A 72,089-nucleotide genomic window follows, 5' to 3' on the forward strand; every position below is an offset into this window, starting at 1 on the left:
GGTCATCTCAGAAGGAACATCACATTTGGCTGTGATGGAACACAAAATAAATGCTTATTGTATCAAGCCACTGCTAGTTCAGGACTTAGTTGTTTCTGGAGCTACTATTACCTTGATATATCATCTTCCCTGTTTCCCCAGCACCCTGTATCCATCTGTATTACAGAAGCAGTTGGCATATAATTCGTATGCTTTTTGTTTGTGCATCTATCTCTTTCTTTAAACCCCAAATTCCTTGGGAGCAAGAATATTTTATTTTATCTCCAGAACCTAGCATATATGCCTGAAATTAAATACTCCCTGAAAATATGCCTTTTAGATGTTGCTGTTTTTAATGAATCCCGTTATTCTAGGAAATATTTCAACAGCTCTAAAACTTCGATGCCATCTCTTTGCTAAAGAAAGAAAAGCTCAAAGTCTTAGGTTGGTTTGCAAGAGTCATCATTGTCCTGTGAGTCTTCCTATTTCACTTCAACTTTTACATTTAATGCCTTAATCTTCTAGTCATTGTTTTTAAAACATTTCCAAAATCTTTTGCTTTAATGATTTTGTTTATACTATTCTTTTTAATAGAAGGATTTTTTTTTTTTTTTTTTTTTTTGAGACAGGGTCTTGCTCTGTCGTCCAGGCTGGAGTGCAGTGGCACTATCTCGGCTCACTGCAAGCTCCATCTCCCGAGTTCATGCCATTCTCCTGCTTCAGCCTCCCGAGTAGCTGGGACAACAGTAGCCCGCCACCACGCCCGGCTGATTTTTTGTATTTTTTAGTATAGACGGGGTTTCACTGTGTTGGCCAGGATGGTCTCAATCTCCTGACCTTGTGATCCACCCGCCTCCGCCTCCCAAAGTGCTGGGATTACAGGCGTGAGCCACCGCGCCTGGCCAAAAGGATTTTTTAAAATATTTTCATGTTCAAAACTTGTTCAAAACCTATTTTCCCCTTAAAGTTTAACTCAGTTGCCTTACTATCAATTAAACCTTTACTAATTTCTTCCAGCAAGAAGCTTTCTTTCTCTTCTAAAAACTCTTATAGCCCTTTACTTTTCTTGTGGCATTTATTATTTATTAGTATCATAGGTATTTATGAACATCACTTATACACTGGTATTTCACAAGCTCAATAAATTTAATATATTTTAAGTCTGATATCTTTTTAAAATACAACAAGAAATATAACTATTTTCTTATAGTTCACCAATTTACTTAACAGAAAATCTGTTTAAAAACAAGTGCTGGCCGGGCGCGGTGGCTCATGCCTGTAATCCCAGCACTTTGGGAGGCCGAGGCGGGCGGATCACAAGGTCAGGAGATCGAGACCACGGTGAAACCCCGTCTCTACTAAAAAAATACAAAAAAAAAAAAAAAAAAAAATTAGCCGGGCGCGGTTGTGGGCGCCTGTAGTCCCAGCTACTCGGGAGGCTGAGGCAGGAGAATGGCGTGAACCCGGGAGGCGGAGCTTGCAGTGAGCCGAGATCGCGCCACTGCACTCCAGCCTGGGCGACAGAGCGAGACTCCGTCTCAAAAAAAAAAAAAAAAAAAAACAAGTGCTAAGATACTGAGAGAAGGTTCAACTACTATTTTTGTTGACTAGCTAAATAGCTCAACATGTTCTAGCAAAGAAAACCACCACAGACCCTTATTCAGTTTAGAATGTTTTTTCACATCTTATTTCTAAAGTAAAGCTGGCCACAGAATCTTGACTTTAAAAGGTGCAATCTTTACAATTGTAGTAGAGTAACAATTGTTCATCTTGCCCCCAAAATATCCCATGTCCATAAAATAAATACAAAATGTTATATAAATTGATTTTATAGTAACCAGTTCATATAATAAAAGAATAATTATATAGTGGGTGGGTAAAATGTATTTTGTATACAGACAACTGATACAATTTTTGACTACCTGGTTGGTTAATCCTTTTAAGTGTTTTAGTTTTACCTCAATACTCCTCTCAATTTTGATCAGAAAAACACAGTAGAATTTTATTTGAAGAATCCATCCAGATCATTTAAATTTCCTTGGGATTGATTTCATAGCATGTGAAGAACAGGTAGTTTGTTCTGTGTACACACAGAAGAACCCTGAATTGATTTAAAATGAACCAGGTCAGTGTAGATCAATTTAGGCAATGATGACCCATGAGGAGATGCAAATTAGGATTCTCCTACTGAGACCAAAAATAGATTTCATCAAATTCTCTCTGAGCAGATTCTTAAAATGTGTCTAAAAAAAGACAGCCATAAAAATTTCAGTATTCCTATAGCAATGTGAATAAGAAGAAATAGAAGAGTCAGGGATAAAAGATATTTCAACAAAATAATTTCTTCATGTATAGTCTAGTGTTTTTATTATCCACATTAGTTTAGAAATAAAGACATTATTGGAAGAACAAATAAAAGGGCAGACTACTAATGACTTCATGCCAAATGTGTTTGTCATTCATGATTCCTCTTACATAAGTAATGAAAGGTAGGGTTTAGTTCCTATTACAATGTAAAAGCACTGTGCATTAATGTGTGCACATACTCCTTACGATGTGTGAGGTGCTTAACTGAATGCTTCTGATTGAAGTACCTGGAAAACTAAGAAATCATAGCTAATTCATGAAGCAACTGCACCAAAAACTGGCGCTATTAATAGCTTTATCTGAGAGTTACATTGTTATAACAGAGTGATAGTGATACCATGAAGATAATTGCTATTCCTTGTCAACAGTTTCATCTTAAAAAGAGAACGTGGAAAATGACTTTATAACTTATTTTTGGCCCAATTTGCTGCAGCACAATTACTTGTTCCCTGTATTCTGTTACCAAAGAGAAGTGAATTCTCCATTCTGAGAACCTCAGATACAAGATATCTGACTTTAAATCTCTACTGTATACCTTTATTAAATTTTATTTTATTTTATTTTTTTGAGATGGACTCTTGTTCTATGGCCAGGCTGGAGTGCAGTGGTGTGATCTTGGCTCACTGCAGCCTCTGACTCCCTGGTTCAAGTGATTTTCTCGCCTTAGCCTCCTGAGTAGCTGGGATTACAGGCATGCTCCACCATGCCCAGCTAATTTTTGTATTTTTAGTAGAGATGGAGTTTCGCCACATTGGCCAGGATGGTCTCTATCTCCTGACCTCATGATCCGCCTGCCTTGGCCAAGCAAAGTGCTGGGATTACAGGTGTGAGCCATGGATACCTTTAGAACTTGATAGTGCAGGCTTATTCAGAGCAAATTTATCAGCAGACGTATTTTAGTTTGGGTGGAACCACAGATTACCCAGTGTATGAATTTTAGCCCTGACTATGCTGCAAACTAGTTTGGTATAAACCTTGGTTACCTCATCTGAGGTGTTCATTTTAGTCAGTCTGCTGAGTTCTTTTACTGTTTCATTTAATAAAAACCAAGGTTCAGTTTTAATTCCAAGAGCAAAAAAATAAAGACCAATGTTATAAAACATCAGTACCATAGACAGTGTGACATAGACAAGGAATATTACCAGGGCTAAGAAAGAACATTACAATGTGATTTAAAAAAAAAACAAAAAAAAAAACAAACTCAATTCACTAAGAAAAAAAAAAAGCATTCTAAGTGTTTGTGAACCTAAAAACTGTTTTTGATAATACATGAAGCAAAAAATAATGTAACTGAATAAAGAAATAGACAAATTCATAATTATACTTGGGTAGTTCAACAATCCTCTCTTGGCAATTAATATAACAGACAGAAAATCAATAAGGATATAGAAGCCCGAAACAATACTATCCACAAACTTTACGTAATTAACATGTATACAATATTCTAACAGCAGAATACAAACTATTTTCAAGTACACATAAAATATCCACTGAGTTAGACAATTTTCTAGCCATAAATCAAATCATAACAAATTTAAACAAATTTGAAAAATCACACAAAGACCATAAAAAAATCCTAAACTAAAAAAAAGTAAGTCAGGCACAGTGGCATGTCCCTAGCTACTGAGGAGGCTAAGGCAGGAGGATTTTTGGAGCCTACGAGTCCTGGGCAATAGTACACTACAATTGCACCTGTGAATAGCCACTGTACTCCAGCCCGGGCAACATAGCAAGACTCTGTCTCTAAGGAAAAAAAAGTAGCAGAAAGATATCTGGAAAATGTCTAAATATTTGGAAGCAAACAAAACACTTCTAAATAACCTATGAGTCAAAGAGGAAATCACATGAAAAATTAGAAAATATTTTAAATTAAAAGAAAATGAAAACACCGACAAAATTTGAGAGATGCAGTTAAAGCAATACTTAGAGGAAAATGTACAAAGGGAGGTGTACAACAGTAAATGTTTATATTAGGAAAAAAAAAACTCTCAAATCAGTGAACTAAGCCTCCACTTTAAGAAACTGGTAAAGAAAAGCAAATTAAACCCTTAGAAAGAAAGGGAGGTATAATAGATATAGGTGCATTAATCAATGAAATTGAAAGTGACAAAAACAATAGAGTAATTGAAAACCAAATCCTTGTTCTTTGTAAAGATTTTAAAAAAGTGATAAACCTCTAGCCAGACTTACCAACCAAAAAAAGAGAGAAGATACAAATTATCAATATCAAAATGAAAGACAAAACATCATTACAGAACTTAGACATGAAAATCATAATAATAAAATATTACAAACAATTAGATGCAATGGGCAAATTCTTTGAAAGGTATAAACTACAAAGTTTCATCAAGAAGAAATGGATAGCATGGCTACTTTGATATATGTTAAAGGAACTGAATTCATAGTTACAATCCTTCCAAGAAAAAAAAAATGCCAAGCACAATTAATATACCAATTAATTATTCCACACTTTTAAGAAGATATAATGCCAATTTTACAAAATCTCCATCAAAGTAACATTTCACAATTCATATCATGAGACCAGTGATGTCCTGATATTAAAACAAACAAAAAAGGATATTATAGGAAAAAACTAGTGAACAATATTTCTCATGAATGTAGATATAAACTTTTTTTAAAAAAATTATTTTTATTTTTATTTATTTAGTTAGTTTTTTGAGACGAATTCCCGCTCTATCGCGCAGGCTGGAGTGCAGTGGTGCGATCTCGGCTCACTGCAAGCTCCGCCTCCCGGGTTCACGCCATTCTCCTGCCTCAGCCTCCCAAGTAGCTGGGACTACAGGCACCTGCCACCACACCCGGCTAACTTTTTTGTATTTTTAGTAGAGATGGGGTTTCACCATGTTAGACAGCATGGTCTCGATCTCCTGACGTCAGGATCTGCCCGCCTCGGCCTCCCAAAGTGCTGGGATTACAGGCATGAGCCACTGCGCCAGGCCCACGTAGATATAAACTTTTAAACAAAATGAGAGCAAATCAAATCTACTAATATATTAATACAAAAAGGATAATGAATTATGAGCAAGTGGGGTTTATCCCAAGACTGCAAGGCTCTTTCAACACTGAAAAATCAATCACAATTAACCACATCACTGAAGAAGGAAACCGTTACAGGTCTCTTTCAACAGATGATAAACAAGATTTTAATAAAATTCAACATTCATTCATAATAAAAAGTCTTTGAAAATGAAGAATGGAAGAAAACTTCCTCAACCTGATAAAGGGGATCTATGAAAATCTACAGCTTCCTTTCTACATAATGATGAAAGCAGAATGCTTTGCCTCTAAGATCAGGAACAATGCAAGGACGTTTGCTCTCACCACTTCTAGTTAACATTGAACTGGGGGTTCTAGCCAATCAATAAATTTTTAAAAAATAGGAAATCAAAAGACACACAAAGTAAAAAGTAGAAAAAATAAAAATTATCTTTATTTGAAGTTCATAGGATTATCTTTTAAAAATCATTTGAAATCTATAAAAGAAGAATCTACAGAAGAATAACCTACAAAACAGGTTAGTTAAGTACATTAGAACTAGTGAGTCTAGCAAGGTTTGGTGATAAAAGGCCGGTACAAAAATCAGTTGTAATTCTATACACTAGAAATTAATAATTAGAAACTATAATAAAAAGATATACAATAACAAAACATAAAATATGTTAAATATAAATCTGAAAAATATGTGTAGAATCTATGTGCAGAAAAGTAAAAACATTGACAAAAGAAATCAAAACAGATCTAAATAAAAGAAGAGATATACAGTGTTCATGAACTGAAGGAGTAAATACGAAGATGTCAATACTTTTTAAATATAGAGATGCAACAATCACAATCAAAATCTATAATCATAGATATATATATAAAATCATATATATAATCATAGATAAACTGATTATAGAACTTGCTTTGAGAGGCAAAATAACTAGAATAACAAAAGCAATCTTTAAAAATAAAAATACTACCTGGTTTCAAGCCTATAGAGCTACAACAAGTGAGAGAGTGTGGTATTGTCCTCAAGACAGACAAGTAGATCAATGGAACAGAAGAAGATTTTAAAAACATACCTGCACACATATACAGTCAACTGCATTTTGACAAAGGTTCAAATGCAATTACAATGGATAAAGAATGATCGCTTAAAACAAATGGTGCTGGGACAACTGGACTCCCACATGCAAAGAAAAAAAGAGGAACTTTGACACATACCTTCCATGAGATTAAAAAAGTAACTAAAACTAGATCATAGACTTAAATAAAACCCCAAAATTATAAAACTTCTTTTTGGGTTTGGCAAGGTTTCTTAGTTACTATACAAAAAGTGTGACTTATTAAATTTTTAAAAATTAATAAATTAGACTTCATCAAAATTAAAACCTTTTTCTCTGTGAAATATAATGCTAAGAGACTGTAAAGACATACCACAGATAAGAATATTTACAAAACAAATCTCTCACAAAGGATTTATAGTCACTATGCAAGAAAACACCTATTAAATCTCATTAACTTAATAAAAATCTAGATAAAAGTGGACAAATGATTTCACAAAAGAAGACACCTGAAAAAAGATGGATGGATGCTGAGTACAAGAGAATTTGTTCTGTGCAATTAGTCATTCAGTAAAGATTTAAAACCACAATGAGATACCACTGCATACCTGTAAGAATGGCTACAGTTAACAAACAAAAAACCAAAATACTGACAATACCAAGTGCTGGCAACTAGAACTCTCTTATGTTTATGATGGGAAAGCAAATGTTATAGCAACTTTAGAAAACAGTTTGGTTGTTTTTTATACATATACTTACCATACAATCTAGAATTTCACCCCTAAGTATTTAGCCAGGTGAAATAAAAATCTGTTTATTCAAAAACTTTTACATAAATGTTTATAGTGATATATATGGTCATCAAAAAAAAAAATCCTGGAAATCAAACATCCTTGAATTGATGTATGAATAAAAACCTAGTATACCTATATAATGAAATCTGCAATATAAAGGAATTTATACTAATTGCATTATTACCAATATGTACAAAAACATATTGGTTGAATCTCAAATGCAGTATACTAAGAGAAGGAAGTGACATAAGAAAGAATGTAGGTGCTATAAGATAAAATGGAATGCAAATAAGATTTTCTGATGGAAGTGCTGGTATATATTAGAAGGAACTATTACAACTTTTAATAAACATGCCTACAAATATCATAGATAATAATATATGATGTATATTCATATATATGTAATATAGTATCTTTATCATAAACTCCTTAAGGATAGAAATTGTGGTTTTCCACCAATACTTATAATGTATTTAATTAAAAAGAAGTTTTTTCATCAATTATATATTTAAGATCCTATGCATATTTATTATAAGTGCTTTACTTTTTTGTTAGTTTTATTTCATCTCGAATTAATTTCCAACTGTTAATTTTGCTCATTAACTAAAATGAACAAAAATTGAATACCAAAACTGTGGTATTCAATTTTGGAAATTTTGGTTGCAGGCTAATTTTAAGTTGATATTTTTGTTTCTTCCCTCTTTTCTCTACCCCTCACTTGTTGTCCTCCTTCTTTTTCCTTTGCACAATTTTCTCTTTGTCTTTGTTTTATAATCTTTTGTTTTTTTGGGTTGTCTCCAGTGCTCTAGTACAAAACAAGATCATAGGTTGGCTTTGAGGAGCTCCTGATCTTTATTTCTATGAGGATACTGCAAATTAACAATCTAGCAGGGGGCTTCACTCAGTTCCTAGTTTAGGGGTTTATATCTGTGTTCTCCGATTTTTCCAGGAATGCAGCCTGATATAAGGCATAGGCCCTGGCAGCATTAATAGTAGCCATCTAGTAGCTAAAGCCCCTCTGCAGGAGAGATGGGTACTGGCTGAAACTACGGCAGTGAGCCTAGCTATAGTCCCCACTTCATATGGGGTGCATTTATTCCCTGATACTTCTCATAGCAACTAATCTCATGGAAGTCTCTACCTGCTTTTAACCACTAAGTTGGAATCCATTCATTAATTTCCATTTATTTTATGGTTTTGATATATGGATGTACTTTTATTAGTCTTTTTAAGACTATACATTTTTAAGCTTAAAAATATTTTTTATATTCCTTCTATGTGTTTGGAGAAGTTTAGGGGAGTTGAAATGCTCAGGGGATGAAATCATGAGTTTATTGTTTTTGCTTGGTTGGATGCCCTTGCATATAAAAGACTCCACATAAATATTTGCTAAACTAATTGGTGCTAAATTGCATCTAATATCCAACATTATAGTTGTATTCTACTGAGTTATTTTTTTCTTCTTACTTTCAACTTTATGTAGTATATCAAATAAAATTAATGTCTCTATTAGGGTAACAAAAATTAATTTGGGGGGATGACCTTCAGGCATCTTTCAGGAGATAAGACCATTTGATGGTATTTTCCGAACTGATCTATGCACATTTCTTTACCAGCCTTGTTATTTTGTTTACATATTTCCCTGTGGCAAATATAAATATTAGAGATTACGTTTTATGCTATTACCTTGGAAATATCAACTTTCTACTATTTTCAACTGTATCAGTAGCAACTCTTGTTCCCTGATGGTAGGCAAGGTAAAACTATCTTTAGACTATGTGGACAAACTCTTATTTGAACTGGGTTTTATTCTTTGATCAATCAACAGATTGATGTCTCTCAATGTCAAAAGTCTCACAAAGCTTCAAAGACATATAGCACTGAGTTTGATCTTAAAAATACAAAATCAAAGGTTTTTTAATCTTAAGAACAAGTCCTGTTTTTTACCTTATATATTAGTGAATTAAAAATATTATGAGAGCATGCCTATGGGCCATCCAAATTTAAAAATGAAATTGAAATTAATTGATTAAAAATTAAAAAGCTCTTTTAGGAGAATGCTAACTCATAAATGTTACAAGGTAGAAAAATAATTTTGTAACTGTAATAGTAATGTAAGAAATACCAGACAAGAAGCATCAATGAATATGACACTTAGTGGGTAAATGTCTATGGGAAACAGGCTATTTAGATTGTGTCAAGATATTTTCTTACAGATTAGTTAATTACTAAGAGAATATAGAGTAACTTTATGGTGGGAAAATCTATTAGACACCCCCTTAACCAGGTGATGAAAATTTAAATCACCAATAAAAGAACAAACCAATGTCATCCCTGATATGATACACTGAGAAGGACATATTGCTTCTGTGCTATTCTTGCTGACGATATATAACCTGAACCTAATCATGAGGAAAAATTAAACTCAAGCTGAGTTTCATTCTACAAACTATTTCCTGTGTTCTGTAAAAAATGTCAAGATTAAGAAACATAAAGAAATGTTGAGAAACAATTCCAAACAAATGAGACAAAGGTGACGTGACAATCAATTGCAATGTGTGATCCTGGACTGAATACTGAACCTGGAGGAAAAATAACCATTAAAGAATTTGAAGACAATTGAAAAAAACTTAGTATGACTGTGAATTATAAGATAGCATTATATCAATTTTAATTTCCTGATTTTAATCAGTGTTCTGTGTTTATGTAAGATAATCTTACTGGTCTGAGGAAAACACTGGGGTGTTAAGGGGAAAAAGGTATGATGTCTGAAATTTACTCTAAAGCAGTTCAGTAAAAATGTATGAGTGTGTGTGTGTGTGTGTGTGCATGTAGATGGAAAGGAAATGAATGATAAAGTAAATGAGGTAATACGTAAACATTTGTGAATCTGGGAAAAGGGTATATGGATGCTCTCTATAGTAATCTCACAACTTTTCGTATGCTTGAAATTGTATCAAAGCAAAATGTTACCTCAGAAATATTTGCATTAAGATGTTAAACATTTATTCAGAAAATATTGCAAAAAAATTAATACTTTTGCTCAAATCAATTTTGAAACACTAAAAATATTGCCTTTAAGTATAATTTGCCACTTCATACAAACACACACACACACATGCTACTATAGGCATATCTCATTTTCTTGTGCTTTGCTTTATTGAATTGACAGATATTGCATTTTTTTTTTTTTTACAAATTTAAAAAAAAATGTGGCAACTTTACATCGAGCAAATCTATTGGTACCATTGTCCAACAGCATGTGCTCATTCAGTGTTTCTGTGTCACATTTTAGTAATTCTCACAATATTTAAAACATTTTCATTGTTATCATATCTGACATGGTGAGCTGTGATTAGTGATCTTTGATGTTACTATTCTAATTGTTTTTGGGATGTCACAAACTCTGTCTATAGAAGATGACAAACTTAGATACACATTGTACGTGTTCTGACTGCTCAACTGACAAGTTTTTCCTCTATCTCTCTGCTTGGGCTTCCCTATTCCCTGAGGCATAATGATATTTAAATTAGGCCCATTAATAACCCCACAATGGCCTTTAAGTGTTTAAGTGAAAGGAAGAGTCACATATCTCTCCCTTTCAATTGAAATCTAGAAATGATTAGGCTTAGTGAGAAAGACATATGAAAACTGAAATAGGCCAAAAGCTAGGTCTCCAGTGCCAAAGAGTTAGTCAAGCTGTGAATGCAAAAAAAAAAAAAAAAAAAAAAAAAAAAAAAAAAAAGTTATTAAAGGAAATTAAAGGTGCTACGCTAGTGAGCACATGAGTGATAAAAACCAAAAAAATGTAAAGCAATTTAATTGCTGATATGGAGAAAGTTTTCATGCTCTGGATAGAAGATGAAGCCAAAACCTAATCCAGAGCAAGGCCCTGACTCTCTTCAGTTCTATGAAGACTAAGAGATTTAAAGAAGCTGCAGAAGAAAAGTTGGAATCCAGTAGAGGTTGGTTCATGAAGCTTAAGGAAATAAGTTGTTCCTATAACATAACAGTGCAAGGTGAGGCGGCAAGTGCTAATGTAGAAACTGCAGCAAGTTATCCAAAAGATATAGCTAAGGTAATTGAAGAAGGTGGTTACACTAAACAACATATTTTCAATGTAGATGAAAAAGTTTTTTATTGGAAGAAGATTCCATCTTGGACTTCCATAGCTAGAGAGAAGTCAATGCCTGGCTTCAAAGTTTAAAAGGACAGGCTGGATCCAGTTTCAGCTTTCTACTTACGGCTAGCCAATTTTCCCAGCACCATTTATTAAATAGGGAATCCTTTCCCCATTTCTTGTTTCTCTCAGGTTTGTCAAAGATCAGATGGCTGTAGATGTGTGGTATTATTTCTGAGGACTCTGTTCTGTTCCATTGGTCTATATCTCTGTTTTGGTACCAGTACCATGCTGTTTTGGTTACTGTAGCCTTGTAGTATAGTTTGAAGTCAGGTAGCGTGATGCCTCCAGCTTTGTTCTTTTGACTTAGGATTGTCTTGGAGATGCGGGCTCTTTTTTGGTTCCATATGAACTTTAAAGCAGTTTTTTCCAATTCTGTGAAGAAACTCATTGGTAGCTTGATGGGGATGGCATTGAATCTATAAATTACCTTGGGCGGTATGGCCATTTTCACGATATTGATTCTTCCTATCCATGAGCATGGTATGTTCTTCCATTTGTTTGTGTCCTCTTTGATTTCACTGAGCAGTGGTTTGTAGTTCTCCTTGAAGAGGTCCTTTACATCCCTTGTAAGTTGGATTCCTAGGTATTTTATTCTCTTTGAAGCAATTGTGAATGGAAGTTCATTCCTGATTTGGCTCTCTGTTTGTCTGTTACTGGTGTATAAGAATGCTTGTGATTTTTGCACATTAATTTTGTATCCTGAGACTTTGCTGAAGTTGCTTATCAGCTTAAGGAGATTTTGGGCTGAGACAATGGGGTTTTCTAAATATACAATCATGTCATCTGCAAACAGGGACAATTTGACTTCTTCTTTTCCTAACTGAATACCCTTGATTTCTTTCTCTTGCCTGATTGCCCTAGCCAGAACTTCCAACACTATGTTGAATAGTAGTGGTGAGAGAGGGCATCCCTGTCTTGTGCCAGTTTTCAAAGGGAATTTTTCCAGTTTTTGCCCATTCAGTATGATATTGGCTGTGGGTTTGTCATAAATAGCTCTAATTATTTTGAGGTACGTTCCATCAATACCGAATTTATTGAGCGTTTTTAGCATGAAGGGCTGTTGAATTTTGTCAAAAGCTTTTTCTGCATCTATTGAGATAATCATGTGGTTTTTGTCTTTGGTTCTGTTTATATGCTGGATTATGTTTATTGATTTGCGAATGTTGAACCAGCCTTGCATCCCAGGGATGAAGCCCACTTGATCATGGTGGATAAGCTTTTTGATGTGTTGCTGAATCCGGTTTGCCAGTATTTTATTGAGGATTTTTGCATCGATGTTCATCAGGGATATTGGTCTAAAATTCTCTTTTTTTGTTGTGTCTCTGCCAGGCTTTGGTATCAGGATGATGTTGGCCTCATAAAATGAGTTAGGGAGGATTCCCTCTTTTTCTATTGATTGGAATAGTTTCAGAAGGAATGGTACCAACTCCTCCTTGTACCTCTGGTAGAATTCCTTCCTTATACGAAAATTAATTCAAGATGGATTAGAGACTTAAATGTTAGACCTAATACCATAAAAATCCTAGAGGAAAACCTAGGTAGTACCATTCAGGACATAGGCATGGGCAAAGACTTCATGTCTAAAACACCAAAAGCAACGGCAGCAAAAGCCAAAATTGACAAATGGGATCTCATTAAACTAAAGAGCTTCTGCACAGCAAAAGAAACTACCATCAGAGTGAACAGGCAACCTACAGAATGGGAGAAAATTTTTGCAATCTACTCATCTGACAAAGGGCTAATATCCAGAACCTACAAAGAACTCCAACAAATTTACAAGAAAAAAACAAACAACCCCATCAAAAAGTGGGCAAAGGATATGAACAGACATTTCTCAAAAGAAGACATTCATACAGCCAACAGACACATGAAAAAATGCTCATCATCACTGGCCATCAGAGAAATGCAAATCAAAACCACAATGAGATACCATCTCACACCAGTTAGAATGGCGATCATTAAAAAGTCAGGAAACAACAGGTGCTGGAGAGGATGTGGAGAAATAGGAACACTTTTACACTGTTGGTGGGATTGTAAACTAGTTCAACCATTATGGAAAACAGTATGGCGATTCCTCAAGGATCTAGAACTAGATGTACCATATGACCCAGCCATCCCATTACTGGGTATATACCCAAAGGATTATAAATTATGCTGCTATAAAGACACATGCACTCATATGTTTATTGCAGCACTATTCACAATAGCAAAGACTTGGAATCAACCCAAATGTCCATCAGTGACAGATTGGATTAAGAAAATGTGGCACATATACACCATGGAATACTATGCAGCCATAAAAAAGGATGAGTTTGTGTCCTTTGTAGGGACATGGATGCAGCTGGAAACCATCATTCTTAGCAATCTATCACAAGAACAGAAAACCAAACACCGCATGTTCTCACTCATAGGTGGGAACTGAACAATGAGATCACTTGGACTCAGGAAGGGGAATATCTCACACAGGGGCCTGTCATGGGGAGGGGGGAGGGGGGAGGGATTGCATTGGGAGTTATACCTGATGTAAATGACAAGTTGATGGGTGCAGCACACCAACATGGCACAAGTATACATATGTAACAAACCTGCACGTTATGCACATGTACCCTACAACTTAAAGTATAATAATAAATAAATTAAAAAAAAAAAAAAAAAAGGACAGGCTGACTATCTTGTTAGGGGATAATGCAGCTAGTGACTGTAACTAGAAGCCAGTGCTCATTGACCATTCCAAAAGTTCTAGGGCCGTTGAGAACTATGCTAAATCTACTCTGCCTATGCTCTAGATATAGTTTAACAAAGCCTAAATGACAACACATTTTTTTACAGCATGGTTTGCTGAATATTTTAAGCCCATTGTTGGGAACTACTGTTCCTAAAAATAGATTTATTTCAAAACATTATTGCCCACTGACAATGCACTTTGTTATCCAAAGCTCTGGTGGAGATGTACAGGAGATTAATATTGGTTTCATGTCTGTTAACACAATATCCATTCCAGAACCCATGGATCAAGGAGTAATTTTGACTTTCAAATCTTATAATTTAAGAAATACATTTTGTAAGACTGTAGCTGCCAAAGATAGTGATTGCTATGATTGATATGAGCAAAGTAAATTGAAACCCTTCTGGAAAGGATTCACCATTCTAGATGTCATTAAGAACATTCATGATTCATGCGAGGAGGTCAAAATATCAACATCAATAGGAGTTTTGAAGAAGTTGATTCCAGCCCTTATGGATAACTTTGAGGGGTTCAAGACTACTGTGATGGTTAATATTGAATGTCAACTTTGATTGAATTCAAGGATGCAAAGTACTGTTCCTGGGTGTTTCTGTGAAGGTGTTGCCAACAGATATTAATATTTGAGTTAATGGACTGGAAAAGGCAGAGCCCCCTCAATCTGGGTGGGCACCATCTAATCAGCTGCCAGTGCAGCCAGGATAAAAGCAGGCAGAGGAACGTGGAAAGACAAGACTGGCTTAGTCTTCCAGCCTCCATCTTTCTCCCATGCTGGATACTTTCCGTCCTCGAACATCAGACTCCCAGTTCTTCAACTTTGGGACTCTTGGACCTTTGACCACAGACTGAAAGCTGCACTGTTAGCTCCCCTACTTTTGAGGTTTGGGGACTTTGACTGGCTTCCTTGCTCCTAAGTTTGCAGACAGCCTATTGTGGGACTTAATCTTGTGATAATATGAGTCAATACTCCTGAATAAACTTCCCTTTATATATACATCTATCCTATTAGTTCTGTCCCTGTAGGGTACCCTGACTAATACAATTACAGTGAATAAAACAACCACAGAGGTGGAGGAAATAGCAGAATTAAAATTAGAAGTGGAGTCTGAAGATGTGACAATTGCAGCAAACTCATGATCAAATTTGAACATATGACGAGTTGCTTCTTATGGATGAACAAAAAAAAAAAAAAAAACCGGTTTCTTGAGATGGATTCTACTGCTGGTAAAGATGCTGTGAACATTGTTGAAATGCAAAAAAAAAGATTTAAATATCAAATAAACTTAGCTGATAAAGCTGTATCAGGTTTTGAGAGGATTGACTCCATTTTTGAAAAAAAGTTCTACTGTGGGTCAAATGCTATCCAGCAGTATTTCAGATTACAGAGAAATATTTCATTGTGACAACTTTATTGTTGTCTTATTTTAAGAAATTGCCACAGCCACCCAAATCTTCAACAACCACAACCCTGATCAGTTGGCATCCATCAACATCAAGGCAAGGCACTCCACCAGTAACGAGACGGTGACTCACTGAAAGCTCAGATGATTGTTAGCATTTTTTAACAATTAAATTTTTTCAAATTAAGATATGTGCACTTTTTAGACAATGTTATTGCATGCTTCATAGACTATAGTATAGTTTAAAAATAACTTTTATATGCACTGGGGAATAACAAAATTGTGTAACTCACTTTATTGTGATATTCTCTTTATTGCAGTAGTCTAGAACCCAGCTTGCAATATCTCTGAGTTATGCTTATATACATATCGTATTTAGATGTTTATTAGATATCCTAAACTTTATATGCTTCAAATACTAATTATTCTTAATCATTTAGTTCCGACTTTTCTTCTTTTCTCATTCAAAACCATTCCACCTGATTTTAATTAAATGGTACAGTTCTCCCTATTGCTGAGTCTAAACACCTGGGTCTTATTCCTAAGGCCTCTTTTGCCCACTTTTTTGACATATCCAGTTTGTTGGCAAATATGGTTAGTTCTACCTTCAAAACAGTCTTCTCTAACTTCATTTCTCCTGCCCTACTCCACACCCTCCATTGCATCTCACCTGCCCTATATAAGACCTCCCACCTGATTTCCCTGTATCTCATCTTCCCTCTGTGTTCTCCAGTCACGCTGGCCTTCCTTCTACCCCTTACACAGGCCGGGCTGAATACTTTTCACCTGGAGGCCTTTGTGCCTCCTATTTGAAATACTCAGCTTCCAGGTATTCACATGGCTGTCTCGTTTTATCATATGGGTCTCCAAATGCCACTCCTCTGAGAGGCCTTTCCTGACCATCCTATATAAAGAAGTCATAATCTAATTTTTCATACCATTACTTGAACTTCTTTCATAGCAATTTTCACACGCCAAAGTTATAGCTATTTGTTGTCCCCATTCAAGAGCTACAAGAGGAGGGAATGTGTCTGCTCTTTATCAGCAGAACACAGTGGCTGAAACATTGTAGATACTTAATAAATATTTATCAAATGAGTGAGAAATGAACAAAAGCTACAAAATAAATAGTCTTATAATGTTGTTAGACAATAGCATCTAACTATTCGTTGTTTGAGTTGAAGACATTGGGGAAGGCAGAATAAGGGAAAAAGCTTCAAATCCAGAATTGCCATCGTAGGCCAGACTAAGTCTAGAATCTAGACTTATGAATGCTTCCAGTTGGTTCAAAATGCCACTAATTGGTAGCTGGTTGCAATTGGAAGAATGCCATAAATGTAAATGGACACCTAGGAGTCCAGCCCTGCTAGCATATGGTGTGACTTTTAAGCTCAAATTTATTCAGGTGTACCACAGAGCATCAGTCAGAGAATTTTAAAATGTCATCTTTATATAACGAGGGAAATTTGACACACACTAAGTTTATGGGAAAAGCTGTTCCATATAACAAATAAGTGGAGAGCATTACATTTTGAACAAAAGAGATAACTAGGATAACACAAATCACCATAGCATTTGGAAAGACCTGGGAGTTAAACCCATATATACCATAAATCTACGATCTATCTATCTATCTAGCAATCTATCAATCTATGTATCTATCATCTATCTATCTGTCTATCTATCTCTATCATGAACCTACTCTAAAATTTCATGCTATAGTTCATTAAACTGCAAACATTTCTAAGAACCTTGAGACAGTAAATAAGAAGGGGAGCATATGAATGCCCATCATGGTAATGGTTACACAGGAAGCCAGCCAAAGCTGAGGACTGGCTTCCTGAAGGTAGTACATGTTTATAAACAGACACTTTTCCCAAATAAAACTGAGATGGTCTAACAAATCAGACAAAGGCTAGCACTACCAAAAGATCTTCAATGCAGATGCAGAGTGAAAAGCTGTCTTTACTTTCTGTTACTGCATTAGCACACTGTCAATGAATATTCTGATAGACAAAGACAGGGAAAACCAGGTCGAGAAGATTAGCCTGTTTAGAAAGCTGTCTGCAAAATATTATATCTGTGAGGTATCAAACTAGAAGTTCTCCAAAGCTGAGGCTATGTCCAGCTTTCTATTTGTCCCCAGGAACTTTGCCTGACAAAATTGTCACGTTCAACTTAAGCCATCAATGTCATCTCTGATTGGTGGTTAACATCTTATAAAAAGGCAGCCTCTATAAAAGGGTAGCCTAGAGCCCAGTCACCTTACCCTGAACTCAGGCTGCATAATATTTTAGTTGGGTCAGTTTACATTATATGGGTCTGAAAGTACCACAGCATTATTTTCTTTTCCTCTTTGTGTATATGTTTATTTGATAAAAATTTTAATTTTCATTGCCTATTTAGAGTCTATATTTTGGTATATAAATAGTCATTTAAAGTTTGCTTTAGAAATTTGACAATTCCAAAAATCTAACACATATAGACAACTAATCTAGAAATATGAACTAAATAAGATGTGTCCAGCAATGTATCCTCAAATTCATGTATCACTGCATTGTTGATAAAAGTAAAAACTTGCATGTTAAACTAATGGCCAACAATAGAGAATTAGTTAAATGGGTTATTGCTCCTGCATGGAATACACTACTCACCACTCCCAATTGGTTAGAAAAATAAGAGTTCATTTATTAAGTTAGACCTCCAATATTTATTGGATATCTACCATGCATGAGCTTCTTTCTGCTCTAGTAATGGACTACAGCAATAAACAAGGCAGAAAATCTCCACTCTCATAATACGTTCATTCCAGACACATTTAACGAGTTGGAAAAAAGTGATCTTTCATGAGCAACTGAAAATAGCAGATTAAAAATGTATATACAAAATCATATTGATTATGTAAATTAGAAAGAAATCTATTTACTAAATGAATGTAGCTGTTTGGATAGAAAGGCATTTATGGAGAGATTGGATTGTTTGAGAAAAGCTAATCACAACTTTGAAAAAAATCCCAAAATATTATTACATTAGTACTGCTAAGACAAAAGACAGTTATATCACCACAGAAAAGTAGATCACTTTCTAATGTAGATTCACATAAACCAAAATTTAAAAAATAGATACACAAAAACAGAATGCCAAGATAATGATTCACAAATAGAACTAATTTAAAAGCATAATCTCTATCTTTAGGCAATTCCATGGAGGAAATTATTTTTTGAAAAGTTTGTATATTTGGCAACAGATCAGAGAATTAGGTATATAGAAGTTGGTTTCTCCAGTATCCACTTTTCTACGCTTCCTCTACCTAGGCGTCTCCTAATTGTGAACATTTTGTTTTCCGTGAGTTTATTTACTCAACAGAGTTAAGTAACTTGTTTGGACAGGGACTTTTTGGTATTTATAATCTGTCCCCATATCCATTAAAGTATATTTAGTTCTAGATTTTAAGGTTCATAGGACAAGCTTATTATTATTATTATTACTATTATCATCATCATCATTATTTTGAGATGGAGTCCCGCTCTGTTGCCCAGGCTGGAGTGCAGTGGCGCAATCTCGGCTCACTGCAAGCTCTGCCTCCAGGTTCACGCCATTCTCCTGCCTCAGCTTCCCATGTAACTGGGATTACAGGCACGTGCCACCATGCCCGGCTAATTTTTTTGTATTTTTATTAGAGACGGGGTTTCACCGTGTTAGCCAGGATGGTCTCCATCTCCTGACCTCGTGATCTGCCTGCCTTGGCCTCCCAAAATGCTGGGATTACAGGCGTGAGCCACCACACCCAGTCAAGCATAGTATCTTAATGTTGCTTGGACTATAGTATTTGTGTGTGTGTGTGTGTGTGTGTGTGGTGTACGCTGGATAAGCCACCTCCAAAAAATAGATCTGGAAGGAACACACTAAAATATTACAATGATTATAATTATCTAAGGTTGATAGAAAAAGGGATCATTGATGGCATTTCTTTTACTCAATATTTTATGAAATATATATATTATGGTTATAATCAGAAAAAAAAAACGTTTTAAAGAAGATAGATGGCAGACCAATACTTCTACCAATAAAGTTGGAAAAATAAGCTTACATAATTCATCTGGCTAAAGACATCATTGTGATGCTAAAATCATGAAGATTAGATAAAAAAGGTTTTCAAGGGAACAGAACCATAGAGAGGTACGCTAACCCTCCCCTAGGAATATTTTTCTCCATTTAATTTCTCAATTCTGCCTGCAGAATATGTGACTAAAAATCTAGGTTTTTCCCAGGTAGGGGCCTACTGGTGGAGAACAGAGAAATTAGGAGAGAATATGGTGGTGTTCTAAGGCTGATGAGATAAAACTGAATAATGGATGAGTTTCAAAATTCAGCCAGTTTTTCTTCAAAGGTATTGTCAAATTCTAAAGCTTATTCAGTTGGGCAGCTAATACACTAACAGAAAACCACTAAGAATAAAAACTGCATTTGCAGAATAGCTTCAAAACTATGAAAGCCATCAGTTCCAGAATTCATGAAATATTTCAAAAAGCTTTGTAAACAAAAGATACAACAAATACATAAAAATTTATGCCTATATACATCATATTAAGACTACTGAAAGTGAAAGATAAAAATATTAAAATAATATTTTCATTAGTTTGCTAGGACTGCCATTAAAAAGTACCACAAATTGGGTAGATTCAAAAATAGAAATATATTTTCACACAGTTCTGGAAGCTAGAATTCCACCATCATTGTGTCCACATGGCTCCTTCTGTGAGCTATAAGAGAGAAACACATCCCAAGATTCTTCTTTCCAAGATTCTAGTCTAGCAGGGTTCTTTTGTTGTTTGTTTTGGGAATCTTCTATACTCTTTGGCTTTGGGTGCATCATCCTGATATGTGGATTTATCTTTACATGACATTCACCCTGTGTACATATTTGTGGCCAAATCCCCCCTTTTTGTAAGGATGCCAGTCATATCGGAATAGGGGCCCACTCCACTTCAGCATAATTTCAGGGGAACACAATTCAACCCACAAAAAGGGATCTTCATTGGAAGAAAAAAAAATATTTTACTTTAAAAGAAAGAAAAAAGATGTATTACAGCTAACTTCTCAACAGGAATAAAGGAACCCAGAAGACAATGAAATAACATCTTTAAGTTTTGAAAGAAAATAATCACCAATCCAAAATTATTTTCCCAGTGAAAATATATTTCATACAAGAGCATAAAATAATGTTTTAACATAAAAAGTTTAAAGACTTTATTACTAGCAGACCTTGATTAAATGCTTAAAAGCATTACAAGAAAACTTTGAAACTATTTTAAACTGAGAGTATATACTACTACTATATACTACTGAATGAATTATATACCACTGAATGAATTATATACTACTATAAAATGATGAACTAAGGTTGCTTAGAGGGAAATGTATAGCCTTAAATAAAAACTTGCCTTAAATAAATTTATAACTTTAAATATCAATGTAAAAGGAAAGGCTAATAATTAATTATGTTTCTTATGAACAGGGATGTGATAATGTTAAATGAAACATTGGAAATTCTATTTGAATGATATATAAAAACCACAATATGTCATGATTATGTAAGTATAATCCCAGGAAAGTAAGGTTAATTTGTGATGAAAAATTTACCAGTTTAATAGTAGAAAATCATATAATCATCTTAATAGATGCATGAATACATTTGATCAAATCCAAGATCCTTTCATAATAATAAAAAAAAGTCTTGGGAATAATGTCAGTAAGATGGCTGTCTAGAAGCCCTTAGTGCTTGTAACTACCACAAAGTCAGCAGAAATAATAAACAACTATATTTTGATAAAAATAACTAAAGGAGAGTACCAGAATATGTCAAAGGAGTACCAGAAACCATGTAGAGCACAAAAACTCAAGATAGAAACATAGAGAACAAAAGAAAATACCTGGCCTTCACCAATTCATCCCTAAGCCAGAATAAGCTTGAAACCAGGAGGGACTTCTCTCTGTGGGGAAAAAGTAAGCAATAGGATCCCAGCAGCCCAAATCAACATTTTGGCACCTAAAGTTCTCACCACTGGGGTCTTCTGCAATCCTCATGAGAATGAAGTCCAGCTAAGTGAGCTGTCTGGAGTCCATACATGTGCTTCCCCCATAAAAACAGCTAATACTGTGTCCCTCGCCCTGTGGCCTGCAGAGCTTTTATACCATACCATCTTGGAACTGGAACTATGACTGGCATGTGTCTTGCTCCAGATTGAGTAGCCATGGAAATCATCCATCCATGAAGCTTAGCAGCCACTAAATCATCCCTGTCTGGTAGTCCAATATCCCTGAGCTAGGCTGTGAACTGCTGTTATACCCTACCAAATGGGGCCAAGCACCCCTGAGGCCATTCCACCTACCCATCCTAGTCATGGCTGTGCCCTGTCTCCTCAGAGACCAAGCTGAAGTTACACATTCCTCCTGGGGAAATGGTGCCTTGGTGAAGCTACCCCATCTACCCCTCCCAGCCACTGCTGCACCCTGCACCATGGGACCTGAGCTAAAGCTGTGCACTCCCTTCTAGGGAAATGGTGCCTTGGTGGAGCTGATTGATATATCCCTCCTAGTTGCTGCTGCACCCTGTTCCCTTGTGTCACCATTGAGGTGATGCTCCGTATCCGGGGGAAACAGTGCCTTAGCCACCCAGAGCTGTCAATTCCCTCAGCCTGAGCTGAAGTGACACACTGCCTTCCAGGGAATCAGTGCCTTGGCTAAGCTGAGCAACCATGTACACCATGATTGTGCTGATAGAGCATTACATGTCCCAGGGAAAAAAATGCAGTGGCTGACCTGAGACACCCTGCCTTACAGTCCATAAAACTCTAACACTCTGCTTCCCTGAAGTTGGAATAGCCCCCTAAAATCTGAGCTGCTAGACATTTTCTTTCCCAAAGAGTGGAGTCATTCCTGTGCTGCTCCCGCCATCCCCCCGGAACCCCAGCAAGAGCCATTTTCTACTATGTTGGGGTTCTTACTGCTGCTGCATCTGGCTTCACAGAGTTTGGGATACTGCCAAGTCCCACTATCCCAGAGTCCAGAGTCACCGCTACACAGTGCCTCATTCCCTGAGACCTGTGTTTCTAATGAACTTTGTTGGTTCTGGTTCATGCAGTGCAACTGTACCCTGCTCCCTGGACCCAAACATGTAGAAAACCTTCTCTTCCCCAGGGATGGCCTGTGCTGTGCCCTGCCCCCAGGGTCAGAGTTATAGCTACAACCTTGTTTCCTGGGCACAAGCTGCTAGAAGATGCCTCACAGTCACAGACCATGGTTCTGTGAGGAATCCACATTCTACCCAACCATAGAGAATGAACTTGTACATAAAAGCCTGGGTGCCAAAAAAAAATTCACAAGACACTGACCTGGAACCCCCACTTCATAGCCACTGTAAACATCCGTGCCCTGGAACCCAGCCTGCTGCAGCTGCTTAGGAACTAACTCGGACACAGCACCAGGGGAAATTTCCTTGGCTTAGTCTCCCCATTGTGGGAAATAAAAAAATAAGAGGACCATATATACTCTTGCCACTGAGGGCCCTAACAACTTGTGCTGCCACCATCACTCCTACAAACTCCTACAGTTTGTAGGCCACTGAGGTACCCAGTTATTGCTGATGTTGATTGCAACTTAGAACCAGAGTCAGCACACCCTTCCTAATCAGGACATTAAGACCCATTTTCAGGTGAAAGTATTTCTCTATGAAAGCCACTTTGTAAAGTTTACAAGAGGTGATTGCTACATCAGATGCACAGATATCAACACGGAGACACAAAAAAACAGTGAAAAAGCAAGAAAATCTGACACCACCAAAGGAGCACAATAGTAGTCCAGTAACCCAAAGAATTGAAAATCAACAAATTGCCAGAAAAGAAATTCAAAATAATGACCTTAAGGAAACTCTGTGAGATGCAAGAGAATATAGACAGACAGTTCAATTAAACCAGGAAAACTATTCACGATCTAAATGAGAACCTTACCAAAGGGATAGACATCATTAAAAACAACCACACACAAATCTTGGAGTTGAAGAATTCAATGAATAAAATAAAAAAATACAACAGAGAGCTTCAAAAAATACAGTTGAGACTAATTCAAGCAAAAGAAAGAATCTCTGAACTTAAAGACAGGTCATTTGAAATTACCAAATCAGAAGAAAGAAATAAATAAGAATGAAAAAGAGTGAAGACGGCATACAAGACTTATGGGACAGCATTAAATGAACAAACATTTGTATTATGGGAATTCCAGAAGGAAAAGAGAGAAAGATGCAGACAGAAAACTTACTTAATAAAATAATTGTTGAAAACTTCCCAAGTGTTTGAAGAGATATGGAAATCCAGATAGATGAAGCTCAAAAGTCCCCAAGCAGATTAAAACCAAAGAGGACATCACTGAGAGACTTTAATTAAACCCTCAAAAGTCAAAGACAATAAGAAGATTTTAAAGACAGCAAGAAAAAAGCACCAAGTCACATATTAAGGAATTCCACTATGATATCAGTGAACTTCACAGCAGACACTGTGTAGTCCAGGAGAGAATGGGATGACATATTCCAAGTGCTGAAAGAAAAAACAAACAAACAAACAAACCAAAGAGGCAAAAAACCAATTTATCACTATTAGAGCTAACCTACAAAACATAATCAAGACAGTCCTTTGAGCAGAAACAAAGTTGTTTTTTAGAAAAGATAAACAAACCAACAAACTTTAAGTCAGACTAAGAAGACAAAAAAGAGAGAAGACTCAAATAAATCAAATCAAAGGTGAAAAAGAAGACATTACAACATATAACAGAGAAATGGAAAGGATCATAAAAGACTACTATGAACAACTAGACACCTACAAATTGGGAAACCTAGAAGAAAGGGATAAGTTCCTAAATGCTTCTATTCAACATATTACAGGAAGTTTTAGCCAGAACAATTAGACTAAAGAAAGAAAGAAAATGAATCCACATAGCAAAGGAGGAACTTGAACTGTCCTGATTTGTAGGAGATGTGCTCTTATATAGAAATGCCAAAGACTCCACAAAAAATCTATTAAAACTAATAAACAAATTCAGTAAAGTTTCAGGATACAAAATCAACATAAAACATTAGTAGCATTTTTACATGCTAATGATGAACTATCTAAAAAAGAAATAAAAGCAAACAATTCCATTCACGATAACTACAAAAAATAAGATACCTTGGAATAAATTTAACTAAGGAGGTAAAAAATCTCTAAAACAAAAACTATAAAACATGATGATAGAAATTGAAGTGGACATAAATAAATGGAAAAAAATATACTGTGTATATGCAGTGGAAGAATTAGTATTGTTAAAATGTCCATACTCCCAAAATTGTTCTGTAGAGTCAATGCAATACCTATCAAAATACCAATGAATTCTTTATAGAAATAGAAAAAATATAGATCCTAAAATTTTTATTGAACTACAAAAGACTCTGTAAATCACAGCACTCTTGAGGAAACAAAACCAAATAAACACAACAACATAGCTGAAGGCATCTCACTACCTAACTTCAAAATATACTACAAAGCTATAATAACCAAAAAAGCATGTTATTGACATAAAAATAAATACATAGACCAATGGGACAGTATAGAGAGCTCAGAAATAAACCTATAGCTCTAAAGCCAACTTATTTTTGTCAAACGGGCCAAAAACTCATATTGGGGTAAGGACAGTCTTTTCAATAAATGATGGTTGGAAAATTGTCTACATTCAGAAGAATAAAATTTGTACCCTATCTCTCATAGGTAAAGAATTAACTCAAAATGCATTATAGAGTTAAACGTAAGACCCCCAAACTATGAAAAAACCAGAATAAAACATAGAGTAAATGCTATATAACATTGGTCTGGGCAAAGATTTTTTTGGCTAAAACCTAAAAAGCACAGGCAACAAATGCAAAAAAAAAAAAAAAAAAAAAAAAGGACAAATAAGATTATATCAAACTAAGAAACTTCTGCACAGCAAAGAAAACCATCAACAGTGTGAAGAGACAACCTGAATGGGAGAAAATTTTTGCAAACTATACTTCTGACAAGAGGTTAATAACCAGAATATACAAGAAACTGAAACAACTCAATAACAAACAAAATGGATTAAAAATGGGCAAAATATGTGAATGGATATTTTTCAAAAGAAGACATACAAATGTCCAAAAGTTACATAAAAATGCTCAACATCACTGATCATCAGGAAAATGCAACTCAAAACCACAGTGAGATATCTCAGCCCTCCAGTTGGAATGCAAAGTTATCTAAAAAACAAAAGATAAGTATTGCCAAGGATGTGAAGAAAAGGGAACCCTTATGCACTGTTGGTGGGAATATAAATTAGTACAGTCATTATGTTAACTATTAGGGAGGTTTCTAAAATATTGAAAATAAATGTATACACCTACTATGTACTCCCCAAAATTAAAAATTTAAAAATTTTTTTAAAAAATAGAAGTACCACACGATCCAGCAATCCCACTACTGGGTATATATTCAAAGGAAATGAAATCATTATGTCAAATAGATACCTGCACTCCCATGTTTATTGCAGCACTGTTCACCATAGCTGAGATATAGAATCAATGTAAGTGTCCACCAACAGAAAAATGAATAAGGAAAATATAGTATATATACCCAATGGAAAACTAGTCAAACTTAGAAAAAAGAGGAAATTCTATGATATGCAATAACATAGATAAACCTGGAGGGCATTCTGTTAAGTGAAATAAGCCACACACACACACATACACACACAGACACACACACAGACACACAAAAAATACCACAAAATAACTTACTCTTGTGTGAAATCAGAAGTGGTTACTATCATAGGCTGGGGGTGTTTGGGGGTAGGCGGTAGACAGAAATGGGGAGAGGTTGGTCAATAGGTACACAAAGTTACAGCTAGATAAAATAAGTAAACTCTGGTGTTCTATCGCACAATATAGTGACTACAGTTAACAAAAATATATTGTACATTTCAAAATAGCTATAGGAACGGATTCTGAATGTTCTCATCACAAAATGTAAGTGTTTGAGATAAATGATTTGCTAATTACCCTGATGATTTGCTAATTACCCTGATTTGATCATTACACAATATGTACTTATATTGAAATGTCACATGGTACCCCATAAATATGTACAATTATTATGTGTCAATTAAAAATACAATGAAACTTTTAAAAACATTAGCAAATTACGGCTGGAAGTTACTTCTTAACCTGGTAAAGATTTTTTAAAACCTACAGCTAATTGTTTAATGTATCCCTGTTCTGTTTTTAATTAAACTCCAATTCTCATTTTACATATTCTTGGGGGGAAAAAAAACCTACAGCTAATATCACCTTTAATGGTGATTTACTCAGACCTTTACCCATGATACTGGGAATGATTCAAGAAATGCACACTATGATCACTTCTATCTAACTATAAATTAGAAGTTCTAGCTAGTACAATGAGGAAAGGCAAGGACATAAAAGGCATACATACTGGAATTTTAAAGAACAGAAAAAATTGTTATCCTCAATGAATTTTATACTTAGAAAAAGATAACCACTTATAAATAGACTTAATATGCATATTTAATAAGTTGCTGTAGACACAGTTAGTATACAAAATCATTGTCATTTCTTTGTATTAGCAAGAATAAATAGCAAATAAAAATTTAAAAGATGTCATTCGAAAAACATCAAGAAAAAACAAATACTTAATGTGAATGAAAAATTATTATGATTTCTACACTGAATATTGTCAGAAACAAAAGAACACTTCAGTAAACTGAGGACTATACTATGATCATAGACCCAAAGATACAGTATTTTTCAATACAGTATTGAAACAATTTTTCAATGCAGTATTTTTCCCAAATTAGTTCCTAGATTCAACATTTAAATACCGGATGCTAATATTTGTGTAAAAATTCAAAAGTCCTGAAGAGCCCTAAAACCATCTTGAAGTAGAAGCCCAAATATTTTATTAAGATTCATCACACAGTCACATAAATTAAAATGATAGTATTAGTGTAAGGAAGTAGACCAATGGAACAATAGAGAGTCTAGTAACAGACCCAAACATACACAGTTATGACAATTCTTGATTTATGACAAAAGTGATCCTGCAGTGCTATGAGGAAAGCCTGTATTTTTTTTTCTTGAAAAGGAAAGGCTTTATTTTTAGTGAAAGGAACTGAGGCTGGATACACTGGATATCTATTAGGAAGAAAACTTTTGATGCCGGTGGAACACCATTTATAAAATTTCATTCTTGATAGATTATACTTTTAAATATGAATGAATGATAACTTTTAGTCAAGAGGCAGTAACAGATTTCTATTTATACTTCTATCTTTCGGTTTTTTTTTTTTTTTTTTTTTTTTTTTTTTTACAAAAACCAGTTCTCAATACATTGGACATCAAATAGTTAAGGATAAAAATCTCCAAAGATGGCAAACAAATGAGGTCCAATTGTCTCAGCTTATTAACCAGGGAAAACCAACAGTCTCCAAAGCTAGGAGAGAGAATCTAGATGGAGCTCAGCAAATTCCCTGAAGGGAAGAGATAGACTTAGAAGTACAAGGAGGTCAAAGTGGCTAGAGTTTGTTTGCAAGGTAGTAGAGAGGTGAAAGCTTCCCAGAGAAAGAACTCTGGACATATCCAGAGTTCCCCACTCAGCTGAGTACTCATCAATTGCAGCACAAGCACTTGAGGACACTACCAGGGTCTGGGGAAAGAATCACTAAAAAAAAGTAGAGAAAACAATCCTTGAGGTTCACACAGGGCTGGAAAAATCAATTTCCAACCAAAGTGGAAAATTTCATAGTTCACAGACATGAGGTAGAGTACTTAGATTTTTCCTCAGTAATGGGATAAAATAATAAAATTAACGGAACACTTTTTCTTAAAAAAATTATACTTTGTTCTAGGGTACATGTGCACAATGTGCAGGTTTGTTACATATGTATACATGTGCCATGTTGGTGAGCTGCACCCATTTACTCTTCATTTACATTAGGTATATCTCCTAATGCTATCCCTCCCCGCTCCCCACAACAGACCCCAGTGTGTGATGCTCCCCTTCCCATGTCCAAGTGTTCTCATTGTTCAGTTTCCACCTCTGAGAACATGCGGTGTTTGGTTTTTCTGTTCTTGCGATAGTTTGCTGAGAATGATGGTTTCCAGCTGCATCCCTGTCCCTAAAAAGGACATGAACTCATCCTATTTTATGGCTGCACAGTATTCCATGGTGTATATGTGTCACATTTTCTTAATCCAGTCTGTCACTGATGGACATTTGGGTTGATTCCAAGTCTTTGCTATTGTGAATAGTGCCACAATAAACATATGTGTGCATGTGTCTTTATAGCAGCATGAATTATAATCCTTCTTTGGGTATATACTCAGTAATGGGATGGCTGGGTCAAATGGTATTTCTAGTTCTAGATCCTTGAGGAATCACCACACTGTCTTCCACAATGGTTGAACTAGTTTACAGTCCCACCAACAGTGTAAAACTGTTCCTATTTATCCACATCCTCTCCAGCATCTGTTGTTTCCTGACTTTTTAATGATCGCCATTCTAATGGTGTGAGATGGTATCTCATTGTGGTTTTGATTTGCATTTCTCTGATGGCTAGTGATGATGAGCATTTTTTATGTGTCTGTTGGCTACATAAATGTCTTCTTTTGAGAAGTGTCTGTTCATATACTTTGCCCACTTTTTGATGGGGTTTTTTTTTCTTGTAAATTTGTTTGAGTTCTTTGTAGGTTCTATATATTAGCCCTTTGTCAGATGAGTAGATTGCAAAAAATTTTCTCCCATTCTGTAGGTTGCCTGTTCACTCTGATAGTAGTTTCTTTTGCTGTGCAGAAGTTCTTTAGTTTAATTAGATCCTATTTGTCAATTTTGGCTTTTGTTGCCATTGTTTTTGGTGATTTAGACATGAAGTCCCTGACCATGCCTACCCTAGAAAAAAACCTAGGCAATACCATTCAGGACTTAACACTTCCAACACAGAATCGTTTCTGCTGTCTTTGATAAAGACCATATATTAATATGGCTTTATTACTAACTCTGTAGGTATTGTTGGACAACCCATTTCACCACTGAATTCTTTAGTTTTTTTTAATGTATAATGTCATAATTGAAAGGAAATATTACTAGTATGCGTTATGGGCTGATTTTTGTTCCCCCATAATTAATATTCTGCAGCCCTAATTCACAGTATCTTATGCTGTGACTCTACTTGGAGATGGGGCTTTTAAAAGGTAATTAATGTTAAATGAAGTCATATGGATAGGGTCTCATCCAACTCGATTGTTGTCCTTAAAAGAAAAGGAAATTTTGACACAAAAATACAATAGGTGTGTGAGCACATAGAGAAAAGGACCTGTGAGGGATACAGCCAGAACGCAGCTATTTTACAAGTTAAAGAAAAGGACCCCAGAGGAAGACAAACCTGCCAACCCCTTTATCTTGAACTTCCAGCCGCTGGAACCATAAGGAAATAAATTTCCCTTGTTTCAGTATCCCAAACTGGTATTTTGCTATGGCATCCCTAGCAAACTAATGTATGTGATCCTGAAATATAGAGTTCATAATACAATTTCATAAAAATGGATTTGTGACTAATACAGAAAAATGTTGTTGTAATGATTCTAGATCTTTTCATACAAAGAATTAAGTTGACAATGGATTGCCTATGAATAATCATGGTAATAAACAACCTAACAACAAACAGTACCCCAAGTCTGCTAGCATTCCCCAGATGTAATTATTATGACACTTTCGGACATTCTAATGTTTTTATGAAAGGTGGGAGGAATACGTGTGCTTGATTTGCATTTTTGTGAAAAATAATAGCTTTATTAGTTACCTCATTTCTCGTATTTTGAAGAAGATTAAGATTTTAATTTTCAGATTTCTTGGCCCTTATCACACCAACAGACAGTGGATGATAACGTAGATGGTGTTTAGAAACATGGAATTCCCTTATATTAAGACAACCAGCAAATGGGACAAAAAGGGTATGTGAAATCAGATCTCCTTTTGGGAATAAATTAACTGTATGAGTTCTATCTTAATATTTAGACAAGGTTTTTCAGAACAAACCTGAGGCCTGTTTCAGATGTTAAAGAACTGGCATTGCTAAATGAAACACATTATTCTAAACACATTCAACTGAATACATCCCACTATTTTGGCATTAATGTATTTTCCACAAAAGATAGAAAGCAATGGTTTCCCTTTCCCATTGGGAAAAATGCTTGGTTAACTTTAAATGGTTGTAGTTCCATAAAAAGTATCTAACTATCTTTAACCATGGATCTTTTTCATATTATGGTAATACCCAGAAATAAGAAATGATGCCCTAGATTAGTGATATCAACCTACTATTCAGCAATTATTATTCAAAGTAACAAACCTAGTTTTGTAAATGCCTTAGTAAAGCATTCTGAGAAGCAGTTCAGCTTTCTTTGTATTATTGTGGTTTTTTAGTCAAATAATTATATTTAATTGTTATGTTTTATCTGTCAGCAAGTTGAAATATGAAAGTATAATATTAACAATAATATTACATCAACTGCTATAAATACATCAATCACACTGTCTTTTCATGGTTGTGTTATATTACTCTCTTAAGCCTCTATCTATTCAAAAACCTCTATTCCCCATACCTGTAAGTTCAGTTTCCTAAAACATTTGTATTTTCTTTTATAAACTGCTTACAAAAAAATTCATAATGATGATAAACCATTGCCAACTTACTACATCAACATCCATCAAATGAATTGATTACATCTACATGCTCATTTTGTATAATAGAAATACAATCACTGCAGTAAAATACTGTCATGGGATTAATGTCTTCTACTCTGGAAATGTAAGTCTTGCCTTTGGCTTGGTATTTTATGAAGCAGCAAGAGACCATTATCCTGTGACAACATTTTATTTCATTGACATCTCAAATATATTCTTAATATTCTTTATATTTATGTTCAGTTTAGACTGAAAGGATTAGAATAGGTGTTATTATAGTAGAAAGGCATTCATTACTACATTCTGAATAGCATTACCATGTGACATGTCTCAGCCATAAGAATCTCTTGGCAAGAATTGCATCTTTTATTCGTATGTATTCACAGCAAAGCTGTCTGTATCCCACGCTATGAATTTTTCCTGCGTTAATCATCAACATCGACCCAGTTCTGCTGCTATATGGTTCTCACTTTAAGCTATATACTATGTAAATCAATCTGATCACTAAAATGTTACTGAAATATTAAAAAGATAAAGTTTTTAAACTTTGAGCCAGATAATAACCATAAATTTAAATTCTTAGTCTACTTCAAAATAGATTTCTTCCTTTCCTTTAGAAATCACTGTCCTCAGCAATTTTCCACACTCTAAATACTAAGAATTTGCCTATGCATGTAAAATGGAGAATTGCGATAATTGCCCCTATAACTCAAACTAAGGGAAACACAACTTCATCTGAAATGTCTAAGCAACTGAGGCCATTTTTTGGCTTGGATTATCCAGAAAATGACTTCAGTTTTCCAACATATTTTGCATGAGTATATATAAAAACAGATACAGGGATACAAAATAAGATTCAGAGTGTTAAACGTGAAGTGGAAGATAGAATAAGAAACTATGAAAATTCATTTATGGGCATTGATGTTGAAATTCTGTATGTACAGCAAAGGGAATTAACACAATTTTCAAGATGTTAATATCATAAGGCAATGTTTTGAGTTTACTGAGCTTTTAAGGTGCCAATGTTGCCTTGTTTGTGTTAGACCACTGCTGTAATTACATTTCAGCTAGCTAATGGAATGCTAGGCAGTGTTTTGTCTATGCATTGTTGTGAGAGAAGTAGAAGTGTTTTGATTAAGAGCAGATGGAAAAATTGATTTTTTTTTTCTCTTTCTTTGTGGGTTAAGAATAAGGTAGTGAAAAGCCATGGATTGGTATCCTTGGTTGGGACTTAATTAAAGTGTTACTAAGTCTATGGTTAGGTCTACATTACTGTGGTAGTACTAGAAATTCCTGAAAAAGTTGTTGGCTGCTTCTAATATACCACATCTAGTCTATATATAGCTTTGTGACTTCCCTTTCCCCCTAAAGTATTCAAGCACAACTCATGACTCATAGCAAGTGATGTTTTTAAGGGCTGAGGTATTAATTGATTTGTTTTCTTTTTGACTACTTGCCCCTGCCAAAATACATGTAGATAGAACATAAAAAAAAAAAAACCATAGAAAAAAATTTGTTTTAATCATTTGCCTTAGATAGTTTTCTCCATATAGACCCAACTGGATTATAACATAAATACATAGGTCATAAAACATACATGTACAACTTGATGAATTATCACAAAGTGAATGCATTTTCTTAAACAACAAGCAGACAAGGAAATAAAAAAACATTACCAAAATAACAGAAAGCCCTTCATGTCTCTCTTTCTAGTCACTAATACCTTCTCAAATATAACCTCTATGCTGCCTTATAACACTAGAGATTACTTGTGATTGTTTTACAGCTTTATACAAATTGTTTTATAAAGTATATATCCTTTTTATTTTGATTCTTTAGCTCAACAATATTTTGCATGTAATTATAGTCTGATCATTCTCATTTTACTAATGAATTTGCCACAACTTACTTATTTTACTGTCAATTGATATTTTGGGATTTTTTAGTTCTCCACTAATTTTTACTTAATAGTCTCTGTTTTGTGGTGGTTATTCATTAAATGCATCATTTTCAAAATACAGCTGTTGTCAGCGTCTGATGAGATACTACTGAATACAAGTTCCATTCCACATGTAGTCAATTGATGTATCCCCAAATCCAATACATTTCTGTAAAGGAGTCACTTAAATTCACACCCGCATGTGTTCGGTGTGTATTACACAGTTATTGAAATACAATGTAATTTTTAACATATGACTTTTTATTCAGCAGAGAAAAAATACATAATTTCATTTTTTTCCTCCTGTAAATCTGTTCAGTTAATGGTACTAATACTAGTTCTTTATCATATATAACTTTAAGCATTCGTCTTTGAAATAACTACTCATTATTTCTGCATCCTTTTTCTTTTAATTCTCAGTGACATTTAAAGCTTTTTATATGCTATAGGAATAAAAAGAGAAAGTTAATGTTAAGTAAGCATAGCAGTCTACTTCAGTGTTACTTAAATAAATAGCAGTGGGAGAAAAAGAAACTTCTATATTCTCCATGCAAAAAAAGATCTTCAGAGATTAAGGAAAAAAATCACCATTTTATTTTTTTGTATTCATCTTTTATTAAAATAGTTAAATGGTATCTTTTAATTTATCTTTTACTTATATGCAAATGTCAGCCTTTTGAGCAACTCACCTCACTAGTGTGAAGCACTTACGGATGTTTCTTCTCTAAAGAAATTAATGAGAGATAATGAAAACAATAAACAATTAGAGAGTTCATATTAAGTTATTGACCATACCTAAGTAAAAGATTCAGATTTTGTTTTGTTTGGTTGGTTGTTTTTTAAAAGATTGCTTGAAAAGGATTCTGCTAGATTTCTATTTTTTCCTAAAGTCTGTGATACACTTCTTGCAATGGAAATGGTTTCCCACCCATTCCTTTTGATACTGATGGGAACTGTGTGTTTGAACTGGTTCTCTATAGTATTGTCCAAGATGCAGAAATGGCAGACAGATTTCAAAGATGATCCTATTTTTATGATAGGAATGAGATGTGGAGAGTAAGGGCATAAAAGACCAACTATTCCTGATGTCATTCAGAAAAGTATCAGTCAAAATAAATATTCTATATATACTTGTATTTATACAAGAAACATAATATCAACCTATTCCATGACAGCATATACACTAAGGAGTGGTCAGTAGTAACAAATAATAAACAGCCTACTTTGGATTCAAATAACTGCTTCATTGACTTGTATTCATTTTATACTATAAGTTATATGATTAATGTATACAATTTTGTTTTCTGTAGTTAATAGGCTTGTTTAGTTGCTATTTGCTATTTTAATTACTCATACATAATTCATAATTATTTGATAAAGACATATTTTTAAATTTGCCATGTGAATCACTGAAGTCATACTAATAGTCAATCTTAGACCTGGTATTTCTATGCAGAATATGATATATTCCTTAATGTTTATAGATTTAAAGTATATGTTACTTTCTCTAAAAATTCATTATAATGTTAAAATTTTACTTGTAAATTGTTCAATGTTAAATTACACTGTTATATAGATACAGGTGCGAAAATGACTTTTCAGATTATTTCATTTAAAAGATAAATATGACAAAAGGAAAAGCAACATAAGTCAGAAAATCAAATTTCCATTCCTAGATCTGTTGTTGAAGAGCTAAATATCTTTAGAAAAAACTTTGTCTTTCGGCAATAGATTTTATATTTAAAATGAATACACTGGCCACTGGGTTATGATGACAGAAAAAAATGCTCTCCCTCTTTCCCCTTTTATTAGCAAATCCCTGAAAATATCTACCTCTCCCCTCCACACACACACACAAACAACAAATATATAATATCAAAGCTGGAAAACAAGAGGTAGTGCCATGAAATGCTCATCATGTGCAACATTTTGACTCTGAAAAATAGAAAGATATTGACTGGTTAAAGCAGCAAAGAACAGTTTCAAAATACAAAAGCATACTGCTTCAGAACATGGGAAAGCACTTAGAGCTAGTGTTTGAGACAAGAGTAGACTTCAAAGCAAACATTTGGGTGACTCCTTGGTCTTTTACATCCAGGTTCTTCTATCATTCTATCCACCAAATGCTGCTAAGCTGTGGAACCAGTAAGTAGAAGAACATAGGCTAGAACACTAAGGCTGTTCCCTGGGATTCTGGTGAAAGCTGATAAGAATAGGCTCTCAAAAAGAGACAACTGGCTCTTGGTGCTCACTAGCTAGCAATATTTCTCATTCTTAACCCTAAATAATAAGAACCAAGATTTATTACAGAAACCAAATATTATAAACAAACTAAAAAATGTTAATGCAAAGGTAAACATTAAATCAAGAATCATAATGTATTTGAGTCAAAGAAACGAAGCTCCAAACAAAATCTAACACACTAGGAAGTATAATTAATAGAATAGACAGATAAGACAGGATATCACATCCATACAATAAGAGCAGACACTTATAGTAAAGCTCCAGTTAGAGACATCAGTTGCCAGAAATATAAAATAACCTTCATACCATCCAGAAAGAAAATTTATGGAAACATTAAACAAAATTTTAGTTTGGCCTGGCATGGTGGCGCACTCCTGTAATCCCAGCACTTTGGGAGGCCGAGACAGGCGGATTACCTGAGGTTAGGAGTTTGAGACGAGCCTGGCCAACACGGCAAAACCCTGTCTCTACTAAAAATACAAAAATTATCCAGGTGTGGCGGTGGGTGCCTGTAATCCCAGCTACTAGGGAGGCTGAGGCAGGAGAATCACTTGAACCCAGGAGGTGGCGGTTGCAGTGAGCCGAGATCGCAGCATTGCCCTCCAGCCTGGGCGACAAGAGTGAAACTCTATGTCAAAATATATATATATATTTTAATTAATGATGAGCTTACATAACCAAAAGCAGAGAGAAGCAAATGAACTTAGCATACAGTTTAGAAGAAGATTGCTGCAACTAAACCCATAAACATGAATGAGTAAAGATAAATAAAAGAAGCATTTAGCTAAATCATTAGAAAAGGAACAACAAAACACGTAGGTAGTGGGATTATATATTTAAAGTGCTAAAACAAAAAAGATTATCAACCAAGAATTCTATATCCAGAAAAAACTATTCTTCAAATGCTAAAGAGAAGTAGATAAAAAAATGTAGAGAATCTTCCCATGGCACACTTTCCTGCAAGAAATACTAACAAGAGTTTGGGATGAAAATGAGCAGACACTAATTTGAATCAACATGAAGAAATAAAGTACACTGCTAAAGGCTATATAGTACTACATAAATATAAAAGTATAAATGTATTTTTGTTGATAATACCTTTTTTTCTATCTTAGTTTAAAAGCCCTGCATAAAGCAGTAATTACAAATCTATGTTGTTGGGCATACAATGTATAAATACAAAATTTACATGATAACAGTACAAAAGAGTGGGGAGCAAATAGAGCTAGCAAAGAGCAAAGATTTTATGCACTGTTGAAATTAAATTGGTATCAATAGTACCTAAATTTTTATAAGTTATAATATAAATTGTAACCCCCAGGGCAACTGCTTAAAAAAAAACCTTGAAAACGGTAAAATGAGATGACATCTCACACAACTCTGAATGGCTAATATTAAAAAGCCAAAAAATAACACATGTTGACAAAGTTACAGAGTAAAGGGTTTGTTTATATACACTGTTGGTGGGAATGTAAATACGTTCAACTATTTTGGAAAGAAGTTTGAAGATTTCTTAAAGAATGTAAAACAGAACTCCCATTTGACCCAGCAATTTCATTACTGAGTATATACCCAAAGGAAAATTGATATTGTTCATTACAGCACTATTCACAATAGCAAAGGCATGGAATCAACCTAAATGTTCATCAACGATGGATTCAGTAAAGAAAGTGTGGTACATACACAGTATGGAATACTATGCAACCATAATAAGGAACAAAATCATGTCCTCTGCAGCAACATGGATGCAGCTGGAGGCCATCATTCTGAGTAAATTAACACAGGAACAGAAAACCAGTACTACATGTTCTCACACATATAACTGGGAGCTAAACATTATGTACACGTGGACATAAAGATGAAACCAATAGATACTGGGGATTACTGGGGGTAAGGGGACTGAGTGTTGAAAAACCAATGATTAGGTACTTTGCTCACTATCCAAATGACAGAATCACTTGTATGCCAATCCCCATCAACACACAATTTACCCATGAAACAAACCTGCACATGTAGCCCCTGAACCTAAAATAAGAGTAAGAAAATAAAGTTTAAAAAGTGAAAAATTGAAAAATAAAATGTTTAAAAAGAGTTTAAATAATGCACTAGAAAAAAATACCTATTTAACACGAAAGGAGGCAGCAATACAAAGAAGAATAAAAAGACATACAACATATAGAAAAAAATTGAAAAATGGCAGATATAAATTCTGTCTTATCAGTTATATTAAATATAAATGGATTCAACATTCCAGTTAAAGGCAGGGACTGGAAGAAATAATTTTTTAAAAATATTCCCAACACATGCTATTAGCAAGAGACACACTGTAGATTCAAAGACACATATAGGCTGAAAGTGAAAAGATAAAATATACAAACAGCAATCAAAATAGAGCAGGAGTGTCTAAACTAATATAAAACAGACCATAAGACAAAAATTTCTAAGAGGAAAAGAGATATTTAATAATAATAAAGTGATGAACCCATCAATATAACAGCAAGTGTTATATATTCTCATCAAAAATATGTAACAATTATAAATACGTGTACATGTAATACCCTCAAAATATATGAAGCAAAAGTTGACAGAATTAAAAGAGTAACCAACAAATCAACAATAGTTAAGACCTCAACACCCTACTTTCAGCATTATATAAAACCACAATGTGATACCATACTCCTGCAAGAATGGCCATAATAATAAAAAATTGAAAAACAGTAGATATTAGTGTGGATGCAGTGATCAGGCAACACTTCTACACTGTTGGTGGGAATGTAAACAAGTACAGCCACTATGGAAACAGTGTGGAGATTCCTTAAAGAACTAAAACTAGAACTACCATTTGATCCAGCAATCCCACTACTGGATATCCACCCAGAAGAAAAGAAGTCATTTTCCAAAAAAGATACTTGCACAACTATGCAGATAACTAACAAGATAAAACAACCATGCAGCTAACTAACAAGGAATAGAAGACTTGCAAAATACCTAGTAGGCGTAACAATGTATACAGAACATTCCACCTTCAACAGCAGAATATGCATTCTTCTCAAGTGCTTTATTTTTTTTCCATAAGTTATTGGTGTACAGGTGGTATTCGGTTACATGAGTAAGCTGGTGATTTGTGAGATTTTGGTGCACCCATCACCCGATAAGTATATACTGCACCATATTTGTAGTCTTTTAATCCCTCACCCACCCCCTCACTCTTGCAGGCCAAGTACCCAAAGTCCATTGTATCATTCTTATGCCTTTGCATCCTCATAGCTTAGCTCCCACATATCAGTGAGAACATACAGTGTTTGGTTTTCCATTCCTGAGTTGCTTCACTTAGAATAATAGTCTCCAATCTCATCCAGGTCACTGCAAATGCTGTTAATTCATTCCTTTTTATGGCTGAGTGGTATTCCATCATATATTATACACAAGACAGTTTCTTTGTCCACTTGTTGATTGATGGGCATTTGGGTTGGTTCCAAATTCCAATTTTGCAATTTGAATTGTGCTGCTATAAACATGCGTGTGCAAGTATCTTTTTAGAAAATGACTTATTTTCCTCTGTAGATTACCCAGTAGTGAGACTGCTGGATCAAATGGTAGTTCTGGTTTTAGTTCTTTAAGGAACTCCAAACTGTTTCCACAGTGGCTGTATAAGTTCACACCTAGCACTGTAGAAGTGTTTCCTGATCACTGCATCCATGCCAATATCTACTGTTTTTCAAATATTTATTTTTATTATGGCCATTCTTGCAGGAGTAAGGTGGTATCACATTGTGGTTTTGATTTGCATTTCCCTGATCATTAGAGATGTTGGGCAGTTTTTTTTAAATTTATTTATTTATTATACTTTAAGTTCTAGGGTACATGTGTACAACATGCAGGTTTGTTACATATGTATACACGTGCCATGTTGGTGTGCTGCACCCATTAACTCTTCATTTACATTAGGTATATCTCCTAATGCTATCCCTCCCCCCTACCCTGTCCCCACAATAGGACCTGGTGTGTGATGTTCCCCTTCCTGTATCCAAGGGATCTCATTGTTCAATTCCCACCTATGAGTGAGAACACGCGGTATTTGGTTTTCTGTTCTTGCGATAGTTTGCTGAGAATGATGGTTTCCAGCTGCATCCATGTCCCTACAAAGGACATGAACTCATCCTTTTTCATGGCTGCATAGTATTCCATGGTGTATATGTGCCACATTTTCTTAATCCAGTCTGTCACTGATGGACATTTGGGTTGATTCCAAGTCTTTGCTATTGTGAATAGTGCCGCAATAAACATACATGTGCATGTGTCTTTATAGCAGCATGAATTATAATCCTTTGGGTATATACCCAGTAATGGGATGGCTGGGTCAAATGGTATTTCTAGTTCTAGATCCTTGAGGAATCGCCACACTGTCTTTCACAATGGTTGAACTAGTTTACAGTCCCACCAACAGTGTAAAAGTGTTCCTATTTCTCCATATCCTCTCCAGCACCTGTTGTTTCCTGATTTTTTAATGATTGCCATTCTAACTGGTGTGAGATAGTATCTCATTGCAGTTTTGATTTGCATTTATCTGATGGCGAGTGATGATGAGCATTTTTTCATGTGTCTGTTGGTTGTATGAATGTCTTCTCTTGAGAAGTGTCTGTTCATATCCTTTGCCCACTTTCTGATGGGGTTGTTTATTTTTTTCTTGTAAATTTGATTGAGTTCTTTGTAGGTTCTGGATATTAGCCCTTTGTCAGATGAGTAGATTGCAAAAATTTTCTCCCATTCTGTAGGTTGCCTGTTCACTCTGATGGTAGTTTTTTTTTTTTTTTTTGCTGTGCAGAAGCTCTTTAGTTTAATGAGATCCCATTTGTCAATTTTGGCTTTTGTTGCCGTTGCTTTTGGTGTTTTAGACATGAAGTCCTTGCCCGTGCGTATGTCCTGAATGGTATTACCTAGGTTCTCTTCTAGGATTTTTATGGTATTAGGTCTAACATTTAAGTCTCTAATCCATCTTGAATTAATTTTCATTTATTAAATAGGGAATCCTTTCCCCATTTCTTGTTTCTGTCAGGTTTGTCAAAGATCAGATGGCTGTAGATGTGTGGCATTATTTCTGAGGGCTCTGTTCTGTTCCATTGGTCTGTATGTCTGTTTTGGTATCAGTACCATGCTGTTTTGGTTACTGTAGACTTGTAGTATAGTTTGAAGACAGGTAGCATGATGCCTCCAGCTTTGTTCTTTTGGCTTAGGATTGTCTTGGCAATGTGGGCTCTTTTTTGGTTCCATATGAACTTTAAAGTAGTTTTTTTCCAATTCTGTGAAGAAAGTCATTGGTAGCTTAATGGGGATGGCATTGAATCTATAAATTACCTTGGGCAGTATGGCCATTTTCATGATATTGATTCTTCCTATCCATGAGCATGGTATGTTCTTCCATTGTTTGTGTCCTCTTTTATTTCATTGAGCAGTGGTTTGTAGTTCTCCTTGAAGAGGTCCTTTACATCCCTTGTAAGTTGGATTCCTAGGTATTTTATTCTCTTTGAGGCTACTGTGAATGGGAGCTCATGCATGATTTGGCTCTCTGTTTGTCTGTTACTGGTGTATAAGAATGCTTGTGATTTTTGCACATTAATTTTGTATCCTGAGACTTTGCTGAAGTTGCTTATCAGCTTAAGGAGATTTTGGGCTGAGACAATGGGGTTTTCTAAATATACAATCATGTCATCTGCAAACAGGGACAATTTGACTTCTTCTTTTCCTAACTGAATACCCTTTATTTCTTTCTCTTGCCTTACTTTTCATACATTTGTTGGCCATTTGTATATCTTCTTTTGAGAATTGTCTATTCATGTCCTTAGCCCACTTTTTGATGGGATTTTTTTTTCTGTACTGATTTGAGTTCATTGTAGATTCTGGATATTAGTCCTTTGTCAGATGTACAGATTGTGAAGATTTTCTCCCACTCTGTGGGTTGTCTGTTTACTCTGCTGACTATTCCTTTTGCTGTGAAAAATTTCTTTAGTTTAATTAGGTCCCAGCTATTTATCTTTGTTTTTATTGCATTTGCCTTTGTGTTCTTGGTCATGAAATGCTTGCTTAAGCCAATATCTAGAAGGGTTTTTCCAGTGTTCTCTCCTAGAATTTTTATTTTCAAGTTTTAGGTTAGAGTCCTCAATTCATCTTAAGTTGATTTTTGTATAAGGTGAGAGATGAGGATCCAGTTTCATTCTCCTACATGTGGCTAGCCAATTATCCCAGCACCTTTTGTTGAAAAGGGTGTCCTTTCCTCACTTTATGTTTTTGTTTGCTTTGTCGAAGATCAGTTGGCTGTAAGTAGTTGGGTTTATTTCTGCATTCTCTATTCTGTTCCATTGGTCTATGTGCTATTTTTATATCAGTGCCATGCTGTTAATGTGACTATAGCCTTATAGTATAGTTTGAAATCAGGTAGTGTGATGCCTCCAGATGTATTCTTTTTGTTTAGCCTTGCTTTGGTGATGCAGGCTCTTTTTTGGTTCCATATGAATTTTAGAATATTTTTTTCTAATTCTGCAAAGAATGATGGTGGTATTTTGATGGGGATTGCATTGAATTTGTAGATTGCTTTTGGCAGTCTGGTCATTTTCATAATGATTCCACCCATTAATGAACATGGGATGTGTTTCCATTTGTTTGTGTCATCTATGACTTCTTTCAGCAGTGTTTTGTAGTTTTCCTTGTAGAGGTCTTTCACCTCCTTGGTTAGGTATATTCTTAAAAATTTTATTTTATTTTATTTTATTTTATTTTATTTTCAGCTATTGTAAAAAGGTTGAGTTCTTGATTTGATTCTCCACTTGGTCTCTGTAGGTGTATAGAAGAGCTACTGATTTGTGCACATTAATCTTGTATCCAGAAACTTTGCTGAATTCTTTTCTCAGTTCTAGGAGCTTTTTAGGATGAGCCTTTAAGGTTTTCAAGGTCAATGATCATATCGTCAGCAAACAGTGATGGTTTGACTTCCTGTATAGGGTTTGGATGCCCTTTATTTCTTTCTCTTGTCTGATTGCTCTGGCTAGGACTTCCAGTAATATGTTGAAGAAGAATGGTGAGAGTTGGCATCCTTGTCTTGTTCCAGTTCTCAGAGGGAACGCTTTCAACATTTCCCCATTTGGTATTATGTTGGGTGTGGGTTTGTCATGGATGGCTTTTATTACATTGAGGTAGGTCCCCTGTATGCCAATTTTGCTGAGAGTTTTAATCACAAAGCGATGCTGGATTTTGTCGAATGCTTTTTCTGCATCTATTGAGATGATTATGTGATTTTTGTTTTTAATTCTCTTTATGTGGTGTATCACATTTATTGACTTGCATATTAATCCATCCCTGCATCCCTGGTATAAAACCCACTTGATGATGGTGGATTATCTTTTGATACATTGTTGGATTCAGATAGCTCGTATTTTGTTAAGAATTTTACAATCTATATTCAAAGATATTGATCTGTAGTATTCTTTTTTTTTTTTTTTTGGTTATTTCCTTTCATTGGTACCAATTCTTCTTTAATGTCTGGTAGAATTCTGCTGTGAATCCATCTGGTCCTGGACTTTTTTTTGTTGGTAATTCTTTAATTACCATTTTAATCTTGTTGCTTGCTATTGGTCTGTTCAGGGTATCTAATTCTTTCTGATTTAAGCTAGGAGGTTTGTATTTTTCCAAGAACTTATCCATCTCTTCTAGTTTTTCTAGTTTATGTGCATAAAGGTGTTCATTGCAGCCTTGAATGATCTTTTGTATTTCAGTGGTGTCAGTTTTAATATCTCCTGTTTTGATTCTTAGTGAGGTTATTTGGATTTTCTCTCTTATTTTCTTGGTTAATCTTGCTAGTGGCCTATCAATTTTATTTATCTTTTCAAAGAACCAGCATTCCCCAGGATAAACCATATGGCAGGTGACAAAACAGGCTACAATACATTTAAAAGGATTAAAACACAGAGCATCTTTTTAACATACAACAGAATAAAATTAGAAATAATTTAAAAAAGAAAATTTAGAAAATTCATATGTATGCAGAATTAAGCAATACTTTACTAAATAAGCAATTGGTTCATGAAGAAATAACAATGAAAATTGGAAAATACTTTGAAATAAATTGAAATTAAAACAAAACAGACCAGAATTTTAGTGTTTTTATTGCTAACACTTGGAAGAAAACATAACAAAATTATTAAAAAGTAAAGTTCAAGTCAATAACTTAACCTTCCACCATTTATGAAACTAAGAAAAGTAAAGCAAGATAAACCTACAGCCAGAAGAAATGAAATAAGCTTAGAGTGCAGATAAATAAAATAGAAAATAGTAAACAATAGAGAAAATCAATAGAACCAAAAGTTGGTTCTTTGAAAGATCAACAAAAATGACAATCCTTTAGCTACATTAACCTAGAATAAAAAATGGAAGTTTCAAATTTTTAAAATGAGAATGAAAGAGGTAACATTGCTACTAACTTGCATTAATAAAAAAGTTTATAAGGGAACAAATATGAACAATCATATGGCAACAAAACAGATATCCTGATTGAAATAGATGAATACCTAGAAGCCAAAAACTAGAGAAAATGACACAAAAAGTAATAGAAAACCTGAATAGACTTATAACAAGTAAAGAAACCAAATCAGTAACAAAAAAGTCTCAAAAACAAAAGTGCAGCATAGGATGGCTTTATGAATAAATTCTACCAGATATTTAAAGAATTAACATCATTTGTTAATAAATATCTCACTTAATTCTATGAGGCTAGTATTTTCCTGATACCAAAGCCAGGCAAATAAATAATTTTTCAAAAGACTTATATATATTATAAATAAAAATCTTAAGTAAAATACAAGCAAACCAAATCTGGCAACATATTAAAATAATTATACACCATGACCAAATTGAGTTTGTCCCAGGGATGAAAGGTTGTCTAACATCTGGAAATTAATGTAATAAAGCATGCCAACAGAACAATGAACTAAATGACATGATCTCAATAGATACAGAAAAGGCATTTGACAAAATCAACACACTTTATAATAAGAGAACACTTATCAAAATAGGAATATAAGGCACATCTTCAACCTGATAAACAGTATATGTGAAAAAGCCAAAAGATAACATCACATGTAATGGTGAAAGACTGAAAGCTTTCCCATTAAAACCAGGAACAAGGAAAAGATATCTCTTCTTGCCACTTGTATTCAATATTGTACTGGAGGTTCTAGACTGGCAATCAGGCAATAAATAAATGGTATTTAGATTAGAAATGAGGAAGTAAAACTATTTTTGTTTGTAGATGGTATGATCTCATATATAAAAAATCCTAATATACACAGATAGAAAAATATTTGCACTAATAAGTGAATTTGTCAAGGTCATGGGAAACAAGGTCAATATATAAAAATTAATTGTAGTCTGGGCACTGTGGCTCACGCCTGTAATCCCAGCACTTTGGGAGGCCAAGGTGGGTGGATCACAAGGTCAAGAGATTGAGACCATCCTGGCCAACATGGCGAAACCCTGTCTCTACTAAAAATACAAAAATTAGCTGGGTGTGGTGGCATGCGCCTATAGTCCCAGCTGAGGCAGGAGAATCGGGAGGAGGCAGGAGGCAGAGATTGCAGTGAGCTAAGATCACGCCATTGCACTCCAGCCTGACAACTGAGTGAAACTCTTGTCAAGGAAGGAAGGAAGGAAGGAAGGAAGGAAGGAAGGAAGGAAGGAAGGAAGGAAGGAGAAAGAAAGAAATTGTATTGCTGTACACTACCAATGAGCAGTATGAGAAAGAAAATTAAGAATGTTCAATTTACCATAGTATCAAAAATAATACTGGGGAGTAAAGTTAACAAGAGAAGTACAAGACTTATTCACTAAAAATTACAAAATATCATTGAAAGTGATTAAAGACCAAAATGTATGAAAAGACATTCCGTATTTATGAATTAGAACACTTGATGTTAAGATAATAATACTCTGAATTAATCAACCTATTCCATACAAACCTTACCAAAACACAAGCCTTTTATTTTGAAGAAACTGGCAAGTTGATTCTAATATCATATGGAAATGCAGTGAAACAAGAATAGCCAAAACAATCTTTAAAAAGAATGACAAAACTTTGAAGACTCTACACTTCTTTAATTTCAAACTGTGGGACTGACACAAGCGCAGAGGCAGATCAATTGAATAGAATTGAGAGTCCAGAAATAAACCATCCATTTATGAGCAATTGATTTTCAACAAAGGTGCCAAGACAACTGAAGGGAGGATAAAATTCTTTTCAATAAATAGTGCAGGGAGAACTTGATATCCACTTACAAAAAAATAAACATGGACTCTTGTCTCACATCATATCAGAAGTTAACTAAACTGCATCAAAGACCTCAGTGTAAAACTAAAACTATAGCTAAAACTATAGATCTCTCAGAAGAAAAATAGGCGTAAACCTTTGTTACCATGGATTAGGCAATAGTTGCCTAGATACAACAACAAAAGCAAAAACAACAGACAAAATAAATAAATTTCACTTCATCAAAACTAAAAGCTTTTATACTTAAGATAAACTCTATCAAGAAAGTGAAAATCCACACAATGGGAAATAATGTTTGCAAATCATATATCTGATAAGGGACTTGTGATCAGAATATACAAAGAGTTTTTACAACCGAATAACAGACAACGAACCCAATTAAAAAATGGAAAAAGAATTTAAAGAGATTTTTTTTTTAAAGAAGGTAAACACATGGTCAATATGAACGTAAAAAGACATTCAACATCATTCATCATAGGGAAATGCACATTAAAAACACAGCAATATACCTTTCACTTTTTTGGTAGCTTTAATTAAAAAGACAGATAATAACAAGTTTTTGTTGTTGTTGTTGTTGAAATTTAAGTTAAACGCTTTATTTCTTTTTTTTAATTTATTTTTATTATTATTATACTTTAAGTTCTAGGGTACATGTGCATAATGTGCAGGTTTGTTACATATGTATACTTGTGCCATGTTGCTGTGCTGCACCCATCAACTCGTCAGCACCCATCAACTCGTCATTTACATCAGGTGTAACTCCCAATGCAATCCCTCCCCCGTCCCCCCTCCCCCCTCCCCATGATAGGCCCCGGTGTGTGATGTTCCCCTTCCCGAGTCCAAGTGATCTCATTGTTCAGTTCCCACCTATGAGTGAGAACATGCGGTGTTTGGTTTTCTGTTCTTGCGATAGTTTGCTAAGAATGATGGTTTCCAGCTGCATCCATGTCCCTACAAAGGACACAAACTCATCCTTTTTCATGGCTTCATAGTATTCCATGGTGTATATGTGCCACATTTTCTTAATCCAGTCTGTCACCGATGGACATTTGGGTTGATTCCAAGTCTTTGCTATTGTGAATAGTGCCGCAATGAGCATACGTGTGCATGTGTCTTTATAGCAGCATGATTTATAATCCTTTGGGTATATACCCAGTAATGGGATGGCTGGGTCATATGGTACATCTAGTTCTAGATCCTTGAGGAATCGCCATACTGTTTTCCATAATGGTTGAACTAGTGTACAATCCCACCAACAGTGTAAAAGTGTTCCTATTTCTCCACATCCTCTCCAGCACCTGTTGTTTCCTGACTTTTTAATGATCGCCATTCTAACTGGTGTGAGATGGTATCTCATTGTGGTTTTGATTTGCATTTCTCTGATTGCAGTAGTATCCAGAACCTACAAAGAACTCAAACAAATTTACAAGAAAAAAACAAACAACCCCATCAAAAAGTGGGCAAAGGATATGAACAGACATTTCTCAAAAGAAGACATTCATACAGCCAACAGACACATGAAAAAATGCTCATCATCACTGGCCATCAGAGAAATAACAAGTTTTAACATGCATGTGGAGAATTGGAATTATACATTGCTGATGGGTATATAAAATGGCTCAGCTGGTTTGAGAAAATTTAACAGTTTCTCAAAAAGTTAAACTCTATGTAAAATATCCAGAATAGGCAAATCCGCAGAAAAGAAAGTAGATGAGTGGCTGTCAGGGACTGGGGGAAGAGAGGAATTGGGGAATGTTTCCTAATGGTAAAAGATTTCATTTTAGATTAATCAAAATAATCTGAAATTAGGTTGTGGTAGTAGTCATACAACTTTATTAACATACTAAAAAAGGACTGAATTGAGGTATATTTTGTGGTACATGAATTACATTTTATCTTTTTAGAAACCTTCCATTAAATCAAATTAGATAGAAGGAGGTTGTAAAAGTGAGAGAAGAAATTAATTAAAGTAAAAAACAAGGTTAAAAGTGAGGAATAAAATCAAAATTTGGCCCTCTGCAAAGATTTAAAATACTATTTTGGTGAGATTTTTAAAGTAAACAAATTTGAAATATGGGAAAAGTAAATAATACTATGAAGGAAAAAAGTAATAGAGATTAAAATTATAAATAGAGATTACTATAGCCATTGTATACCAATAAATTTCAGTCTAAACAAAATACAAATTACTTAAATTAAGAAGCAATTTGAAATATTCCTATTAAATAAAAATACTTCAGTGCAATCATAGACAATTGCCGACAAACATGCAAAAAACCAGATCATTCCAATTGTACAAAGACCTTGAGAGAATAAAGAATGAATATTTTGGATAATAAAAGCAGATAATATTATTAATAGAAAGGAAAATTACAGGACAATCTTATACATGCACATAAATGCAAAATGTAACAAAACAAGTAAACGGAATATGGTAACAATTAGGAAAATAAAACCATTTGGAGTTATACCAGGAGCATTAGTGTCATCAAATGTTACATAACAAATCAAAAATTTTAAAAATATATCTTATTAATGGAGAATATGATTTGATAAAATTAAATCACTATTCATGATAAGACATCATAGTTAACTAAAAACTAAAGATGACTTCATATTCTGATAAATAACATCTACCAAAATACTACAACAAATATTCTTATGGCAAAAGGTTCAAACTATTCTCCTTACTTTAAGAAAAAAGACACTATTATTGCTTCCATTCAAAATTTAATATAGTACCCAAATATGTGGTGAGTCAAGAAAAACATGCTCTAAGTGTTTGAAAGGAAGAATAAAACATTCTCATTAGTCACAAATTTCACTAAGAACCAATACTCTACAGAGAGATATTAGAGATTCTAGAAACTTGGTTATATATAAGATAATTGTACCAAAATACATTATCTTTTATGCTTTTGCAACTCTTAGAAGACACTTAAAAATTTTTGAAGCCACATTCACTAATTATAAGTTAAATGATAAAATGTCAGGGATTTGCCTCAAAATAATGTGGGGTTGGTGAGAGAGAATGAGAAGCAGGATACATAATCATAGACGTGCTATGATTGATAACTATTGAGGCTAGAAGTTATAGAAAAGGGGATAAATTATAATACAGTTTCTACTTTTCTACCTGTCTTAAACTTTTTATAATGACAATTTGTAAACAACAATAACAACAAAACACCCATATGAGAAAAAAAATAGAATTAAATTCCCCCAGCATAAGCTAATCTTTATGGAGGAAATCTTAAAACTTTTTTTAAAAATTATTTTGAAATTTTTAATTGAATGAAGAATTATACCATGTTCCTAGAGATGAAAACTTAGTATTGTAAAGGAGCTAATTTTCCAAAATTAATTAATAAATTTAATGCAATTTAAATCAGAATCCTTAAAAGCTATTTCAAGAAACACCAATCTAATTCCAAAATGTATACAGAATATTGCATGGCTCAATAGCCAAGACATTGCAAAAAAAAAAAAGTAGAATTGTCTTACAAATTATAAAGACTTACTATAAAATTGAAATGACATGATATTAACATAGAAATTAATACATTCACAAGTGGGACAAAGTAGAGAGCCCATATGAAGGCCATTGTCTACATGGAAATTTGATATGCAATATATATGGCATTGGCTGATCAATGTGAATGAACAATTGTCAATAAATTGTGCCTAAATATTGGCTATTCTTATGGAAAATATAACCCTTGATTTCTATGGAATGCCATTACCTCAAATCTTTTAATGGCTTAAATATGAGCAACAAACTTTTTAAGCTCTTGGGAAAAAGAACAGACAGATATTTTTTATGATATAGGCATGGGGAAGGATTGCTTAATTGTGCCAAATATCGTTTTTTTTAAAAAATACTTTAAGTTCTGGGGTGCATGCACAGAACATACAGGTTTGTTACACAGGTATACACGTGCCATGGTGGTTTGCTGCACCCTTCAATCTGTCATCTACATTAGATATTTTCCTAATGCTATCCCTTCCCTAGCACCCCCCACCCACCAACAGGCCCCAGTGTGTGATGTTCCCCTGCCTGTGCCCATGTGTTCTCATTGTTCAACTCCCACTTATGAGTGAGAACATGCGGTGTTTGGTTTTCTGTTCTTGTGTTAGTTTGCTAAGAATGATGGTTTCCAGTTTTATCCATGTTGCTGCAAAGGACATGAACTCATCCTTTTTTATGGCTGCATAGAATTCCATGGTATATATGTGCCACATTTTCTTTATCCAGTCTATCATTGATGGGCATTGTGCCAAATATCTTAAGTATTAAGTTCAACCTCATTAAAACCATAAAACATCATAAATGATCATAAAACAGCATAAGAAATATAAAAAGCCAAATTATAATTCAATCAATAAAATAAATAAGCCAAAAATATGTGTAAATGATAAGAATAGACATTTCAGGAGTTAAACAATAGGGAAATAAGTATATGAAAATAATGGAACCCATTAAAAATCATTACACTGAACTATTTTTGTTTACCCACTAGATTGCCAAAAATAACCAGCTCTATAGTACTACATGTTGATGAGTATGTGGAACAATGGGAAGTCTTATAAATGCTGGTGAGAGTATAAATCAATACAACCCTTCAGAATGCAGGGAGGGAAATAGCATTACCTTTAAATTTGTACATGCACATATCCTATGACCCAGAAATTCCACTCCTAGGTATAGTCTAGAAAAAGAGTACCATATGTCACTAGGAGTCTGTATAAAAACATTGATCACAGCTTTGATTCAATAACAAAAACTAAAAAGAAATCCTGAATGTCCAATGACCGAGACATTGGAAAATACCTTATAGCGTATTCACACAATAAAATACACCTCAATGAAAATAATTTAATTACTGTAACTATGTATAACAACATGGAATAATATCTGAACCATAATATTGATTAATCAAAAATAATTAAAAATTCTGAATACTATATATAGTATTATTTATATAAAGCATATTATCAAGCTAAACTAGATAATGTGCTACTCATGGAAACATACATTTATTATAAGTATTCTTACAAAAATAAGTGAAAGATAAATAAATTTAGGATAATGGAATTATAACTATGAAAGCAGTAGGAGAATGGAATTGTGGATAATTTTTACTTTTGAAGTTATATGGTAGGCTTATAAGTATTTGTTATTTTAATTAAACTTCATAACTTCATTTATGTTGCATATATTTTTATATATTAAATATTACATACAATAAATTGAAGCCTCAAAAATTAAGTAATTTTAGAAGATCACAGGAAATAAAAGGAGAGATCTGTGGTTTAAAGTAGGTCTGCCTTATCCATATATGTTAACATTCTCCTTTCCTCTATTCCAGTGGTTCTCAATCTTGGCTAATACTAGAATCACCTAAGGGAGTTTTAAAATAATGACGCCAAGTGTCTGATTTAATTGGACTGGGGAAGGATCTCAACATCAGGATTTTTTAAAGTTATCCCAGGTAATTCTAATGTGCAATACAGTATAATAACTGTTGATCTATTTTAAAATAATGTTGCAGAGACAATCTGTCTTGGTTGAAAGAACAAAATGAAAATGTACATCTTGATTAAAAGAAACATTATATTTATCCAATGTCCTATTTTGTACTATGGGAATGTTGAAATGAAAACGTAAGTCTTTACGGATATAAAAATTATGATTCTCTAATCCAAAAAAACTAGGTGAAGTGAGAACATATATTAGTACAACAATAAATACAACCAAAATTGAATAAAATATTTTATTTGACTCCAGGAAATTAACACAGACATTGCTGGGATACTATGAAAATAAACGAAATGAATGTCATTAACTTAATGTCACATTTGTAAACTTTATAGTTACTAGAACTAAAATGAAAGTGATCTTCTGGTCTTTTTTGAATAATGATAAATCTATTATATTAAATATCAATTGAATTGAATAACATAAATATTCGTTAAATACAAAAGAACAAATGTTCACTCGCTTTGATAGTAAAGAACCATTCATACTGACAAAGAAATAATAAAACAAAAATAAGCATTTCATGCACAGAGGCAGGGTATGCTTTTTGCATTATTTTTCAAGTTAGATATACTTATTTATAATTCAATCCTGTAGCTTCTTGGGAAAATTGCATTCAAATCACAAAATTATAACAAAAATTTTCACTCACAAATGATTGAAAATTTAGAGGTTTTGTTAATGAATTTTACAATTATTGTGATAGTTTTATTTTGTAGTTTATTTCAAGAAGATTTTCATTGTATAAAGTTAGGTATATTGAATTTACTTGTACAATATCTAAGCTCTTTAATAACTTAAAATGATCATTAATGCAGTTTTATTTCATAAAAACAATTGCTACTTTTTCATATCAAGCTCCTTGCAAAGAAGCTGCAAAATTTTAATGAAATGAAGCTCATGAACACTATTACTCACTAGATTTTGAGATTAGAAGAAAGTGATTTTCATATCTGTAATGCCTTATGTTTTTATTTCAATGTTGCATTTATAGAAATTGTTTTAGGATGCCATCATGTGGTATAATGACCAAAAGGTAAATGCAGACAAATGTGGAATATATGCCAATTACAGCAATGCTATAATTTTTTTAATAAAATTTCATCCTGTTTAAGAATTTATGAGAGAATGGGAGAACAGATGTCTCAGATGAGAGGACACATGCAGTTCTTTCATAACCCGGATACCTCTTTGTCTGCAAGGCTCATGAGGAGAAACAGATATTATAAAATCAAAATCTTGGAAACAACAGAGTTAGGCTGATTAATAATCTTTCCCTTTACCAAACGTAATAATTGGATGAAGCCATCTGATACTCCCAATTTTTGAGAAAAAATATTTTACTTTATCTGTTTGATTCTAAAGAATATAATTCTATGTCACTCAGCTACACTAAGAGAGAACACAGAGGAAGAAACAGAATAAATCCATATTTTGATATTGAATGAAAAAGTACCTTGTCCTAAATCTACTGAGTGCTGTATTTGGTGGAAACAGAAACAGAAAAAGGAATTAAATTCCTAGGATCTGGCGATTTACTTTCTGACTGATCAATAGTAAATCAATTCACTTAGTAGGCCTTAGTTTCTTTGTCTGTCAAATAAGGAATTTGGATCAGATATATCTATGATCTCCTCCAAATCAATAAATACTCCATACTTTCATATTCCCTCACACTTTAAAAAAAACTTATGAGCAATGCCAACCATACATTAATAAATAAATATCATTAGTAAATGAGTATTGAAAACCTGTGGCAGAAATAAAGAAAAGATGTTGGGAACTGAAGCACAGCTCAGTATAAAAAGGCAATAAAATTACATGATAAAATGTTTTCTAATCTATAATTATTATAGATTTCACAGAAGGCAAAGATGAACAATGAAGACTAGAAGACTCAACAGCTTTGTGAGACATGAAACTTGAATTGAGTAGAGATAATAGGATTTGGGTAGACTTGCATGAAAGAACATTCAAAGTGAATGAGAAAGAATATACAAATGGAAAACCAAACAGCAATGGAAACAAACAAACAAATAAAGAGACAGGGGCTTTGTATACTAATCAAACATGTTCTATTTGACCTGAAGGATATTTTAATAAGGAACTTTCCCACAAAAAGTCCATATTTTCAGCTTCCCTTGGAAGAGCAGATCTGACAACAATGACTCAGCACCTAAACGGCAAAAGCTAGTAAAGTTGATCTTTGATATACCCCATGCTTTCTCCAGTCTACCTCAATATGTAGAACTTTCTGATGTTTCCCCAACCTGGCCTGCTTTTCACACTTATGATATTTTTCTATGCCTCCAGGTATTAATTTGAATATGCAACCCTTGGATATGGGTCATATAAGACAAAGTAGAGGGAACGAGAACAAATTTAAGTGATTGGATGAGGCCATCTGATACTCCCAATTTTAGAAAAAAAGATATTTTACTTTATCTTTTTTACTCTAAAGAATCTAATTCTATGTCACTCAAGTATTAATTTGAATATGCAACCCCTGGGTATGGGTTGTGTAAGACAAAGTGGAGGGAATTAGAACAGAAGATAGAAAATAAATTAAGAGAGTTAGTACTTTTAATGCCTCATAACAGTTTAAATGCATTTATTTTATCAAACCTAAGCTAAAGACTCTTGAAATAAGCATGGGAAATCAAGTAATGTATATGTAAAATAAAGTATCCCAAATCTGGAAGCATTTATACTCCCTAATATTATAAAACGAACTTTGTATTAAAGCAAGTAGAAAATTACAATGTCTGCTTTAGTCAATAAACTATTCCCTGTAACTGCCTCATTTAATTCAAAATAAGAATAAAGAAACTGAGGATGGAATTGATCAAAATAAAAACAAAAACAAACTAATCATCTCACTAAACAGAGGCTGTGCATATTTAGATTACGTGACTTGCTAAGTCCTATCTGGATCAGAATCTTCCTCAGCTATTTTCATATGGGAGCCTTAATATTAAAAATAATCATTTTCCCAATTCTAGTACCGAGAATGAAAGTAGCTTAATTTGAATTACCCTCCCAGAAGGTGACAAACTCTGGATAAAATATATAAGCTAACTATTTAAAGCACCGGAGAGCAACCAAAAGGAGGCAGAAATGGAAGGAGATTGGATCCCTGAAAGAAAGGGAATGCAACTGGGTGGTAATATAAACATTTATGTGACTTCACTTAAGGGAACACTAAAGTCTTCCCCTATGCAGAATGGCTAATACTCAAGGCGAAACCTACAGGTGTATTGCTTTAGGTGTCAGAAAAGTTTATGTCTTCCAGAGCAGATGGAAATTAACAGAGAAAGGCCCAGAAAGCAGGACTTTCTATAACTAAGGGACTTTTCCTAAGACTAAGAGCTAAACTAAAAAGACCCTCCTAATGAAGTGAAAAATCAAACCTCTATAAGTTCAAGGAGATCAGCCAAAAATTAAATTGCTAGCTATAACAAAAGTCATAACTCTTCACAGAAAGTTACTGGAATCCGAAGTCTCTACAATGTTCTTACATATGATATGATACAATACTAAGGAGGCTTTGATATGTTGAGGATGCTTACAGTAATACCTTAAACAACCACTAAATATAAAATAAAATAGAAGTATGACCAAAAAGGGAGGCAATAAATAAAATAAAATGGAATAGTAAAACATTTCATTAACCCAAAATATGATAGAAAAGGAGAAAGAGCAGGGGAAGAGATGCAACACACAGGAAAAAAATAGAAAAATTTATATAAGCTCAACCATAGTAACTTTTACATTGAAGATTCCAACTAAAACAGAAAGTCAAACTAGACTTTTAATAAAGCCTGTTGTCTACAAGAGATACTTTTTGTTTTCTTTGAGATAGAGTCTCATTCTGTCATCCTGGCTGAGTGCAGTGGCATGATTCTCTCACCAGAACCTCCTGAGTAGCAGGGACTACAGGCACATGCCACCATGCCCGGCTAATTTTTTAAAAATTTTATTTGTAGAGACAGGTTCTCACTGTTGCCAGGTTGGTCTAGAACTCCTGGGCTCAAGTGATCCTCTTGCCTCAGCCTTCCCAAGTATCAGGATTACAGGCATGAGCCATCTCGCCTGGCCAAGAGATACATTTTAAATTAAAAGATATAGACAAAGTGAAAGGAAAAGAGAGGGGGAAAATTATATGTATACACACACACATAAAGATAAGCATTAACAATTAGTAGTATGGAAATATTAATAGACCAAATAGAGTTTCAGACAAGGGATATTACCAGAATTAAAAAGATGTATTTCAAGTGTTTGACAGAACAAAAAGGCGATAGTCAAATCTACAACTATAGTTCAACATTTGTATAACTCTCTTTAACTAATAGATAAAATTTTAAAAATTAGTCAATATAGAGAATATTTTATTATACTATCAAAGACTTTGTCCTAATTTGACACATAGAACAATACACAGAACTGCAGAATGCATACCCTTTACAAAGTGTACCTGGAGCATTTACCAACATAGGCCAAATGCCAGAACATTTTAAAAGTTTAATTATTGGCCGGGCACGGTGGCTCACGCCTGTAATCCCAGCACTTTGGGAGGCCAAGGCGGGTGGGACACCTGAGGTCAGGAGTTCAAGACCAGCCTGGCTGACTTAGTGAAACTCTGTCTCTACTAAAAATACAAAAATTAGCTGGGTGTGGTGGTGGGCACCTGTAATCCCAGCTACTTGGGAGGCTGAGGCAGGAGAATTACTTGAACATAGGTGGAGGTTGCAGTGAGTCGAGACTGCGCCACTGCACTTCAACCTGGATGACAGAGCGAGACTCTGTCTCAAAAAAAAAAAAGTTTAATTTTTTTAATTGAAATTTTACAAAGTATAACCTCTAATAAGAATGGAATTAAATTTGATGTGAATAAAACGACAGTTTAAAACATCCAAATATTTGGAAAGTTAAAACATATACTTTTCAATGACCATGGGTCAAATAAGAAAACACAAAGAAAATAAAATATTTTACTGAGTTACGATAAAAATAAAACATCTCAAAGCAGAGCTTAAAGGGAAATTTATAGCAGTGAAGACGTATCTGAGGAAGAGCATAACAGTTTTTAATTCAATTATCTGTTTCCACCTTAAGAAGCTATAAAATGAAGCAAAGTATATCCAAACTATATGGAAGGAAAAATAAACACAAGACAATAATATAAGGGAAAAAAGCAGTAACTATGGAATAATGACAGCAAATTTTCACAATAAGTATTTTCAAGGTCTAAGGGTTAGGCTAGGTTAAAATCTAGGTTTATAGTTCAGTATAGCAGACTTGTTACATCATCATGGGTCTGGAACAGCCACTTACACAGCTGAAATGACAGGAAAATTTGTGTTGTGAAAGTGTAAAGCTTTAGGTTTTCATCTAGATATATAAATAGTTCTTCCACTATGCAAAAAACTTTGACCACTTTTCTATACCTTTAAGAACTGGTCAAAATGCAAGACACAAAATGATGTGGTTTGTTTGCAAAATGTTCTTCAGTTTTTTAGGAATATGCATTTTATTTCTAGAATAAATTTATTCATGACACTCCACTAAAATGTTTTCCCCAAAGAAAGTGACATTCTTCCCATTGTTTCCATGGCTCTAGCAAGCACAATGAGTGTAACAAGTGACCCAAACACTTTTTACTTATAGAACAACAGAAAAGAAAAATAATTGCCTTTCGTGGTACTAAGCTGCACCAAATACAAATGCTAAAGAAACACTTGGGCTAAAAACAAATTCTAATCTGATGCATTAACCTCTCTGAAGAGAGAATATTGGCATCTAAGCTATTAATTAATTTCTGTTTATAAAGGAATTGTAAGAGAAAAGTAGAATGTAAATACTAATTAGTCTTATTACAATTAATAATTATATTTTATCCTTATGATAATGTTATATAACCCTTAAGAGGAAATTAAGATGACATTTTAAGTATAATAAAGAATAAAAACTTTTGAGTTCCTACATTACAAAGTTACAAGATAACTTTTCAGGAGACAAATTTATTGTACTCAGGTGTAGCCTTAAGATGAATGCAGCATAGGTGACCATTTTAAAGGTTCTCATAGGTTGGTAGAATTTAAGAAAAGGAGAAAGAACTTGCAGGTCTCAAATAACCCTGCATTAACTGGCTATATTCCCGGAATTTTCCCATTCAAATATATTCTGTCAGGTTAATAGCTTTGGGGCCTTCAAGAGATCTCCACAAAATGTTCACTATGGAAAGAAAAACCCCTAAGACATTTTAAACAAATACTTCAAACATCATTGGTTGAAGCTATGAAAGTGTAAAAGAGGTGGTTTGTGGAAAACAAGCAGCATCAGCAGTGGGAAAGAACTCTCCCATGATTACCTAATTCACTTAGGTCTAATCTTGTAGGGAATCAAAAAGTTGCTTAGTTTTGTTGAGTTTTTAATATAATTATATTGAATTGTTTGTTACTAGAAATTTTGTGATAATAAGAAAAAGAGATGATTATCACAGAAATATTGTTATTTTGGGGATAGCAAATATCTTTTTTCTAAGTGTTTCTGTCTGTTTTTGGTTTGGTTTTGTTTCTGTTATAAACTCCTCCATGGAGCATGTGTGTGATTATTAAAGGCCACCTTCAAGAGTCTGACCTTTTAGGAATGTTGTAATTTAAAAATACGGATGTCATTTCATAAATGTTCCTCAAGTCTTATGATTCCAATCCCATTGAATGCATTGGTAAGTGTTGTCCTCATCAGGCTAGCAATGCTTTGTCAGGGAATTTCTGCAATTCCAGGGGCTGAAACTAGAGCAGACAAATCACAGGGCTATAGATGCAAACTGAAATTTCAGTCACCAAGTGGGAAGGACAAGTTTTTCAGTCACTGAGTAGAAGGACAAGTTTTAGCAAAGGAATTTTCAATAATTAGTATAAACCTAGATTATTTTCAAGACCAGTTTTAAATCTTGAAAGGGAAATGAAATAGAAGAAACATCAGTTTAGTTCAGTCTTCACCTTTAGACCATGATCCTTTCTCTTTAATAGGCAAATTGGCTCTTGTTACTCCTCCTGGTTAAAACTCTCCAATGACTTCCCTTTCCACTTAGAATAAAACTGAAACTCCTCATTTCAGATGGATGAGCCCTAATGGTCTGACTTTAATATGCAAACCTCACCTCATTCCACTCTCCCCTCACTCACTACCCTGTAGCCACATTGACCACCGTTTTAGAACTGCACATGGCAAGTGAGCCCTTTCCTTCATATGGGCATTGCACTCACTGTTCCCTCTGCCTGTACCCTATGTCTATACTCTTTTTCACAAAGCAAGTTCATTCTCTTCCAGCAGCAGTCCTCCACTGAAAAATCCTTTCCTCAAAGAGATATTTCCTGGCTATCTAAAGTAGAATTCTTCAATTATTTTCAATATTATCATCTGGTTAATTTCAGTCATGAGATTTAAAACAATCTGTAATTACTTCCTTTGCTTATTGATTTATTTGTTACCTTTTTTTTCTTCTTTTTTAAAATTACTATTATACTTTAAGTTCTAGGGTACATGTGCATAACGTGCAGGTTTGTTACATATGTATACTTGTGCCATGTTGCTGTGCTGCACCCATCAACTCGTCAGCACCCATCAACTCGTCATTTACATCAGATATAACTCCCAATGCAATCCCTCCCCCGTCCCCCCTCCCCCCTCCCCATGATAGGCCCCAGTGTGTGATGTTCCCCTTCTCGAGTCCAAGTCATCTCATTGTTCAGTTCCCACCTATGAGTGAGAACATGCGGTGTTTGGTTTTCTGTTCTTGTGATAGTTTGCTAAGAATGATGGTTTCCAGCTGCATCCATGTCCCTACAAAGGACACAAACTCATCCTTTTTTATGGCTGCATAGTATTCCATGGTGTATATGTGCCACATTTTCTTAATCCAGTCTGTCACTGATGGACATTTGGGTTGATTCCAAGTCTTTGCTATTGTGAATAGTGCCGCAATAAACATACGTGTGCATGTGTCTTTATAGCAGCATGATTTATAATCCTTTGGGTATATACCCAGTAATGGGATGGCTGGGTCATATGGTACATCTAGTTCTAGATCCTTGAGGAATCGCCATACTGTTTTCTATAATGGTTGAACTAGTTTACGGAGAACTACAAACCACTGCTCAGTGAAATAAAAGAGGACACAAACAAATGGAAGAACATACCATGCTCATGGATAGCAAGAATCAATATTGTGAAAATGGCCATACTGCCCAAGGTTATTTATAGATTCAATGCCATCCCCATCAAGCTACCAATGAGTTTCTTCACAGAATTGGAAAAAACTGCTTTAAAGTTCATATGGAACTAAAAAAGAGCCCGCATCTCCAAGACAATCCTAAGTCAAAAGAACAAAGCTGGAGGCATCACGCTACCTGACTTCAAACTATACTACAAGGCTACAGTAACCAAAACAGCATGGTACTGGTGCCAAAACAGAGATATAGACCAATGGAACAGAACAGAGTCCTCAGAAATAATACCACACATCTATAGCCATCTGATCTTTGACAGACCTGAGAGAAACAAGAAATGGGGAAAGGATTCCCTATTTAATAAATGGTGCTGGGAAAATTGGCTAGCCATAAGTAGAAAGCTGAAACTGGATCCTTTCCTTACTCCTTATATGAAAATTAATTCAAGATGGATTAGACACTTAAATGTTAGACCTATTACCATAAAAATCCTAGAGGAAAACCTAGGTAGTACCATTCAGGACATAGGCATGGGCAAAGACTTCATGTCTAAAACACCAAAAGCAACGGCAGCAAAAGCCAAAATTGACAAATGGGATCTAATTAAACTAAAGAGCTTCTGCACAGCAAAAGAAACTATTTGTTACCTTTTTAAGGTTATAAGCTATATAACGTTGGGAAGCATATTTTTCTTATTCATCACCATATCTCTAGTTAGCATGGTGCCTAGCCTACAGAAGAGACTTCAGTTATGTTTAGCTTCTTATTTTTACTATGATTCCAAAGCTTAACAAAAGCCCCTTTGACAGCTAGACTGTCTTGTCTCCAATGTCAATTTGTTTTCTTCTTTTTCAAATCATGTGAAAACAGTGGAAGTAGTGAAAAGTGACCCGATCTTGAAAATATTTGGAAAGTAATGACTATATGATTGTCTGATAGATTGAATGCGTAATGTAGGTGATATAGAGTCAAAGATGATTTTAATATCTGAGTTAATGCAAGAATGAATTTTCCCTTTACTAAGAAAATAATGAGGTGGGCAGGTTTGGGTGAGAGGAAGGGAGATGAGTTCAATTTCAGATATGTTAAATTTGAAGTGTTTATAAATCCACTTAAATTAAAACAAACGTAGATAGTTGCATACCTGAGTATAGTACTGAAGGGAAGATCAGGCTGCTGAGGGACCACCAGAGACCAACATAAAATGTTTATCATTTTGAACCTCACTAACTGGATTAAGGAATGATTGATTCCACTTTTCATCCAGATGCTGCAGCGATGTGCATCCAGAGCCTCATCTACTCAGGTTTGCCTGGGTTGAAATTCCATGGGATTAATTTAAACAAGATCTTTGTTTTCCATAAGCCCATTATCCTATCCCTGCTATACAGAGCAAGTCTTAAACATTGGTTGAATTTGTAGTAAATGTTTCTCCTTCACCTTACCTTCTGCTTTAAAAAACACTAATTTGAGTGGTTATGAAATGACTCTGCATAAAATGAAGCTGTGTGACTTTTTTAGAGGACAATGATGCCTTGACTTTTCTGTCCCTAAGGACTTTTCTGTCCCCATAGAATTCTATAAGGACATGGAATAATTGATCATTTGCGTGTGTCTCTTTTTTCTTTATTCCCTTTGTTTGTTGTTCAGAATTGGACACTGTATTCCTTGGACTATCTTGGCAGTTTATGGGCCTGAATCAATCAGTTAATTTGCAAGCATGGCTCAGGATTTATGTGTACAGCTATAAACGAACATAGTTATTTCTCCATTTTAAATCTAATAATCACTGTAGACAGTATACTATTAATTACTGCAGATTTTTATACTAGTTTTCACCTTAAATATGAGCATTTCACAATCCTTTATTAAAACTCTGCTTTGAGATGTAGAGCTGTGGAACAACATAAAATGTAGAGGACATATTTTAATATAGCTATTTGAGCAGAGGAAATTGGTTTTCTTGTAAATTTTAAGTATCTTGCTTTCAAAGAGAGATGTTGATGCTGGAATAGAAGACAGCAAAGCGGCAGAATTGAAAATAATACAAAAATTACCTTTATTATTCAGAATTCCCCCCCAAAACAAAACCAACAGGATGTGAGTAGGTGTACACAAACATGCACATACATAGAGAGAGGAATTGACTCATGTGATTGTAGAGGCTGATAATTCCCAAGATCTGCAGTTGGCAAGCTAGAGACCCAGGATTGCCAATGTATAGTTCCAGTCTGAAAGCTCACAGGCTGAAGACCCAAGAGTCTGTTTCAGTTCGAGTCTGAAGACAAGAAAAGACTGATGTCCCAGCTTACCCCATCAGGCAGAGGAGTTCTGCTTTACTCACAGAAGGGTTAGCCTTTTTGTTCTATTCAGACCTTCAACTGATTGGACATGGGCTACCCAAATTAGGGAGGGCAACTTGCTTTACTTGGTCTACTAATTCAAATGTTGATCTCCTCTAACAGCACTCTCACAGACACACCCATAATAATGTTTGACCAAATACTTGGATGCCTTAATGCCCAGGCAAGTTGACACATAAAATTAGCCATCACACTGTCACATAAATATGACAGGGCACTTATTTTTTCATACAAGAAACTGTTTTTCCTCAAAAAAATTAACAATGAAGTTAATTCTTATTCATGTATACCTTCTTTCCTCCCAAGAGAGTCGCTTTTAACCATTAGAGTGTTGCTACATATCTTTGAAAATTATGGGAGTTTTCCATAACCAAACTGGAAGAGAAGATATCTTGAGTTCTTACTAAGTCTGATTCCCAGCTCCCTAACTCCTGAGTGATCTTAGGACAAGTCAATTAACCTTCTGAAATCTCAATTCCTCAAATACAAGAAGGACATTGGACCAAAGGGCTCCTATGGCTCTTCCATGGGAATGACTCTTTAACTGCTGATAGCTCCCTTCTCTATTACTCTGTCTGTTTGGACCCTCATAGGTGGAAGTGAACTCTCCAGCTTTTAGCCTAAGAACAAGTCCTTGTGGTGATCATGATGGTCAGTGGAGCAGAGGAGAAAAAGCAACACCATCTGCTACCTGAATTGTTTGCACTGACCATAGTAGGAAGAAAAATCGTTCTAAAGTACCTAACATATCCTAAATACACACTCTTTTTCTTTGTTTTTTTTTTTTTTTCTTTGTTTTTTTTAAAACAGAGTCTTGATCTGTCACCCAGGCTGAAATGCAGTGGCATGATCTCGGCTCACTGTAACATCCACCTCCCGGTCAAGCAATTCTCGTGTCTCAGCCTCCCAAGTAGCTGGGACTACAGAAGCACACGACCACATCCTATTTTTTTTTGGTATTTTTTGGGAGAGATGGGGTTTCATCATGTTGGCCAGGCTGGTCTGGAATTCTTGGCCTCAAGTGATTCGGCCTCCTCGGCCTCCCAAAGTGCTGGGATTACAGGCGTGAGCCACCGCACCCTGTCCTAAATAGGCATTCCTATATTCACATAATTACACAGAACTAAACCATGCTTCTTTATTTCTTTTTTGTTATTTTATTCAAATGTCTACTCAGAATTTGGTCAAGGTGAGGAGAAGGAAGTATGAAAAGTGGAGGATTCTTGTCAGTTCAACAGTGCTGCCCACAGGTGTGGCCCAAATCAGACTCACATATCTAATTCCTTGAATTTTCATTACACTAAAATATAGAGGGTGTTAATTGCTCTGAGCTAGTTTCACCATAAATAACTCTCTAATGATAACTTGTTTTCTTCCAAGACTGTGATAACCACAGTAATGTTCTATGGTACCAGTTATACAAAAGACTAGAAGTTTACTTTCTAGCACACCTTACAGATAAAAGTGGATGTTAAATTGACCTATTTTTTTTTCCACCAATCTCAAATTTTTATTATTATTGGTTTGTGTGTTTTGTTTTATGGAGTTGTTTTTTGTTTGTTTTGTTTGTTTGGGATGCAAGCCTGTTTTCCTCAGATGGTTAAATCTCATATTTTTAAAGTCTCCTTGAGTTTGAACAGATTAATATATTTTATGGTTCACTTCACCCCTGATCATTTTACTCCCCAATAGAATCTAAATGCAAATGGACTGAGAAAACAGTATTAGAAGTAGCTGTTCACGTACTGGAGTAAAAATGTGGTAATTATCCCACTGTTGTGACTCCCCAAGACAGTCAAATAGGATCATTCAAATCCTAAAGGGAGTTTCAGGGGTCTCAATTACCCACTTTGGCTGTCTACATCAATCAAAATAACTACCCTCTTTTCTGATTCTCATTCATGCTGTAACATATAGCTACAATCACAGGTGAAAGATAAGGAATCAATTTTTGACAGTGAGGCTTGTTCAGTAACAAAGTATATAAACACTGAATCATTTCCATTTCTGATCATTGGAAACCCCATCCAGTCAGGGTTGGATTAGATGCATCTCTGACTGTGGGAAGGAGAGAAAGTTCCTCATCGAGAACTCTTTTAGTACTTTCATTTATTTCAGTATATTATTTCCTAAATATGTAGTGTTCTGTCTATATAGTGTCCAAAAAAAGCAATTATATTTTTCCTTTTTTATATCTTCCAGCCAAATTACCACTCTCTTGGGCCTATAACTTTATCATACTCCTGAACATATTTGACCAAGTGGTAATAAAACTTTGAAATACAAGGCTAAAGTTACTGCTTACTGAGCCACGGGTGGAAGAATTTACAGTAATACTACTCACTGGGTCTATCTTGGCTCATGTGTAATAGTGATGGATTTCTAGCACGCAGAATTTAGAGATTTTTCACTGTTTTCACAACATTGGGATTATTAATAGAGTAGTACATGAAACTGAACAATATAGGGGAAGGGGAAAAGGGAGTTTGTGAATTATTTTTTGTGACTTTTTACTTCTTTTGATATGCATGCACTTGTCACAACCTCTCCTTGCTTCAAATCAGTATGCATAACGTGTAGTTAATTCTTTGGCCATCTCTGTGAAGAATTGTGTGTGACAGCAAGTGCTACTGATGACTGAGAATGTGATGACGATTGCTGCTGCCACTTCCACAACTACTCTACCTCCACCATTTTCACCACCACTACTGCAATATACTGTTAGGCTAATAATAAATCTGGAAAGTTTTACCCTGGGTTAATCCAACTCATACGTGACTAAAATGCCTTAGAAGCCAATATGCAGAATATTAACATAGAATTGCTGACTCAGGTTCTCAGAGTGGAGTTAATTGCCCCTCCTAAGCCCATGGGCCATGTCACCTTGCTGACTCTTAACAGGCTTGACTCTCCCAGCCAGAAATAGTTCCATCATGGAAGTTGTCTAAGTGCCAAGTAGATTTGCCATATATTGTTCTTCTTTCCGTATTTAATTTATAGACAGATAGTGAGCATTATTGGAATAAGACCCTCAGGCATTTGAGAATTTGTGAGGATGATTATGTCAGATTCCTATTTTTATTTTAAATGCATGGTCTTTAGAGAGAGACCGGGAAAAATCATTGCTGCCTGTACGACATGCCATTTCTAATTCAGCAAGAAAAGAGGCAAGGAAAAATTATTATACGTGACTTTTTTTTTTCTATGATTTACTTATCACAAGCTCTCTTTGCTTGATATCTGCATGCTAATAGGTGGTTGACTCGTCAAGCAACAGTGTTCAGAATTCTGTGTGACAATGTTGGCTTGCTTACATAAATGGTTTAGTAAAATTTCCATGCTTAAGATAGGCGTTTTTCTTTAATAAATAGTTTCATGTAGAAAATAAAAACCCAAGGGGACCACTTGACATTAGTTCTGGCTCAACAAGACTCAGGTTAGTGAACTATTGTGAACAGCCAAGAATTTAGTGACATATCACTTCAGATATGATGGATGCTTAGCAATTACTGATCTTATATTGCTCTGACAGAGTTGGCGTTGAAAGTGGAAGCTGTTCAGAATGATAAATGGATATGACAATTTATTAAAGATAGAAGGCATGATTAGTGTTGGATGTAGATGCACCCCTTAAAAAGGAGGTAGGAGTTGAAATACAAGAAAAACAAAATTACACACACACACACACACACACTCACTCATATCTCTTGGGGGGTAATAAAGACATTCATGAAACTTAAATGTCACACAATTTTTAGACAGTCATGGTGTCTCCACCTCTCTGACTAGGATCTTCCTTGTGCCCTCCTTCTGGTCATTAGCACTCCTCATGGGAGTCCATATTGCACAGCGCCTCAAGCCTGTTTGGAGGATCTTTTGGGTCTGTTCTAACACTTCTGATTTCATTGTTGCCCTTGACATGAACATTTTCATGTAAAGTCTGGTCAAGTTGTTTGTGCTGTTTCCCTTTCATGAATGAAAATGAAGTACTAGGACTAAATGTGCTATGGAAAGAGAGCAATCCCCTAAATATGCATATATGCTTTGTTTATTGGATAAACTGATTGAAGAGACACACAATGCCACTGCTAATGATATATATATACACACACACACACACTCACACATATATATACATATACACACACACACACACACATATATATATATGCAAAATTAATTCATAAATCTTTAAAAAATTTTTTTGGCTGGTCATGGTGTCTCATGCCTGTAATCCCAAGACTTTGGGATGCTGAGGTGGGAGGACCAGTTGAGGCCAGGAGTTCAAGACCAGCCAGGGCAACACAGCAACACTTTGTCTGTACAAAAATAAAAATTTAAAAAATTAGTCAGGTGTGGTGGTGTGTGCCTGTAACTCCTAGCTACTCAGGAGGCTGAGGCAGGAGGATCTCATGGGCCAAGAAGTTTGAGTTTGCTGAGTTACATTTGTGTCACTGCACTCCAGCCTGGGCAATAGAGCAAGACCATGTCTCCAAAACAAAAAACTCTGATAGACAAGTAAAATTTTACAAACACCTGTAAACCTATGAATTAACCAGAAAAGTCATTAAATGTTGCTTCTAAGTAATAATCTGCCTTCATGATTTCTTGGTATTTTGATATGTGTAAATGTTCTATTAGAGAATCTAAATTCATTTCTGTTGTATATACATAAATATACATATATTATATATGGTATACAAATTACTGCCCTTCCCATGTAATGCATTTAAAAAAAACACTTAAAAATGTTTTATTAGGTTGCTACTATAAGTTCTTTAGAAATATCATTCACACATATGGGAATGACTCCTGTTGTCACCTACATTCAGTGAACACAATGCACACTCACGGATAATGAAAAATCAAAATTCTATCACTATCTGAATGGGTAGATTTTAGGAAAGTCTTTATCTGTCCTTGAAATCAACATCTCCATACACCTAAAAAATTTAAAGCATTACCATATTTTAAGGTTATCACAATCTTTTATAAATTTTTCTTAAGTTTTTATAAATCCTCTTGTATTTTCTTCTAACTTTCTGGCTGTTCCTAAGGTTTGGTTTGTTTTTTGCTTTTATATCCTTCTTCTTTTTCCATACATTGAATGGTGACATTCCTCAAAATTCTACCAGAGGCCTGTTTCTCATGTTATTCTGTGTTCCTTCCCAAGGAAATGTTGCTTATGCCCATGACTTTAATCATCACATTTAATCAAATGACTCACAGCCCAGGCTTCTTTCCTGAACTACAAAACTGTGAAACTCACTGCATACTTAACATCTCCACTGAAAGAACTCAAAAGCAGTACCACAAATTCAACATGTCCAAAGCCAAACCCACAATCTTTTCCTACCCCCAACTCTGCCTTGTCCACTTCCATTATTCTTTGTCTTAGTGAATGGCACAACTATTCAACCAGTTGCTCAGCCTGGAAAAAAAAGAAGCACCTTTGGTATTTTCATCTCCTTCCTGTCACCCTTTCATATTTAATGATCACCAAATGCTATTGCTCTTTATTCTAAACATTATGCAATTTATTTACCTCCTTTCCATTTCTACTGCCACTAATCTCATGCATGCTATATTGAATGGCATCTTTCATGTTCTCCTTATCTAACAAAGCCAGTAATGGCAATACTAAAACAAATTTACAAGAAAACATCCCACAACCCTATCAAAAGGTGGGCGAAGGATATGAACAGACACTTCTCAAAAGAAGACACTTATGCAGCTAACAAACATATGAAAAAAAGCTCATCATCACTGGTCATAGAGAAATGCAAATAAAAACCACAATAATATACCATCTCATGCCAGTTAGAATGACAATCATTAAAGTGTCAGGAAACAACAGATGCTGAAGAGGAGGTGGAGAAATAGGAAAACTTTTACATTGTTGGTGGGAGTGTACATTAGTTCAACCATTGTGGAAGACAGTGTGGAGATTCCTCAAGGATCCAGAACCAGAAATGCCATTTGACCCAGCAATCTCATTACTGGGTATATACCCAAAGGATTATAAATTATTCTACTATAAAGACACATGCACTCATATGTTTATTGCAGTACTATTCACAATAGCAAAGACTTGGAGGCAACCCAAATGTCCATCAATGATAGACTGGATAAAGAAAATATGGCATATATAAACATTGGAATACTATGCAGCCATAAAAAAGGATGAGTTAATGTCCTTTGCGGGGACATGGATGAAGCTGGAAACCATCATTCTCAGCAAACTAACACAGGAACAGAAAACCAAATACCGCATATTCTCACTCATAAGTAGGAGTTGAACAATGAGAATACATGGGCACAGTGAGGGGAACATCACACACCAGGGCCTGTTGGGGGTGGGGAGTAAGGAGAGGGATAGCATTAGGAGAAATACTTAATGTAAATGACAGGTTGATGGGTGCAGCAACCCACCATGGCACATGTATGCCTATGTAACAAACCTGCACATTCTGCACATGTATCCCAGAACTTAAAGTATAATTTAAAAAAAGAAAAAAAGAAAAAGAAAAATTATGATATTAAGTAATAATTATTATACCAACTTATAATACTATATTAATATATCAGATTATATTTATAGATTATTTTATACTATATTCATTTATGTAATATTAATACACTTTTTGTGCTTACTTTGTAACAGGTACCGTAATAAACACATTCACTTGACTACCTAATTTCTCCTAAGCACCCAACAATAAAGGTGTTATCATTACATCACTTTATATATGAAGACATTTAGGTTTAGAGAAGTTAACGAAGTCACTTAGCTATAGTACCTCACATCTCTGATTATGTCACAACCTCTAACACAAACACATACTCATTACCTTCCACTCCTCACTCTACCACATAAAACACATTTAATGCTTATTGTGGTTCCTAAGATAAAATGGAAAATCCTGGTCACCTCTTCCTCTGTGGTCTTGATGAGCCAGCCATACCACTGGTTTTCAGTTCCTTAAATGCTCCATGGTTCCTTGCAACATAGGAACTTGCACATCCTGTCCCTTCCGTTTGGCATACAGTCTCCCTTCCCTGAACTCTCCCTACCAGTACATGCTTTTATACATCATGTACCTCTCCCTCAGGACACATCACTATTTATAACACAATGTAGTTCTCATTCATCACACTCATCATTACAGAGATGTAATACATTTTTTGCATAATTTTACATGTATATGTGTGGTTTTAATTAACATCTACCTCCTACACTTGACTAAAAGTTCCATTGGGAAAGAAGTATAATTTTTATTAAGTATTATATCTGAGACATTTTCTTTCATAGTATCTGGCCTATATTAGGCACTCAATAAATAATTATTGAATAAATGAATTTATGGAAAAGTAAACTATTTGGTTGCAAAGTTCCAAATAACTTTTGGTGCACAACCAACATGCTAGAGTCACAAGCAGTAGTTCTAGACAAGAATCCAATCAATCATGCTGTTGGGCACGGGTTATTTTTCTTTATATTCCCAGAGCCTACCACAATGCCTTCACATAGAAGTGTTCAATGAATGCTTACTGAAGGAACACATTACCTCTATTAGGAGGTCTGTTTCTTGCTTACATTTAAATCCATAGCAAGAGACCACTATAAGAAGGCTGGTTAGTTGGAAACATCAATTTCTCTGACAGGCGGACAGAAATCTGAAAACATCTGTCCTGGATACTAAGGCTTCAGAGAGTTTACATTCTAATTACGCAGTCAATGAATGTTTATCAACTACTGCAAAAATATTTCATCACAAGCTCAACAATGCCCTTTTCTTTGAAAGAGCAAAGAGCACATAAAAAACAAAACACAAAACAAAAACATGTAGATCTTGTTTTCGTTTCCTGTTGTATTATTTTTATCTTCTCATAGTGCTGTCATTTTAATCCTAATTGATCCGTATTTGAAATATAGAATGCTTTTAAATCTCACCAAGATCATTTTAATACTTGTGTTATTTTTAAGATTCTGCATCACATCATGTTACTGTGAATGGAGAAGTCCTAGGGTTGATGATTGTATTAAAGCTAGACACTTGTATAAGCATAAAGCTATGGCAGTGAAAGTGGCAGCTAAAGCTATTGCCCCATTGATGACACTTATAATTCCTGCTCAGACCAAGGTTCTGTCTCACCAATGGAAAGACAGGAAAGGAGGGAAGATGTAACAGATAGATAGACATTGATTTATCTCCAAGGCAAGTTTGCAAATAAACTGAGTTATATATTGCAAATAGATGTTTGAAGCATAGTTTTGACATTAATAGTTGAATTCCATCTCTAAGCTTCCAATAGCACTTCAATGTCAACAAAAGCAAAAATGAATAAGTGGAATTACGTTAAACTAAAAACAAAACTTCTGCAAAGTCAAGGAAACAATCAACAGAGTGAAGAGACAGGCTATGAATGGGAGAAAATAACTGGAAACCATATATCCAATAAGTGGTTAATATTCAAAATACAAAAGAAACTCATACAACTTAATAGCACATAAAACCAAACAAGAACAAAACAGAAAAACACCACCAAAAAAGGAGAAAATCCCAGGTAACCCAAGTAAAAAGTGAACAAAGAAACTGAATAGACATTTTTCCAAGGAAGTCACACAAATGGCAAACAAGTAGGTATATGAAAAAGGTTCACAACATCACTAATCATCAGGGAAATGCAAATCAAAACCACAGGTATTAACTCGTACTTGTGAAGATGGATATTAAAAAGACAAAAAGACAAAAGATAAGTGTTGGTGGGGAGATGGAGAAAAGGGAATACTTATACATTATTGGTGAAAATGTAGTTTGGTATGTCTATTACGAAAAATACTATGGAAGTTCCTCAATAAATTAGAAATAGAACTACTATATGATATGGCAATTGTATTATATAGTAATACAATTGGTGCAAAAGTAATTATACTTTTTGCAATTATTTTTAAAAATTGCAAAAATTGAAATGAGGTTTGCACCAACCTAATATTCTGAGTATATATTCAGAAGAAATAAAATCAGTATGTCAAAGAAATATCTGCACTCCCAATCTCTGGGCATTTTAACACCTTAAGTAACTGATCTAAGCCAATGATCCAACCCATTTATTTAAACTCAATTATTTCACAAAGGCTCAATAAATAGAAGCCCATCTCTGAAGAACCACTCAGTGTTTTTTATCTCTCTGCAGCTAACAACTGTGACCAGCAATGCTGATTCTCTTTCATACTATGTCTTATCACCATACCCCTGAAATACATGTCTGACATAGTCAAAACCAGAAATGAATTGCTTTTAAATTAAATAACTAGAAGCAGGAAAGGAAACAAAACATAACCAAAAACGAAATCATCATGAAACTGTATGTTCTCTTGAAAAGTTGCTAGCAGCAATTCGTGACTTTAAAAAAAAGCACAAAAATGTAAACCTTCCACTTATTATTTATCACAATCTTACTAAGGTAAGAATTAAATATTATATTCTAAAGAAAATAAATATTTTAGAACATCTAGTAAATTATAGAACAAAAGGATAAGGAACTGACATGTCCAGGCTCTTTATCTACCTTCTTTTTCTGTATCCTCAGGACAAACCTTAGAGCAATGTACAGCTTTTTAATTTTTAAAGATTAGAAGCCTAAGACTCAGAGAAGTTAAGTAACTTACTTTAAATCAATCAGAAAAAAACCTATAAACTAAGCATATTTCATATAGTGTGAAGGAGAAACAGACTTTTTACATTTTTTCCTTCATGAAACAGAACAAGACAGATTGGTTTAAGGCATTTTACTTAGGCATCCTAGGGGCATGGTCAAGCCCACACAATATTAAATAAGAGGCCAAGTCTATTTTGGGGGCCCTCTTCTATTTAAACTCTCTCTATATGTACTTACTAGACTTACTAGAAAGTGACTCTTCTTTGATATACATTTCCTAAAATTAAGTAGAGAGTTTCAAGGTCTAGAAAAAATAAGTCCCCTAATGAAAATCAAGTTCCAAAAATCATAAGGCAGAAATTGAAAAAAAATTCTGTTTGTTAGAACATGTTTTTAAACAATTACTCAAGGCTTAGATATCAGATAAAATTCATATGAGGGAGAAGAAAGCAGCACAGTGAA

This window comes from Macaca mulatta, chromosome 6 (assembly GCF_049350105.2).
Source record: "Macaca mulatta isolate MMU2019108-1 chromosome 6, T2T-MMU8v2.0, whole genome shotgun sequence".
In the NCBI taxonomy this organism is placed as follows: domain Eukaryota; kingdom Metazoa; phylum Chordata; class Mammalia; order Primates; family Cercopithecidae; genus Macaca; species Macaca mulatta.